The sequence below is a fragment of the Centropristis striata genome, chromosome 3, assembly GCF_030273125.1.
Source record: "Centropristis striata isolate RG_2023a ecotype Rhode Island chromosome 3, C.striata_1.0, whole genome shotgun sequence".
NCBI classification, from domain to species: domain Eukaryota; kingdom Metazoa; phylum Chordata; class Actinopteri; order Perciformes; family Serranidae; genus Centropristis; species Centropristis striata.
In genome coordinates, this window is record NC_081519.1 from 35,838,616 (window position 1) to 35,909,701 (window position 71,086).

The 71,086-nt window shown below is 37.9% G+C and overlaps 7 protein-coding genes and 1 long non-coding RNA gene across 11 annotated transcripts in view; 4 read left to right on the forward strand and 4 right to left on the reverse strand.

The window, feature by feature from the left end:
- The first annotated feature begins 10,958 nt into the window (after window positions 1–10,958).
- ngfb (nerve growth factor b (beta polypeptide)) lies at window positions 10,959–17,889 on the forward strand. Its single transcript, XM_059330134.1, has 2 exons — window positions 10,959–11,025; window positions 17,177–17,889. The coding sequence occupies exon 2, from the start codon at window positions 17,182–17,184 to the stop codon at window positions 17,767–17,769; it is 588 nt and encodes a 195-aa protein (XP_059186117.1). The 5' UTR covers window positions 10,959–11,025; window positions 17,177–17,181; the 3' UTR covers window positions 17,770–17,889.
- An 11,398-nt stretch (window positions 17,890–29,287) lies between these two features.
- tspan2a (tetraspanin 2a) lies at window positions 29,288–45,283 on the forward strand. Its single transcript, XM_059330133.1, has 9 exons — window positions 29,288–29,470; window positions 34,001–34,103; window positions 41,331–41,428; window positions 42,386–42,460; window positions 42,563–42,655; window positions 42,745–42,816; window positions 42,941–43,024; window positions 44,291–44,359; window positions 44,489–45,283. The coding sequence occupies exons 1-8, from the start codon at window positions 29,402–29,404 to the stop codon at window positions 44,354–44,356; spliced, it is 660 nt and encodes a 219-aa protein (XP_059186116.1). The 5' UTR covers window positions 29,288–29,401; the 3' UTR covers window positions 44,357–44,359; window positions 44,489–45,283.
- On the reverse strand, window positions 38,861–41,321 carry LOC131969021 (uncharacterized). Its single transcript, XR_009394081.1, has 2 exons — window positions 39,170–41,321; window positions 38,861–39,095 (listed from the first exon to the last, which is right to left on the reverse strand). It is a non-coding gene; the product is annotated as an uncharacterized LOC131969021 (long non-coding RNA).
- A 2,058-nt stretch (window positions 45,284–47,341) lies between the features above and the next one.
- slc25a55a (solute carrier family 25 member 55a) lies at window positions 47,342–53,189 on the reverse strand. 2 transcript variants are annotated; one of them, XM_059329661.1, is made up of 10 exons: window positions 53,064–53,189; window positions 51,948–52,052; window positions 51,265–51,390; window positions 50,846–50,901; window positions 49,470–49,560; window positions 49,261–49,379; window positions 48,962–49,157; window positions 48,704–48,858; window positions 48,535–48,610; window positions 47,342–48,436 (listed from the first exon to the last, which is right to left on the reverse strand). In XM_059329661.1, the coding sequence occupies exons 2-10, from the start codon at window positions 51,965–51,967 to the stop codon at window positions 48,277–48,279; spliced, it is 999 nt and encodes a 332-aa protein (XP_059185644.1). In that variant the 5' UTR covers window positions 51,968–52,052; window positions 53,064–53,189; the 3' UTR covers window positions 47,342–48,276. The 2 variants fall into 2 exon arrangements, with proteins under 2 accessions (XP_059185644.1, XP_059185645.1); XM_059329662.1 differs by lacking the exon at window positions 53,064–53,189 and adding an exon at window positions 52,735–52,753.
- A 3,768-nt stretch (window positions 53,190–56,957) lies between these two features.
- Window positions 56,958–58,854, reverse strand: tshba (thyroid stimulating hormone subunit beta a). Its single transcript, XM_059329654.1, has 2 exons — window positions 58,604–58,854; window positions 56,958–57,874 (listed from the first exon to the last, which is right to left on the reverse strand). The coding sequence occupies exons 1-2, from the start codon at window positions 58,763–58,765 to the stop codon at window positions 57,596–57,598; spliced, it is 441 nt and encodes a 146-aa protein (XP_059185637.1). The 5' UTR covers window positions 58,766–58,854; the 3' UTR covers window positions 56,958–57,595.
- A 1,886-nt stretch (window positions 58,855–60,740) lies between these two features.
- On the forward strand, window positions 60,741–68,498 carry slc5a8l (solute carrier family 5 member 8, like). Its single transcript, XM_059329604.1, has 15 exons — window positions 60,741–61,094; window positions 61,485–61,550; window positions 61,809–61,860; window positions 62,195–62,262; window positions 62,755–62,909; window positions 63,567–63,707; window positions 63,791–63,920; window positions 64,033–64,121; window positions 64,996–65,108; window positions 66,271–66,338; window positions 66,435–66,521; window positions 66,609–66,802; window positions 67,367–67,476; window positions 67,603–67,688; window positions 67,797–68,498. The coding sequence occupies exons 1-15, from the start codon at window positions 60,741–60,743 to the stop codon at window positions 67,908–67,910; spliced, it is 1,827 nt and encodes a 608-aa protein (XP_059185587.1). The 3' UTR covers window positions 67,911–68,498.
- An 827-nt stretch (window positions 68,499–69,325) lies between these two features.
- Window positions 69,326–70,780, forward strand: si:ch211-105j21.9 (sialomucin core protein 24-like). Its single transcript, XM_059329605.1, has 4 exons — window positions 69,326–69,401; window positions 69,756–70,250; window positions 70,342–70,494; window positions 70,581–70,780. Exons 2-4 carry the CDS (start codon window positions 69,767–69,769, stop codon window positions 70,706–70,708), a joined length of 765 nt encoding a protein of 254 aa, XP_059185588.1. The 5' UTR covers window positions 69,326–69,401; window positions 69,756–69,766; the 3' UTR covers window positions 70,709–70,780.
- A 118-nt stretch (window positions 70,781–70,898) lies between these two features.
- Window positions 70,899–71,086, reverse strand: part of sycp1 (synaptonemal complex protein 1) — a 10,416-nt gene continuing 10,228 nt past the window's right edge. For all 3 annotated transcript variants that reach the window (XM_059329603.1, XM_059329601.1, XM_059329602.1), the window contains exon 32: window positions 70,899–71,086. This exon is cut by the window's right edge and continues 379 nt beyond it. The gene's annotated coding sequence lies outside the window, so the exon portion shown is untranslated.

Consider the following 71,086-nt stretch of genomic DNA (forward strand, 5'->3'; position numbering starts at 1 on the left):
GTGAGTAATGAAACTGTCCTTGTTAAATCTCATGTGGTTGTTTTCTGTCATAGTCAGTGATTGCAGTTCACATTGTTGGGTTCGGGCAATATAAAGAAAAGATGTTGTTCACTTTATGACGCATTCTTTCTAACGCTGTTTTCACTTATCTTTGACGTCACAAAGTTCAATAGATTGTGTTGCATTTGATCTGCTGTATAATCTGAATGGTCAAGAAGAAGTAAGGCCTCTTGTGGGAAGTGTTCAGTTTATGAATAGTGAATCACAAAGCTACATGATTTCTGCAGACTGTGTATCCTATGGCAGGAAACATAAACAACAGGCTGCTATTGTCATCCAGATGTTGCAATCAAAGTATCCACTCAGCGATAACTCCGAACTTTCTATCTGTTGCATCACTAAAAGCTTTGAACAGTCTGAGTCTTTTGCTGACTGACTGGCCCTCCCTGATCTGGCTCTTTGGCTTCAGGTCCCAGTTCGGACCTAATGTGGTCTTCAGGTCTTAGCGCCAGGCAGACTTTCACACATCTGCCTTAAATCACAACTGACTGCCAGCAGAGGCCCCATTTCTCAGCCCAAAGGTCACATTTTGTTGGAAACCGTTTCCCACATAGTTGTCTGATAACGGTAAAACAGAAAAATTGCTTCAACTAGATGCAACAGGACAGCAGTCATTGGGGAAAAATGGGAAATTATGTGCTTCAATTGCATGCCATTATCCCTCTTAACATGTTTCCTTTGACTAGTTGCCAAAGGACAATATAAGAGATTTCACTTCCCTACAACTCAAGGACAAGCTGAGGCAGGAATGGAAAGGCCCAAAACCTTTAATGTAACTTTAAATGTGTCGCAATGTTCACATTTGTTGAAGCGAACCATTGATACCACGTGTCAGTGAGGTAACCAGTAAGAAAACTGTCATGATGTAACACAATCAACATGTTGGAATATGTTATAAAAGTTTTGGTTGTATCTGTGGCAGCCTTAGAAACTGAGCTTTAAAAGTTTGTCTGAGCTCATCTCAGTCAGCTCTTTCTTCATTTTGACTAAAGGAAATAAACACTGGGCAAAATCCAAACTCATATGGTGCCAAGTCTAAAGTTCTGCTGTGATAGTTCTTCAAATTGGTCAAAAACTGCAAGTAATTCATCTTAATATGGGGAGGACATTTTGTTCACTAAAGAGATTAAGAAGTGGATCTTAACTGACATTTATTGACCGAAGCATGGGAATAAGATCCGCAACAGACTGCATCTGTTGTGGATTTTATTCCTGTGCTGATGCATTTTCTCACCCTCTGCTCATATTTCCAAGCATATGCTGGATAAAATGGCATTTTTACACTTAACTCAACACAAACAACCGTGTTTCAGTGACGAACAGGCCTCTTTACAGTTTATCTTCCACAGAAATTCATTGTCTTACTGTCTTTAGCTCTTTGCCAGCGATAACCTGCTGCTGCTGTGTGTTGGTGTGTGGGTGTGCTCCAGTCTCTGTCGAAAAAGACGCCAATTTGAATTCACTTGAGGGCTGCCTGATGCAAGATCTGTATTCACAGACAACACCATTTCTCCACAAGGCCTGGGGGAGTCCCATTAAGAGAACAAAAAGTGACCTGTGATTCACCTTTTTGAGCTGGATCGCGGTCAGGATGCATTTCAATAATCAGAGAAAGTTCTTCAATCTGTATTGAAACCTTCCTCTGTTTAAAGCACAATATAGCTGCTCACAAGCCGTGTGTAACTTCCTACTGTCTCTGCCCATTTCTTTTCTGTCTTAATGTTTATTCCGTTTCCGTGACTCGTTTAAAAAAAAAATACCCTCAGGAAGGAATATACTATACAGTTGCTATAGCGACAAAATTATGCCCTATTTACCTTTGACTGCAAACACAAGTTGGGAGATGTTTATACACCATCATTCCTGCGTCTTCCTGCCCGTCCTTGTGTATCTATGAAATCACCACAGCAGAAGCTGCGTGCATGGTTAATTGATGGATTCCTATCCGTCAATTACTGTGAGAAGTGAGTGGCTCAAGAAACAGGACATACTGTTACAACAGCAGAGCCTCAAACATAAAGCAGCAACCAAACTCTAATTATACAGAAGCGGCAGGCAGAAATATGGTCGGTCGAGTGAGTCACAAAGGAGAGAAAATGATTTAAATGTTACGGCAATTTTAGGGGATACAGTTTGAAACCTTTGATCCTTACATAATTTTGTTTTAAACTTTTTAAATAAACTATAACATACTATAAATGACATGCACATTTTTTTAATGTATTACATTCTTACTTGGAGGTTTGCATTATGTTTTATTGTATATATCATGGTCTGCTTTTATGCATTTTTTTTATTTTTAATTTTTTCAGCTTTGATGCTGTGATTTTGTGTTGGTTTTTTTTTGTACTGTTGGTTACCAGAATTTCCATTGGGATGAATATCTATCCATCTATCTATCTATCTATCTATCTATCTATCTATCTATAAGTTAATGTTAGCCTGAACATTTAGATAACAAGGAAGCAATCTGCAAAGTTTAATTCAGGATTATGAAGGAAATTTGAATAAAATAAAATATGGTGATGTAATATCGCTGACATTATAGAAAATATTACATTTCTGCTGTGTGAAAATGACAATACAAATCATCCTTATAATTTCTTTTACGAAAATTGTTACAAAATTATAAATTTGAAGACAGATTAAATGGATTTTAATCTGCATGCAATTTGTCTGTCAAATGTACTTCTCATAGATTAGATAAATACAGCCTTTAATATGAAGGAAAAAGTTTACAGTGGCATTACAGTCAGACATGTTTGTGTGTTGGATTTCTTGGATTTCTATTTTCAGAATTTTTCACACCAAAAACAACAAATCAAGACTCAAATTATGTTGTGCACAGGTTTGGCTAAATCTGAACATTTTACATAATTGGAAGTTTAAAAGTTGTATTATTTGTAGAATCAAAGTAATAGACATAATTTCCACTTGTTGGCAGTTTCTGAAAGAATTCCCTTTGGACCTACATTTTGTAAACACAGAAGTTTATTTTGAAAAGCCAAAAACTGACATGCCATCCCTGACACATCCAAAACAGATGTTAAAGTACATTGTCTTGTTCGTTTGTATCTGACGACGAGGGGCACAAGCGTCAAAATTGAATGGGTCGGGATCGAGAATTTGTTGTATAAAACCTTAAAACCATAAAAATACATATATGGGTTTCTGTCATCATCAATTTAAAAACGGTAATATTCACATATTTTAGATCTCCACATTTTACTGTGGCTATCATTCCTGGAACCTTCGAGTTTGAGGGCTTGAATCCAGCACAAAGCTTTGCAGTTTTGCATGAATGACCACAGCAACGTAATGAGCAGCATGTCATTCAAAGCCCATTGGTGGCTTTCAGATAAAGTCACCTGCACCTCCCTTCTTCTTTGAATGAGAGCCAAGCCTGGTGGATCCGGTTACTAGAAGGCCTGTGTGACTTTTACCATAAGAATGAAGCCACCGCCATTTTTTTTTCAGAGGGAGGTAGACTGGATTGTGTGCCACCACAGGCTGCATGTCAGTCATCCCAGACGGGGCTCATTAAACTGACTCCATTAGAGCTAATGAGTTGTAGGTCAGTGGTTGTGGGCTGGCCTTTCTATTCACAGCTAACAGACCACAAAACTGATCCAGTTCATTTACACACTGGCAAGGGAGCAACTGTTTTGTTTGCCTTCACTGATCTCCATCTGCAGGAGCAACGAGCAGGCAAAGCACAACATTGCAAAGTAGGACCAAAACAGATCATAAGACAAGCTCTTAGCAGACAGAGGTAAATGACCGTTGTATTTTTTTTACACTAGGCTACAATAAGTTGTATACCCATCAAACAACAAGTCACAAATACAAGATATTCAGTCTAATATTATTCTTGAAAACAAAAATAAATTGTAGTAGATCTGCAAATTTGAGATGCTAGAACACCGACATTATGATCATTTTAGCTTGAAAAATTACCAATCGATTACTACAGTTGCTGCAGATTCATTTTCTTTCAACCGCCAACTAAAAGCTCAATGTATTCTCATATCTTATAAAATTGTATACACATATGAGACATAGGATATCTTACAAAAACTAAATGTTCTGTTTAACGCTGTGAAACAGTTGCACAATCACTTTTTTAAGCACAAGATCAATGTTGTGAAATGGAGCTGCCTGGTTATGTTTAGGCAACAAAACTACTTGTTTAGGTTAAGGAAAAGATCAGGGTTAGGGTTTGGTGACATTGAACATGACATAGAATGTGACTTATCTATGTACAGGAGTTAATTTACGGTTACATTGGAGATGGATGGATAGATGGAAATTCAGGTAGCTTATACAATACTTAACTGACACAGAATATAACTTCTACAGAACAGAACAAAGGAGATAATAATTATCCACAACACTGAACTGCAGAGCCTATGATGCTCAAACTGGAGCATTGGATTAAGAAAGAGTGTTGTACTTCTTGTAGGTACAAGCACGAAAAGTGAATGAGAGCTCTATACTGCAAAGTGTCTATCATCAATGTGGATCATATTGTATTGCAGTGAGTAGAGTTGTTATGTATGAGCTAAGCAGTGCATTTCAAATTGCCAGCCTGAATTAACACATGCAGGTATCTCACACAAATTGGATGTAATATGGGAGGAGAGAGAGAAAACAGAGTAGATAGATGTATGTATTAGTCATTTTAAAATTAATCAAACATCAGATAAATAAATAAACAGACAAATACATCAGTAGTAACAGCAACAACAACAACATCCCTACACAGGCCTATTCACCACATTTAAAAGCACCACATATTTGCATTTAAGTTCTGATGTCACCACTTCCTTTAAGCATGCACCACATAAATACGCAGACAGCAGATATTATATAGAAGTAAGGTGGACTCAGGAGGAGAACCTTTAAATGGGTCCTTTCTGGATGTGGGCCAGGTATCAGCTATTCTATACCATCAAAAACATCTCCAACTACTCCAGAAATATATCACAGATGGATCTAAACCAAGAGATGGGCAAACATTTTCAAGGCATACAGTTCAATATGTTGTCTCACAGAAAGCAGGTGTAACTAATAATCATCACTGCAGGACTCTTGTATTGTGCTCAACTGCTGAGTGGTAGGCATGTGGCTTACTGGGGCACTTAAATGCAACGGAGCATCATTAATGTGTTTGTTAAGTATTTGCGCCTGTGTTTTATTTGCTAATGGTTCAAATGAGTGCAGTAGAAAAGGTCTACACACAAGCTGTGCAGCAAACAGTTATAATAAAAGGCATTATGAAAGAAGTTGTCACATGCATTATTTTGTAACATAATCTTATATAAGCCTTATATTTGTACATATTGTTTCTACAGTTTAGATTTTTTTGTCTCAACTTTATCAATTTATGCTGCTATTTTTGAGTAAGTACTTTCCTAATCTATATATTTTTAGTACTTTGTTTTTAACATACACCAATATACAACAGCAAATTCCTTATATGTGAAAGCCTACTTGGCAATAAAAACTGATTCGGTCCTGAGACATCAACAACCAAAAAAGAAAATTGCAATCAAATCAATTCAGCTCTTGAGGAGCACTTCCAACATGAACAGACCCATGTTTATCTTTCAGCAGTAGACTTGTAACCAACAATAAATAAATACAATTATTAAATAACATTCATTATTCACAATTAAAACATGACATGTAAAAATATGAGAAGCCAGCAAATGCCAAAACACCAAAACAAAAAACAGACATAAGCCTGGGAGGCCTCACATAGCTTGTCAATTTCCCATCAAATAAACACAAACAAAGCCAAAAATCAACTTGTGTCAGCACAATAAGCGATATGTTACTTAGCCTGATGAAGTGAAGTGATGATCCTCAAGACCTCAGTGTTAATTAATATTTTTGGGGACTTTTAGTGAGTAAGGAGGTCCAAAAGTTTGTTTCCACCATAGAGTGTATAAAGCCTCTTGTGGCGTTTAAGAACGACGGTTGATGCCACCAACGGCTGAGAATAGAGTCCTTGAACGCAACATAAACACAAATATAACCTCATAAAGCGACATTATGGCTTATGTTTTCAGGTGAATGAGCTCACTTTTTTGTTAGGAAGTGATTCATTAATAGCCTTAGTCACTACTGCACTTTTGTAAATGAATGCAACAGAGAGCAGGAAAGTGACAGTTTAAATACTCGGCTACCAGATAAGGGATGCGTTCAATATAACGTTGTGAAGTGCGCGAAATTGCGAGCTATAATTATTAATCTATTTCTCACAGATTATTGTCAGTGTAAAAACACGGAGCTCTCCTGGATAATTTCACAATATTATAGGTTTACACGGTCATACGTTTTGTTTTTTTTTTACTTTAGTTTCTGAGATATCCTGATTTCCTTCAGTCAGTTTGATATCGCCAGTTGCTTCAAAAAACTACAATACCCATGAGCCTCAGCGGCTGTTGAAGCCAGTCAGAGGCGCGAATCGGAGATGTACTTTTCTGTAACTCTTTATCGTTAAAAATCATAACAAAGTACATTTTTTTTCTGAATTGCAGTAGTTAAATCTAAGTTTTTTTTACTGAGAGTATTAACTGCTTCTACATCTACTTTTAGGCTACTCCACTAGACCTACATCTCTTAAGCAAATATTGGATTGACAGCTTTAGTTAGTTAGTTAGTTCTTGTCCATGTAACAATGTATTTTCAAATTTCTTGATTTTTCTAGTGAATTTATGTGGTAAAATTTAGGATGTGGTGTTCCTTAATGGGCTGATAAAAATCTCTTACTTCGAAAGATAAAGAAATATATATAACACATTAAGAAAATAGAGGATACTTTGTTCATTTGTCGTTCTCACATGACAGCCACAATGCAAACATAGGCATGTGATGATGCATTGCTGAAGATTGCAAATAAAATATTTTTTTTCAGCGCAACCTTGAACATCTACGGCAGTAAAATGTAACACACACATCATTGCAGCAGTAATAATAATACAGAAACATCATAGGCCTATATAAAACATTTTTCTGCACGAGTAGCCTTTACTTTTCATAGGCCTACCTTAAGTACAATTTTGGTTTTTAATTCAGTGGTATTGCTACTTTTATTTAAGTTGGCGACCTGAATAGGTCTACTGCTGAATTGATCCAACATAGAGTATAAATACAAAACAGTATAAATACGCAACTCTAAGAAAAACAAAGAAATATATACATTCTGTGCATACATTATGCATGAAATATTGAATATATAATAGCTAATAATTAGCATAATGATGAATGTTATATAATAATAATAATAATAATAATAATAATAATAATGTTATATAGCATCTTAAAAAATAGAATCAAAAACTTTTCAGGACTGCATTGAAAAAAAAGACAAAAATGTTTTGAGAAGTGAAAAGACTACACAATACATAAATATGAATGTAGGAAAATGAAATTGCTTATAAAATAGGGATATTACACTTGAAGGACTGGAATTAGTTGGCCTATAGCAGTGTCAGCAGCATGATATTTCACTCGTAGCAGCAGAAACAAAACACTTCTTGCTGTAAACTTGTGCAGAGCACAACCCCAAAAACAGCCAGCAGGGTTTTAACAAGGTCCTGGAAATGTTCCACGAGGATCTTGTTCATTCTAATTGAAGACTGTTTCCTGCAGTGTTATCATTGGCACATTGTGCTGCAAACATCCTGTTCAACATCATCCCAACAGTGTTTTATTGGGTTAGGTCTGCGACATGACAGTCAAAGCAAAACTACTACTATCCACACAGACACACCACGTCCTGCAGCATCACTGTTATCTGACCAACATCTTTGCAGTCGTCAGGTGGTCGTGTGCTGCTGCAGCCCATCTGCTTCAAGGCTCAATGAGTATAGTGCGATGTGAGACGCCCCAGTGCACGCTAATGTTGGACAGCGTGCATATTTGTAGCCCACCTAGTAGCTTGAATGAATGTTGCCATTCTCCTCTCGCCGCGGGACGAGACTGCTGACTGCATGTTTCTTAACCACTGAGCAGCTGTTACAGCTGTGTGTCGAGGGCCAACATTTGCATCCTCAAAATCACTGAGGCATTTGTTTTGTATTAACTTGATTGCTCTATTGCATGATATAAACATTAATGATGATGCAGATTCGAAGCACACATATTCAATCTTGACATTCTGACAAAACTTCCATTGTGGTTTTTTACACAAATATGAGCTTTAATGACACAAGGTTTTACTTCTGTGTTTCTCGGCTGCTGGTTATTTATGAAACATTAATATTTCAGAGTAAATCTGGTGGCTCAGTTGCTTCCAGGTCAAATAGTCTAAAGTTTCTGAAGTCAATAACAAGTCTTCGATCAATTATTAGAGTTAAGATCAAATAAATAGGCTATAGTCATAAGTCTTGTATTGTCAGCATTTAATGTATCAATCTTCGCCTGCATTTATACAAAATCTTGGGTATTTTATCTCTTGAATTTCACATTAAAATCTCACTCTTTTTATCCATTCCTGTCCACTGTAACAATGCGTAAAACTTTAATTAAACCACTTGCTGAGTGTGCAAAATATTAGGTTCATTGAGCTACATTTTTTTCTCTCTAGTTCACTTCTAACCTTCATCTCAAACAATTTCGACTCAAGGTTCACTAAATCACAAATTTTCTTCCTCCAGTTTTTTCTTTTTTATTAAATTCTTAGCAACACCTGCAGACACAGACATTTTAGAGTCTGACGCATGTGTGGTGAAGAAAGCAATTCCCCAAATGTCAATGAGCATTGTAGACTGAGGCTCAGAATTTAATTAAAAAAGGAAACAAGAGGAACATTTGTGAGAGAGACTTATTATAAAGGTAATAAAAGGAGCCCAGAGGTGTCTAAAATTTGCACTTCAGATTTTTAGCATTTGCAGTGAGAGAGGTGGGCCCATTCAGTGGTTTGCAAGTCACTAGTAAGTCTCAAGTCTTAAAGAAGTTATAATGTGCTCTACACCAAATGCAATCCCATTTTAACAACAGTAACTGCCACTCAGTGATATTGCATTCATTTTTTCATGGTTCTTTAATGCCACTTGATTGGATGTTGTGTTTAATTGCTGGGAACAAAAAGTGTTTAAGTTGGTTCAGGAAATAAAAGGAAATTTATTGTGGCACATATAAAACCATTGTGTTTTATGTGTAGGTCTTTCCAATGTACACAAGAAAAAGTTTAAACATACATTTTTTATGAAAAAACAAGTGAATTATACTCACTGAACCATGATCTGTGAGAGGTAAAGCACACCATTGCACTAAATATTGATTGAAATTGTTAGTAATGGAGTTAATGATGACATATAAATATGGTTTATTGAGATTTTTTGGGTTTCTGACACTTTTGGGTAATTAAACATGCCCCGGGTCAAATTGACCCACAAACATTATTGCTGTTCCTGAGAATCGAACATAACAGGAGGGTTAAAAAAAATAATTTATCAGAGAAATTCAACTCAAATAAAACTGTATTATACTGCACAAAAGAATATTTGTGAGTTGTTCCCACTATGTGTGCAGGACTTACATATTGCAGTGAAATACAGGGCCACAGTGTGTAACATGTAAAAAAAAAAAAAAAGAAAGAAAAAGCCCTGATACAGCTTGAGGTTTAGAGGCTGTTTCTCAGTTACGTTCCTTAAACGTGTTCCAGTAATGGGGAGGTGAAAATAAACCTGGATTACACAGCTGGAGGGCGCGTCTTGTTAGTATCCGGTTTTACACCAAGCACAGTCTTTGTGCCAGCAGGTAATTGCTTTGCATTCTGTGGACAAATAAAAATAGTTACAGTTAGACTTCATGATGCAGTAGAGAAACAGAGACACAAAAAGTCCGTCCTGAGACTGAAAGGGTCACAGGTTTAAACCCCCTGACCGCCGCAGAGACCACCGCTGTCGAGGTGCCGTAAAGCGAGAACACTTCCTGAACCTGCATAGATTCTTTACAGGAGTACAGTGGTGTCTTTTAGATTTACAGCCCATTTACTTCTGTTTATGTATCGCTCACATTCCTGTCATTTTGCGAGCGAGCCATAAGGCTACTCACCGTTTCCAACATCCTCGGCATGCTTTAAAATACATCCTGAATTTAAAGAATATATACGAGTATGATGGGGTTTGGTAAGGCAGGATGCTTTTAGTGGTTATATCTTAGCTTTTGTGGCTGTCAGGTGATTGACACTAAGTAAGGTGTAACACGCAGTCTGCTGACACTTAACTCGAGCACACTCCAGCACGGTGACATAAAGATAAAACAAAGTGACAAAACAAAATTAAAGCTTCTGGTTTGCTGTGATGGATTCTCTCTCTTGAATGGCGTCTGCGTTTCATCACCGCACTCTGGATGAGGGAAATCAAACCTGATGGGATCACAAAGCAGGGAGATAAAACAGATCAGATGTTAACATCAATATCAAGATTTAAGAAATCATTATGTGGTGCTGACATCTCCTCTGGTGTGTGTGTGTGGCTTCATGCACAGAATTCCTAAATGATCTGGCTTCTAAGTAATATTTAAACTCTAAATATCTCACTATATATCTTTATTTTAAGGTGTTTATAAGCCTGTCAGCACTTTCATTAAGGAATGCTGACAGATTTTACAGCGTTTAACCTTGTTTTCCACTCTTGATGATCTACATTATGCAGGTCTCTTTAACTATGTTCAGTATGTGAGGATCTGCTGAGCGGGAATAACATATTAACTTTCTCTTCCCGTATTGGTCTAACAAAGAATGTGTTTACAATGGGTTTACGAGCCAGCTGAGACACTTTCTCTGCTTGTCTCTCAGCAGGGTTGCAGAGCGGAGGCAGAGGAGGGCAGAGCTGTGCTGGATGGGGGCCACAGCCGGGCCTGATGGCAGGAGCCCAGAACACACTGAGCTCTAATTACGCCCTCTAGACGCCGCCAAGGTGCTACAGTTCACGTGGAGACACTGAAAAGGTACGGAGACGGATGGAGGACAGTCTTCCAAAAAAACAAGCGCACAAATTAAGGGATGTACTTTAGTAAATCAACCTTCCTCACTTTATTTTGATCATCAAGCTCATCAAGTTTGGGAGGGAAGGCAGGATTTTTGTAGCCTGGGTATGCGGGCTCAATTTCGTTTCAAACTGCAAGGCGGCATGGTGACCATGGCCGATTGTTAGCCCTGCTTTTGGTATCCAATCACAGAACGGGGAGGGACGGCTAGACGATGACGCATACTATTCAGCAGATTGAAGCTTGTAGTTTGCTTACGGATCCAACATGGCTGCAGCAGACGTGAAGCTCTCTTTCGATCTAGCTGTAGACAGTGTTCTAGATAGTTTAGAGCCAAACGTAGTTCTTCTTTTAAAATAAAAGAAGAACTATGTTTGGCTACACTCCTTTATCATCACCAAAAAGGATGGTTTAGCCTTGCTTCCAACAGGATTTGGCAAAAGCCAAATCTACCAACTAGCTCCGTTAGTGGCTAAGCTAATGGGGTTTAGTGAGACCCCGGTGTGTGGTCGTCTCACTATTGATCGCCTTGATGGAGGACCAGATAAAGAAGGCAGCCCAACGCGGTATCTCCCGAGGAGGAGAATGCAATCAAGAGTTGCCGATACCAGGTTCTGTTCGGCATAAGAGAGCTACGTACAGACGTTTATGATAGACATTCGTAGCGCCCAATAAACGGCTCTGGATGATCGTAAACCACGCCTCCTCTACGGAGAAATGAAAAGGTCTCCAGACTATATCTCATTTGTGATATAGTCTGGCGTTAGCCAGGCTAGGATTTTTGCACAAAACATCAAATTTACATATCAATTGATGCAGCAGCAGACAGACCAAGGTTTAGGTGCTGAAACTTTATGTTTAGAATGAGGAATTAAAAGGTATGTGGTTAGGGTTCAGCGGAAAAGATCATGGTTTGAACTAAAGGGGCTGTACACGACATTCAGAGCATTAAGTAAACAACTATTTACAGACTAGAACAGTTTTCCGCTATTCATAAGGTCAGTGGTTCAATCAATGACCATTGCAGTCAACATTTCGAAGTATCCTTGTGCAAGATATTAACCTTAACCCCAAATTGCTCCTGATGCTGCCACATCAAATTTCCTTTGGTTGTGAATGGATTACTGATGGTGACAGGTGGCACCATGTAGGATAGTCTCAGTCACTAGTGTGTGAATGAGTAATTGTTCTTGATCTGTTATGTTAAAGTGCTTTGAGTGTTCTCTATGACTAGAAAGTGCTTTACAAGTGCAGTTCATTAACCATTTACTACGTAAAGACAAGAGGAGTAATGGTTTCCGTACCATGTGTGACAAGAAATTAAATAAAATAGAGTACTTTAATGGCTCAGACAGGCTTAAAAGACAGAGACAGATAGGTACGGTGAAATTATAAAGTCATTCAATCAGCTCCAAAAACAGACAAGGGTCAAATACCAGACAGACAGAATCAGACAGAAAATACTGGCGGGCTTGGCAGAACACGAGCCAATTACCTGGCAGGAGAATAATCAATGTCGTCCTGTTTATATAGTTATAAAAGGTGATGAGGGAATTAGGAGCAGGTGGAGATGGGGGCGGCGGAATCTCAAGTGATTGCAGGGCAATTGTGGGAATGGCCAGATCTGAAATTATTTGAGAGTTGGAGATTTGGCAGAAGAAACACAGAGCAAAAACATGAAAGAACGAACAAAGTCCATCATTAATGTTATTAATTACATCTGTGATGTCCTGTGATGACAAATCAAAATGTCTGCTGATAAAAGGGACTTAGTCATTTTTGTGAACCAAACCCTCCATCGGGCCTCTATGATGAAGGCAGAGGTTCTTCTTTTCATATGCATATCCTATAGATTATTAGTAAAGTGATTCAGGTAACAATTTATAGGTGCAGTATGCAGGTCTGGAGAGCTGACTGATGTCATCAAATACCGCCAAAACAAAGCGTCAGTAATTAACAACTCATAAATGAAATTGAACAGTGAAATATCTTCCTTCAGAATTGCAAACTGCAACTTTTAGGCAGAAATTTTATAACTGCAAGAATTATCTGTGGTAACTTGGTATAATCACCCATGCTGAAGCGACCATGGATAAGACCCTTTTATCATTTGTCTCAGCAGTGACTTTGTCCCAATTTTGTTGCGTTTCTCCAAATTAAAAGCCCTTAACTTCCTTTTGCAAAAGAGGTATTCCACTGGGGAGTTGCTGAGCTGAATTATTTAAAGTTTTTTTTCCCACTTTCCACCCGCCTCAAGCTTAACCTCAATAGTTCTGGCTCTTTTTCCACTGGATGAATGTTTCCCGCTTCCTGCAGCCTTCCTATGTATCCTAAAGCAATCCAAATTGGCACATAATGTGTAAAAAAAAAAATAATGAAGAAAGAACACAGACCAGTCTCCCCTGCAGTGGTCTTGTCTGTTTATATCAATTATACTAATCATCCTGAGATTGATGCATAATGAGTTTTCATGTCCAAATGTTGCGACACAGACAGGAAGAGCGAGCAGCGAGGCGAGCTACGAGGAGAGACACGCACCTGAATTGGACAGACCTCACAAGCATTTATTGGTATAATCATAGCTCACATGATGTACTTTTGTACAGGCTATGATTTTTCTTTTGATTTGTTGTGCCAACAATTTTAATCCACAAGCACTCACCTGAGGCAAACACAGCGTATAATAATGCGACCTGGCGGAGCAGGTGTTAACACGCCTGCTGTACCATGCTGAACGCAGCCTGTCGACGGGCGCAGCGAGGACAGATGTTGGTGGTGTGAAGTTACAGTGATGGAGAGGGAAACTGATGAGATGTCACAACAGTGTGCTAATTTCATGGATAACTTACAAGATCTACAGTCATGGAAAAAATATTAGACCCTTGTTTCCTTCAATTTCTTGTTCATTTCAGTGCCTGGTACAACTAAAGGTACAATTGTTTTGGACAAATATAATAATAACAACAAAATAGCTCATAAGAGTTTAATTTAAGAGCTGATATTCCATGGTTTTCTTGATAATAACCAAAATCATCATCAAGAAAACCATGGAAAATGGCTAGATATCAGCTCCTAAATTAAACTCTTATGTGCTATTTTTGTTGTTATCATTATATTTGTCCAAACTAATGTACCTATAGTTGTACCAGGCATTAAAATGAGCAAGAAATTGAAGAAAACAAGGGTGGTCTAATAATTTTTTCCATTACTGTATTTGTGTGTGTCATATTCTTTACTTTTCCACAGAGGAAAATCTGTTCTGTATAATATGTTCTTCCTGCTCTGCCAGAGACAAATCATTTGATTCCCTTTTCATGTCTGTGAATACAGTTTGAAGATTACATTAAACTGTGAGCTTAGTCGAGCTCTGATATCTTTGGAATCATAAAGCAAACAGAAAACAGATCGTTCAAGCTTCAATCATGCAAAACAAAATCATGAAAATTTAAATCCATATATTTAAGATAATAGCATTACATCTAATTAAAAGAGAGAATACCAGTCAGTGTGAGTATATGTCTACAGAACATATCAAATAGACATAAAACAGGGTTCACTGTCCTCTCTGTGATGTTATTAGGTTCAATCATTTCACTATTAACCCAAAAATTTAAAAACCCAACATTCAAGTTGAAAGATTTATAGAGCACATTTAAGTTGACCAAAGTTATGTACAGGGGTAAAAATTAAAAAAAATTAAAATAAAAAAAAAACCCAGAAGTGGCTCATTATGAATAGAATTAGTTAGAATAGAATTAATCATATAATGATATTTTTTATTTTTAAGAATTTCAGGGAAAGTTTTCATAGAATAAAATCTACTCTTGTTTTTCTGAATTGAGATTTATATATTTTTATTTGGAGGAAATTGTTATAGATAATAATAATAATAATAATAATAATAATAATAATAATAATAAAAATAATAATACTAATTAGCAGAATTTTTTACTTGACAATTCATCCGTTTTCTGAATGAAAAATCATGTAATTAATTTTTTGTTCTAAGAAATTCAGGTGATAATTGTCTCATCAATTCAGAAGAGCATCAATATTTATCAAAATTCTGAGATAATTGTCTCATTAATTAAAAAACATGGCTTTTCTTTCTTACGTGGATGCATTACACTTCCTTAACAACCAGAAAAATAACAGCCGACTAAATAAACAAACCGGAGTGTAAAATCCAGATGCAGCCAAATACTAAGGTATAAAATAGCTTTTAAGTTTCAAAGACAATCACTTCCTATATTAAATAAAACCTCTCTAAGTTGAAGCTGATCAAAGATTCCCATAAATCTCCTGTAAAACAGTCACACACAGAGTTCTGTCTGCACTGAAAACTGTTACTGCTAAGCCAAAGAGCATTAAGAGTAAAACCCTCACTATTAGACAAGGTGTGTTTCCACTTTAAAGAGGAGCTGCTGCTATTAGGTCAGTCTCACTGTTCAACATGTTGCGCCTTGATACTGTGAAGGAAAAAGTAGGGAGTATCCACACACAGGATTAGTGTTAAAGTAGTTAGAGCTTTAATCCAGATTTCAAATTGTCTCCATTTTAACGTCGGACACTTTAAAGTCAGACATTTAACCTGTCAGGGCTTCACATCTGCACAGATGTTATTTCAACGTCCTCACATCCCACTTACAGTTTTAATTATTGAAGTATTTAGCAAAACAAACACCTGTTAGTATGCAATAAAGTATTATTGTTTATGATCTGTTAAATCTATATATATTTAGTCTGTCAAACTCAACATGTTTGAATCAAATAAACAAAAAAACAAAAATCTAAAAAAATCTCTATAAAACGTCATGATTTTAGGTCGACTTCTCAACCAATCAGAGAAAATAACTACACCATACTGTGAAATTACTCCACTTCAAGTAAAAGTCCTGCATTCAAAAATTACTGAAGTAAAAGTACAAAAGTATCAGCATCAAAATGTTCTTAAAGTATCAAAAGTAAAATGACTTGTTATGCAGGATGGCCCCACTCAGATTATTATATATATTCTAAATATATTATTACGTTATTATTATTGATGCATTTATTTAACAACGTTTTTTAATTTTGTAAAGGCTCATTTTAACTCCTTAACTGTTATGACTTTGAATTGATCATGTTTTTTATGTTAAATCTTGACCTGAAAAGTAACTAAAGCAGGCAGCTTAAGTGGAGTAGTGTAGTAAAAAGTACAATAGCCGTGTTTCCATTAGGGGAAAGAGTGGCGGCTGGGGAAGTCTCAGGCCACGCCCTCTCAAGTGTCCGCTTACTCAGTGTGTCTCTATTACATAAAAGGCCCACAGAGGGATTTACGAGTCTCCAGAGGTCGGTGGTTTTCGATTGTCGCGTAATCGCTTAGCAACAGTTGCGACCGTGACGTCACATACACGACGGATTAAACCAAGACTCAACTGTAGCCGCCGTCGCTAACTGTGCACAGCGTAGCTGCTCATAAACAAACCAGTGTCGTAGAAAATCTTTAAAGAAAAACCAGCACATACACACTGTACTGCTATAGCTAACTGTTAGCCTATTAGCACTGTGCTACTGTGCACCTCGTTCCACGGCGCCGGACTAAACTATGAAAGGGCAGAATATCACGCCTTCACGGGATCACTATGAACGCCCAAAGGTGAAGAGCTGGCACAGATCCTTCCAGCAATATAGCAGGGATTTGCGGGAACAAACTATGAAAGGGGCTTATGTTTTTTGTCGCTTGTGACTACTCGCTGCTTCGCCGGCTTCTACAAATGGCGCGCGTTGTTGTGGCGTGGAGTACTACGTCACATCCTGCTTAGCGTTCTATCCAATCAGCAACCAGGCTGATCTTCGACAGAGCCAAAAAAAGTCTGGTCAAACGACCGCTCTGGATGGCTCATGTTCAAATTAGGGGCGTCTCGGCGAGTGAGACCCGGATCATTCCAGGTATTCAACTGTAGTAGAAACATGGCTATTGTTTGCCTCAAAAGTAGAAGTATGAAGGTACATAAAATAGAAATACTCAAGTAAACCACTACTAATGCATACGGTGCCTTTGAAGCGCTGTGTGAGAAATGCCAGTCTGCTGTGTATCTGCACTAACAAAATGGTTTTCTGTGCTTCTCAGTTTGCATGCCCATGAGGTCGTCCATGCTGGTCCTGTTCCTCCTCTTCAGCGCGCAGGCCGTGGCCGCCATCGGAGGAGCAGCACAGCAGCATGGTCCAGGCAATGACCCCGGCTCCAGCTCCATCCCCACAGTGGACCCCAAACTCTTCACCAAGCGCCGCTACAACTCTCCCAGGGTGCTGTTCAGCGATCAGCCGCCCGATGCTGAGCCGACGGGGAGAAGGACCCGCAGGCGGGCAGGGGAGCAGCCTCAGCACCGCGGAGTCTACTCAGTGTGTGACAGCATCAGCGTCTGGGTGGGCAACAAGACCAAAGCCACGGACATCTCTGGCAACGAGGTGACAGTGCTGCCGGACGTGAAAATCAACAATGTCAACAAGAAGCAGTACTTCTTCGAGACGACGTGTCACAGCGTGCTCTCGGGCAGCTCCGGCTGTCGGGGGATCGACGAACGACACTGGAACTCCTACTGCACCAACTCGCACACTTTTGTACGAGCGCTGACTACCTTTAAGAACCTGGTGGCGTGGAGGCTCATACGCATCAACGTGGCCTGTGTGTGCGTGCTGAGCCGCAAGTCGTGGCGGCAGTGAAGACTTCACACACGCAGGAACACACACTCAGATACGGTACAAACACAGACATACTCATCACCAAAGACTTCTCACCTTCTGCACAAAGTAAATTATTGGTATACGTCAAAGTATCAGGACTGCATGTATAAACTCCAGCCCTGGGTCAAATAGTATCTGTTTGTAGCTGTTGTTTTTACCTGTTTTTACGAATAAATTACATTAAGGGGGTTGTTGATGTGTCACTTAGCAGCTGACTTTATGAGCTGCAATTTATAACAGATTCAGCTTGCAGAAGTAGGCCTGTCATGATAACTACACTATCGACTTATAGTAGGCTATGTTAACTGCACATGAGCACGACGATTTGGGCTGCCCTCGATATCGCCCGCCGTGTTTACGTTACTTGTTTATTAGCATATTTAAAGGAAAAACCATACAAAAAGGAAATAAAATAAATGTGCAGGTGACATAGAAATCCATTACAGGCTTATCTTAAAACCTTACAGAAAAGAGATTAATATATATAAAAATAGGGAAGTAAAAATAAAATAAGAAATACCAAAGCAATACAAATTTTGTATACGAAAATACAATACGAACTTGTATTTTAGCTGTCAATGAATAGCACAGCACTACTGAAATAAAAAAAAGAATCAAGTGACACATTGTTTGTTTACTTGACACCAATTTCATTTCCATAAGTTGAAAGAACAGAAATTTTGAAAATGAGACACGTTTTACTGTCATTTCTGCTCCATTTGTTTTAATTTCTTTTCCCTTTCAAGTGTGAATATTCCAAAGAACTACAAGTTAATTTGAGAGGGTGTATTTGCTTTGCAATCTTATTATATTATCATAATATCAGTGGCATAAATTGGTTTTAAAATTTCAAATTTAAAAAAACAGTTATTGTGACAGGCCTACTTTTAGAGGTTGAACCGCACAGGGCCTGTATAACTGGTGTTGAACAATGGCATGGGCCCAATGCAAATATATATAGTGTGTGTTTTATCACTTACAGTGCAGTTCCACACGACCTTTGACCTCCTTTGAACTTCTGCAGCAGATTTAATTCAAACCTCAGATACGACGACCTCTGGTGGCGCTCAGGTGACCACTGCAAGACACAGAAACTGGGTGAAACATATTCAACTGCAGCTTATGAAGACACGACATTGATGGTTTCAAAATTATGTGATTTTGTTAAATTAATCACAAGTTCAAACCTGTCTGAACCATCCTGCCGGCGGGATCAAAATGTATATTTTCTTTGTAATATATCACCATCAATACACCATTTATTGTAGAAAGAAACGGTAAAAACAGGCATTATGGTTAAAATTGTATCTTTCTGACAGTCCTTGAATGGATCATAGGTTACAAAAGCTTCCATTAGAAAAAGTAAACTAACAAAACTTAACATTGTGATATTTCTCTCAAAATCACTTTATTTTACGTGTCTGAAAGTCGCCAAAAATAAGCCATTTGAAAACATTAAATTGTGCTCCTCAGCGACACTGTGAAGCCATGATTGATTCTGCTGAGATGAACGGTCACATGACAAATATTCACTGAAAATCAGACAGAACTGCAGGTTGTTTACACAGAGCTGAGAGGAGAGGACAGGAGAGGAGAGGTTGCAAGTCGAGGTTGTAAAAATGCAAGTTGTTCAATATGTATATCATGTGGAGACCCTTTTTTTTCAATATTCATGACACTTGTGGACACTTGGAAAAGTGTTGTGTATATAAATTGCTTTTTATTTCAATTTCTAAAAAATAATTTATCAGATGAATTAAACTTGCATTTTATTTTTTTTTCTGATTTATGTCATTATAACTGTGTTGCTCTGCACAAAAGACCTTTTTGAGCTGTTGGTTGTGCTGATTCCACAGAGCTGCAGCACTTATACACTGCAGTGAAAACAACCCCTCTGGGGTTCAGAGGGTTAAAGCTTAAACTGCAGCGTACTGAGTTAGCAACACAAAATCAATCATGCCGAATAAAGTATTTTCTGCAGGCCATTATATATATTCTTATACCACAGCCCACTGACTATTAGTAGACTGATGCAACCTGCACATTTAGGAAATACAATTTGACCCAGGTCTGATATAAGCAAACCTTTTGTTAAAATGTTGTTGTTGATTGTTATTTATTAAACACTTACATACATGCACTGTGTGTTTCATTGTAAAGATAAGCCTGTTGCTCCCTTCGGAGACGGAGGACTGAGTGACACGGAAAACAAATTTCATTTTTTTGGCCCAGAATGGAAAAATGAAGAGAAAAGCCATATGGCTTCATTTTACTGGCAGTAATTTGGTGTTTTGGCTTTGCTTTGTGTTTTTCTCCTGCTCTTTATTGTACAGTAGATATAAAACAAGAGGGGAAAGACATAAACATAAATAAGATTGCCTGTGATTCATCAGCTAACTCTGACTGATAATATCATGCCGTGCCATTTTCTTTGTTTTGGCAGTGACATTTCAGTGTTGTCAGTACACAACAAATTGTACTTGAGGAATACCATCAGTCAGTATCTAGTGATTGTTTTTTTTAGGCTTGGAGCCCATTTTTTGTATTGCAGATGACATTTAAGATATCTGCTGTGAGCTCATGGAGCTTGGAGGTAAAACAGAAACAAAGAGGCGGCCGAGGTCTCTGGAAAACTAGACTTTTAAGAGAAGTATCCTAATTTGCACTGCCTACCAGCCAACTGTAAATACCATTTTTCTGAGCCAACTTGTTTAGTTTACTGCTGAGTTGTTTACTTCAAAACTTAAACATCTCCAAAGCTACTTCAACATAGAAGACAACACTGCCCTCTAGAGGTCGGAAAGGGGAACATGGATGGGTTGAATTGAGGCTGATTGGAACAGTTTTTTAATTTTAATTTTCCTTTTTTTTTGCCATAAATGTAAAAAAATATATAGATACATTTTTGTAATGCTGACAATATTACCAACACAGTGAGGCGGGAAGAAGGTTTGGCTGGTTTAATCAGGATCAGTTAGGGATGGGTTAAGAAGTCAAGGCTAAACTTGGTGTCAGGGTTTGGATTGGTTCACGCATTTGGGTAAAAAGCACACCTAACAAGACCCAGCAGCCAGCCCACAAACATTTCTGTGGTTGATTAGGGGTCGGTAAACATGAAGAGGTCGGGAGCCACTAATCCAGAGCAGAGGCTTTCACAGCAGGAGGCTGGCCTCCTATAGGGTAGCTCAAAAACAGTTGAGAAAAAATATTTCATTAGACATTAAATTAGTCAAGACAATCACATGGAATAAACTAAATGTGTGTGATTTAGTTAAAGAGATGGTGCAGGGATGCAGTAATTTGGGGGATTTCTACTTTTTTCCTACTTTTCAGGAATTGGAAACTAATAACAGCTTTATGACAGAACTTTTTAATGATTTTGGCTCAATTGTAGAGTGTGGGAGATCATGATTATGTTTTTGATCCCAGACACATCCAGGAATTAAGTGAAACACAGCAAGTAAACTATAAAGGGTCAGATGAGGGGGCGCCTTTCTTCAAGCTTTGGATGGGACCCCTGATCTAGAGTGTATAGAAAGAGTGATGTAGCTGCAGGCTGTTGTTCCTGCCAAACAGGACACACCTGATACAGTTCAGGTGATGAATAATTCACTTTTTGATAATAACTTTTTGATAATTCTAAATGCTGTTGGTGATTATGTCTGCGCATGCGTCATGTAAAGTTCACGGTTCAGGCGGTGTACTCGGATAAAACACAACTTCAGGTTTTACTTTTTAGATTTAGAACTATATTTTAAAAGTTGGAAAAGCTGCAATACCACAACCTACCCTGGAAATACACTACAAATAAAAGTTACACGTTCAAAATGTTACTAAAGTTAAAGTACAAATGTAGGCCTATCTAATAGCATCAGAACCAGAGGCTATAAAAAGTAAGAACCTATTAAAGTAGGAGATTATAATTAAAAGTACTCATTGGACGGAATGGATAGTTTTAGAATCATTATAATTTATTTTTGGATGATAGTTATTGGTGAATTAACACTTTTAGGCTTACAGAGACAAAAACACCTTTGTTTGGGGGGGGGGGGGTTCTGCGTTTGTTTGTTCTGTCAATTACGGTGGCCCTGAAGTGCAAACCACACCAGCAATTCACACAACACGCCAGTAATTCGCTAGCCTGGGTATACCCATACTGCCTTGCACGCTCGAATTTCATTTCATTTCGAACCTCCAGGCAGTCTGGCAACCAGGGCCGTTTCTTATCCCTGTTGTAGGGATCCAATCACAGAACGGGGAGGGACGACAAGATCCAACATGGCTGCAGCAGACGCGAAACTCTCTTTAGCTGTAGATGGTGTAAGAAGAACAACGTTTGAATTTACACTCCTGTTTCACCACGAAAAAGGATGTTTTAGCCTTGCTTCCGACAGGATTTGGCAAAAGTCTAATCTACTAATCTACCAACTAGCACCACTATTAGCCCCGCTACTAGCGCCGCTACTAGCCCACGCTACTAGCGAGCTGACATTAAGGATAAACACTTTACTGTCATTCTTTTTCACTTTGCACTATAAAACTCTTACCTGCAGAGAGGAGATGAAGTGTTATCACCCCACGTGATATAATCAAATTGCGTCGCGCCGAAAATGTAGGTATTTGTTGTGCTCCGTTTTTCAATGTTCAAACTGTGGCTGTATCCCAATGTCAAGGAAGGATTCTCAAACGGCTGAATTTGAAGGATACTACGTCATCGACATCCGCCGAAGGACTGTCCCAATGTCCAGGATCCTCCGGAGGACAGAGTCCTTCTTTTGAGCAATTTCCAAGGATGCATGCAAAGCTAATTAATGCCGTCTCAGTCACTTAAGTTATTGTTAATTCATTTATATGTGTCAGATGATGATATACAATGTGCAAAGTATATGTGTAGCTATACCATTCAGAAAATTATACATTTGTTTATTGTGTTAACAGGGACCGACAGTCTGCTATAATCCTTTATTGTTATTTATAAATAACTGTTATTGTACTGTATTGTAAAATAAAATAAAATGAAAATCACAGAACACATCACATTATGCGCCGCCGCTTTTATGAAACTAAGTAGCGGCCAAATTCAGCCAGGCTCAGTGAAATATTCATGTTTAATCACTTTGTGGCTTTTACTTGCTAAATCGTAGAGATTCAACCTTAAAGCATCTTCTTCCATTTCCACAAATATGTGGAAGAGTGCCAATGCTAAATCCACATCCATCTCATGAACTGATTTTGAAATTACAGCGCAGAATTTAAGCAGGACCTTCAAATTACGTAATGACGCACACCTCTGAAGGCTGCTCCTTTTGTATGTTATATCAGTGATAGGAAGGACTCTGGCCTCGCCTCTGGAGGACCTGACTCCAAAGGAAGGATACTACCAAGGAAGGATCCTTGACTTTGGGACACAGCCTGTATTTTAGTAATTTCCTCTCATGTGATTGAGCGCACCGTAAATCTACCGATTGTCATAAAAGCAGCATTCAAATCACCTCGGAAAGGTGAGTTTTATTGTTGTTTTTGTCTTTTCGAGAATTAATGTGTTCATCACTTTAGTGCTGCAGATGGTAAATTTGGAGCTAATTTAAATTACTTTATATACTCTATAATTTATTAGTTGATTACCTACTTTTCAAATACTTTTGTATTTGTTTTATAAATAATCCTATGTACCTGTATCCCATTACTCCTCAACCCTGCACACAAACTAAACCACAATTTGCAGATTGTATTTGTACTTCTCAGTTTGCCCACTAGATGGAGACAATGATGTGACCATATATTAGTCCCACAATACTGAAGTGAGTCTGTTTAGTCCTGATATTTGTTAAAAGTTTCAATGCAACTATGATCTTAGTTTTTAGTATTTTTAGACTCAAAGTATATTCATAAATTACTTACAGGATGTGTATTCCACAGTAATCTACCACAATTATTCTCAACCCGTTAAATCATTTATAACCAACTGATTAGCATATATACAATTTAATAATTATATTGGGATCAGCAGGTGGCCTGATGTCTGCTGCACCATATGGAGATCAGGTTACATTATTGCAGCAGATTTACATATGAAGTACAGCAGAGGAGGGTGAGGAGGGTGAGGAGAGGGTGGCTGCATGAGGAGGGATAATGGGATTTTAAGTCCATTATACCCAGAGGATATGGTTTCAGTTACTTCCACTGTGATAATTACAGCTCTGAATTCATGGCAGGATTGGATGACCAAAGTGATATTAGGTTAACATTGATGCAGTTCAGTGATCTTATTCAGGGTTACATGGGAACTATTAATCGTTTGTAATTCAACAGGGCACAATGACCTATCTATCTATCTATCTATCTATCTATCTATCTATCTATCTATCTATCTATCTATCTATCTATCTATCTATCTATCTATCTATCTATCTATCTATCTATCTATCTATCTATCTATCTATCTATCTATCCATCTATCTATAAATGAGTCCTTTGATGTTTTTGCTGACTCCTGTCATCTGATAAATAAAGAGGAGGTCGGCTGGCAGTGATGTGATGTGTCTCATGATCGACCCGGGCCGATCCTCGCTGATACTCTGGCAGACGAACAGGGGGTCGCTGTTTCCCTCCCACATCAGTGCAGCAAACAAAAGGCCGCACAAAACATGAGAAGCTCGACTGTCAGAGCTGGTGAACCCGTGCTGACCCGCGGAGGAAACACAGAATGAAGGAAGTGGCTTATATTTAGGATGTAGAACGTAATTTGCACGTTACTGTAAGAGAGAAAGATATAGAAGCAAACAGGCCACTGTGACATGTAACATAAAATAATAAACTCAGGGCTTTATAGCTGCCATTAAGGACACTGGGGTCATGGTCTTGTTTTAACTTTTAAGTCACCTGGAGGGAGTTTACATTCTACTATTAAAAGGTAACACGGTTATATATTTTTTGGATTTTACTGTAATTCTTCTGTAAACTTACCGCAAACCTCTCCAAGTGCAATATTACAACATTACTGCTTATGTGCAATTATTTTTGTTATAACATATATTATGTCATTCTTATTTGACCAACCTGGTCTCACAGGAATCCGTGAAATAGCCACGGATTTGCTTAACTCAAAATCTGTGAAATAGCCACGGAATCACTAAAATTTCCGTGAAACTGACACAGATTTCGCTACAATGCAAGTTAATGACAGTCATATCCCGTGGCTATTCCAACATACAAAGTGATTATGTACATTCACTGAGTGAATATTTAGAAAATAAAACACATATTTCTCGCTACAAATGTGATCAAAATCCATTTTTATGCAGAAACTAAGTCAAAATATTGATTTTTTCACTAAAAATTAGAGAACTGTCCGCCATGTTTTTTGTTCTGACAGCCGGGACCTTGAAAGTCACGTGACTTGTAACAAACCAATAGGAAAAAATATCCATGGAATAGCCACGGGATATGACTGTCATTAACTTGTCAGTTTCACGGAAATTTGAGTGATTCCGTGGCTATTCCACGGATTTTGAGTTAAGTGAATCCGTGGCTATTTCACGGATTCCTGTGAGACCAGGTTCTACTTGACTGTTATTAAACTGCACTTTTGGAGCAACCAGACACAAGAATCTCCTCCAGGATTAATAAAGTCTTATCTTATCTTCTTTATTCATTCATTATATTTAACCGCTTATCAGAACTCGGGTAACAGACGGGTTGAAGCCGATCCCAGCTGACATTGAGCATGAAGCGGGGCACACCCTGGACAGGATGCCTGACTGTCACAGGGAAAACACATAGAGACAGACAACCATCCACGCTCTCATTCACTCCTACAGGCAATTTAGAGTCATCAATTAAACCTAAGCTGTAAGTCTTCGGACTGTGGGAGGAAGCTGAAGGGAACCCATGCTGACACGGGGGGAAACTCCACACTGAAGAGCATCAACATAGGTGATTGATTTCTCAATTCCAATGCCCACACTGACATACTATTTAGTGTGCCATGAAAAGATTTAGTATGTCCCAATACACAGTATGTCAAAAGCAGAATGCCAAAAATACCACAATTTCCCAACTACATCTGGTAGTATTAAACAGTTTGCAAGTCAAATGTTACATGCACTGTAAAAAAAAAAAAAAAAAAAAAACCTGTTGTTTTTATGGTTAAAAAACGGCTGGTGGTTGACAGAACTTTACCGTAATAAATACGGTGCAACTTTTTCTAATATTACGGTAAAATGATATGAGCACTGTTGATCTCACATTTAAGATTGCCATTTTATTCCATATTTTACCATTAAATATTACAGTATATTTTTGTTAGAGATATGGTGTTTAGTACATTTTGCAGTGAGAAAAAGCATTTTTACAAAAAATAAATGCAACATTTACAGTGAAGGCTTGTATATATATTACAGTACATTTTTTGTTAAAAACATAGTGCCAGTGTATTTTACAGCGGAGTAATGTATTTTATTTATTTTTTTATGTAAAAAATACTGTTTTGGCTGATATATACATTTACTGTGTATCATTGTTACTGAAACTAAATGAACCCATTTATCATTTTACGGTCTTTTACTGTCGTGGTTTAGCAGTTTTTCACTGTAAAATGTACATGACATTTTTTAAAGTGTGTTGACTATCTTAGTTTCATAAAAGATAAAATGTTTTGCATTTATTTAGCATGCCGTAACAACAGGACAATGCATAAGTGCCAAAAACTGCATTTCTTCAATGGCAACTTGAGGCTGCCGCCAAAAGTGAGTCAATCTTCATTGAAGCCCATGTGTTAAATGCCCAACTTTACAGCAGAAATAATCATGTTTTTATCAAGAACAATTGAAATAAGTTACACATAAATAGTCTTTTGGTATCTAGAGAAAGTTTGAAGGACTAAACTAGACACTCATGCCTGCAGTATTTCTTAAATCTGAAAAGTTCATGGTACAGCTTATGTTAACTGTGCCAGCCAGTAATTTACCTCAGGTCACTGTGTCTTAGCTGCAGACTTTACACAAGTTTTCATGTTTCCATAATAAACACTGGTATCAGTGGCGCTATGTAGGATTATATGCAGGTTTTTAAAGAATTGATGAACTTCTTGTGCTTGATGAGCTAATGTTAAGGTCATGAAGATTTTCTATAAAGTTAATTGTGCAATGTGTCAGATATGGCCAGCTTTTTAGATTAAACATTGTAACCATTTGTATTAAATAATAGTTGTGAAATATTGCATAATGTTTTTATACTTCCAAGAGCCATGGAATAAGGTTCTAATAGGTAGATGAAGCACAAGCAAAAAAACCCACAAAATCCAGTATTTGAGTCATTTAATGAATAATAAAGTTGTTGAACAAGTCTACACAGAAAACTTGGGGCTTCAAGCATTCAATTACACATTTAACAGTAATTAATAATGCAAACGTTTAAAAAAAAAAAAAAGACTTCAGAAAATGCTCCGTAAATAATCTGCCTAGATTGGACTGTGTAGATCTCTATACTCTATAGACTGTGTTCCTTTTGCTTTACTTTGATTATTTAGAATAAATACTTTTTGCAATAAATATGCCGTCCATTTAATGTTGTATTTTTGAGTGATATGCCAACCTCCTCTATGAAAGCAAATTGCTCAAACCTTTACTGAATATGAATATGGTAATATGATTATAATTATGTTATTAATTATGTTCTTAATGTGTTTCAAATTGATAGTTTAGTAACTTTATGAGACTGATTTAGGTGAATTCGCTCTTTTCTCAATTTTACGGAGTGGTTCCCCAAATCAAAGTGACTTAGTCAGGTTCTAGGCATTTATACGTACATATAAATGTATTTGATTTCCCCATATGAGGAACAGCATTTATGGTAACGCCATTTCGTACAAAAATGATACTCCGCGTGAACCCATTTACCACATTTTGGTGCCCTGTGTGAGGTGTCCATATAATTTATTTGTAACCCCTATGTTCCATACATACTTAATTGCATTAATGTGTTTTCACTGGAAAGCCTGATTGTATTGAAGTCTATAAGAAGTAAGCATTCTCATAATGATATTATGGTCTCAGTTGTTAGTTTAAAGTCTATTGTTAAGTCTATAAATGTCTATAAAAAAGACAACACTGACCAGCTTGTTTCAATTCTTGAGGCTTTAATATTGCAGGAGTAAAGACAGAACAGTTCACAATAGTGCAAGGTTGAGCTAAAAGCATTTTTTCCACAGAACATTCAGTCTGCTCTGATTGAAGCACCAAGCCTCAGAGAACATCCAGCTTCTGTTTACTTTACATGTCGCTTCATTCCTTGAGTAGCGTTACAGCGATAGAAAAGAAAAATAACCTTATGAAATCAGATATAAGAGCCTTCAGGTTACATTTGAGACTGACCGCATGAAGATAGATGAGTTTGCAAACGCACACACAAACACACAAAATGGTACCTCTCCACCATCTCAGCCTCCAAGCCATGTCTCTGGATAACTATGAGTGTCCTCTAGGATCCTACTTTGAATCCTGTGGTACTCCTAAGTTTGATGTACATATGCAATGTGTGCGCCCATGGATATGCAGTTTCGCTACAGCGCAGAAAAACAGACAAAGAGAGCTGCTTAGAAAAAAAGTAGAAAGATGCCAAATAACCAAGTATGCAAATCCATCCAGTTAGCAACAGCGGCCACAGTTGAGTCTCCCGTGTTTAATCCATCACGTATGTGACGTCACGGTCGAAACCTCTGGAGTCTCGTAAATCCCTCTGGGGGCAAACTTGTGAAACTTGAGAAAGTGCCTTATTGGCTGCCCTTTTCACATGAAAAAATGTGACACATTTTTGAGGACATTGAAGGTTTTTTATGTGTCTTAAATGTTATACAATGTTGTGTCCTCCCTTATATTAGTAAATCATGCAATTCTTGCACAAGGTGAAATACTGCCCCCTATTTTTAAAGCATGTGGCCAAGAATTACACATTGCCCCTTTAAAAATCAGCCTTATTGTTCAGTCCTGCAGTGGTTCTCAGACCGTTGTGGGCCCCTGTAGGGGCTCTGGGCATCTACAGCACATAGAAAAGATTAAATAAATTATATTTATCAAAAGTAGAACAAAAACAGAGACTGGAAACAGATGGCAGGTTTCTACACAGGCTTCACATCTCCCACCCACATAGGTTGTTATATAATTTGGTATTTACTCAAATCTACACAAATCTCCTTTACAAATGAGGAAAAATTGTGATTTAACAGAGATGCCACTTGGTGGATTTTATCTTTGCCATAACATTTGCCGAATTGTGCCCTTATTATCACAAGCAGTGATATTACACACTGAATCAACCTGTTCCTCATGTTGTTGGGGGACCTCTAGGAGTCTCCCTCGGGGGTCCCGGATCCCTGAGCCCCACTTTGGGTACCACACACACACACACACACACACACACACACACGGAGGGGCGGTGCAAGCCGGCGTGCGTGCAGCAGCCTTGTGCAGCTTTTGTGCGCATGTTCTCATGTTTGGATGGTGTAGCCGTGCAGGTCATCATCATTGCATGGTTGATGTCCAACTGGGAGACCCGAGGATTTGCAGAATAAGATCGTTCAGATATCGGAAATATCGACAAATCAGGTGACACCATGAGCAAAGTACAGGGAGGGATGAAATGCGTGAAATATCTGCTTTTCGTGTTCAACTTCATCTTTTGGGTAAGTCCGCCTCATTTAACGGCTCGTACGGAAACATGTCGCTATTTCTAAAAATCACCGTAATGTTCAGATTTGTCTGCACATATTTTATTTTGTATTTATCCTTTATGGCAGCCGATTTTGATTTATATATCTTAAAGCGTTGTTTACACTTGGAAAACCTGTTCCGCCTTGTTGTATTGTGTGTTTACATGTTCAACACACTGCAGGCTGATCTATTTATACTGTAAGATATGCTGTTTAATTAACCTGGTTTCATTAAACACTGGAGAGCTGCAGAAGTTCATCGTGCAGATCGATTCAATCCACCTGATCTGTGCAAACTCCTCTCTGTCCCTCTACTGTTTCCTCCAACCAACCCTTCATTGTGTTATTAACCCTAGTTTAATCCATCATAAATCCCTCATTACAGCTCTCTAAGTGCCTTCTATTCATGAAATGTTCCCTAATCATGAATGAGTAAATCAAGTGAGAGCCTCTAACCCTTCTAACACTGATATGATTCATGTAGCATGTAATGCCCTGTGCTCCTCCTGCAGCATCAGAGCTGCAGTATGTTGCCACTTTTCCAACACACCCACTGTTCAGATGCTTTCTCATGATTTGGCATTGTGCTGTGACTTTCCTGCAGCAGGTCTGCCAGTGTGCAGGGTGTTTTGTTTCTTTTCTTTTTTTTTACCAGACGGGGTTAATCTGTTTTGAGGAACATCATGGAAGATTTTGTTTTGGTCTGTTCTGCTACATTAGATCTGCTCAGATAAGGTTACCTGTGGCTCCGGCTGCTGCGGAGTCACTTTCGATTTTCTGTGCACTGAGATATCATCTGACATTATGCCAGCTCTTGTTATTATCTGTGCAGATGATGGGGAAACTAATTTGGGGAAACACAATTTTGGTTTTGCCCTGTAACCTCACACAAACAAAGCTGCCGTCCAAGAGCTGCAACCTGTTCAACTGAAGAGTGAAAGAATGATTATTATTCATTTTCAGACTGTTTTATTATGAATAAATAGACTCTAAGGCTGCAAATCACTAGTCTGTGCCGAATCCATTTGCATATCTCCCATTTCAGATTACAGGATCTTTACGGCTGGGTCATAAGATGATTAACGTTGTCAAAACAATATAAAAATGTAAAAGAAAAAAACTTCTCGCTTCTATCGCAATTTTGGAATCCTGCATCCGAACTTCGTTACGACAATATTTATGTCATTTGTGCGACCTCCCACGTGGGAGTGAAGCTGGAACAAACCATATAGAGGCGCTGTTGTCTAACATGGAGTATGAAGCAATCAAAAATAGGCTTCACCATGTGGTTATTTCATATAGACTCTTTATTGAATAACCAGAAAACGAGCAAAATTGTGATGATATATTCCGTTATTGAGATGTGAATTAACCTGTATTGGGATTGATGATTTTGGACTTAACGCCCAGCCCTATCCTGCATGTATTTTGTTTAAACTGTTGTTGAGCATGAGCTTCGAAGCTTATATTACCTAATAAATATAATAAAAGATAAATTGTTTTCATCATGTATTAACCTGCTTTCGATCAGTAAAATGTCTGAAAATTGTACACTCAAATTGCCAAAGTTTACTATCAAATAAGACAAATAATTGCAGCACATTGTCACATTTCATGATCTGGTTTGATACATATCGTTTGTAATTTGTGCTTTAAAATGACTTAAACTATAACTTGATTACCAGCGCAGCTGAGACTCAAACTGGATGCTATTAGAGGAGACAGACTCCTGAAGTCATGGTGGATGGTTGCTCATGTTTTACTGCTGAATGATACAGTATTTATAGGGATCTAAACGGCTGCATTGACTCATCTGTGCTCTGTAAGACGATCACTTGTGTCACCCGCACAGACAGCACACTCTTTGTTTCAGAGTTTGGGGACTGAAAGCAGAGCTGTTGTGGTCGAAGCCAAAAGGGGCGTACAGTACGCTGTCATTTTGGGGTGCAGAGCCAAATAAGCAGCCAATAACAGTGAGAATTACGTCACCCAGGCGCTGTGAGGCTGGCACAGCCTGTGGCTGAAATGCACCATGGGAGATGGGCCGCTGATGCTGTGATGGTGCGGCTAAGATCGGATATTTTAATGGTCCATATGGAAACATGAGCTGCTTTCTTCCTCTTCCAAACAGTTTTATTTTGGCATTAGTCCCTTCTTTTGATAGGTTTTCCTCCCAGAATGTAATAGTTTTCATGAAGTTCACTGTTGAAAGTTTACAGAGTGAAGTGATGTGTTTAACTGCAAACTCATTATCAGATATCCTATAAGATATGTAGGAGAATTATGGATTGTAATTTAGTTTTCAATTTGTTCGCTATTTTGTCTAATTTGGATTTATTGTATAAAATGTTGTGAAACTGAATATTAACTGGTTCACATTTAGGATTACAAGCAAAGAAAAAGTATAAAACTAGAACAGTCGGCCCCATTTGTATCATCATAGCAGGATGGTCAGAGTACGGCCATTATTATGTACACCTCGACCTCTTGTAGAGCTCTTACTTCAGTTTAAACTTCTGTGTTACTGCTGAAGGTGACTTAACTAGTGGTCACAGCTCCACCTGTCCCACTGAGATAGTTAACAAATCAACTCTACGTCAGTTGAAGAGTTAGAAAAACAAACGGTTATTCCTCATGTCACAAGCAGCTAAATCCACAGAATCCTCTTGCTGGATATTATAAACTTAACAGGACAGGACACGATAAGAAAACCATTTGACTCCACAGCTAATCTGGGACTAGACTGCCTTCTCAGTTCTTAATGCACTAAGGTGCGCTCTCTTGAAGTGACAGTACGCAATTTTCAAGCAATAAACTAAATAGCTTGCTCCAGGCACAAAATGATTCTCAAAATTCTTAAAGTTAAATGTATCAAAATATGTTCTTAATCAGTGTAATTAGTTCACCCAATAATCTAACTTCAAATATCATAACTCAAAAATGTACAAAGAAAAGAACAGAATTAGAAAACTAAAACAAAACACCAGCCTGTCTTTGTCTCAAACATTAGTACAATTTGTTTTCAGACACAATTCTCTGTTAATTGTGATTTCATTTTCATTGTGATATGTTTGGAAGAGGTTGATTGATAACATTTTTAGAAGTTTATCTGTCAAGAATTAATCACATTGTCACAATAATTTCAAGGAAAGAGGTAAAAAAAAATGTTTTTTTCCAACAAGGGGAAGTTTTCCCAGAAACTAGCAAACAGGCAGGGCAAGAGAAAGAACAGGGTTGGTACGGGTGCTTGAAATCCTTGAAAATGCTTAAATGTAAATGTTGTATTTTCAAGGTTTAAAAAGAGCTTGGATTTTGGATATAGTGCTTGTAAATGCTTGAAATTCTTACTGTATTTCTCTTGCAATCTGACTATATCCATCTATAGACTACAGATAATCACATTTTTTTCAATGTAAAAAATAATGAATAGCCTATCTGAAATGAAGACCGTTTCCTCCTAAAAGTGTTATACCATCTCTGTTGGTATGGTTAAGTGAAATCTCCCCCTTTTTAGTATGTAAGTACTCATCTAAAACATGCAGTTGTATCTTACACCTGTTGTAACAGGTGTAAGATACTGGAAAAGCTTGAAAATGGACCTTGAAAGTCCTTGAAAAATGCTTGAATTTAACACTGAAAAAGTCTACAAACCCTGAAAGAAGCACCGAGAAGCAGTCGTTAAACAAGTAAAATTTTACAACTTAGTGTTTCATCCACACAGTCTTGTCAGTGTTGTAAAACACATTGCTGTCACCAGATGAACGACAACTTTTTTATGCACATTTTTCTGAAACCCTTGCAGCATGAAGGCATAGCTCGCTGTCTGTCTCTTATTTTATTTCTATGATTTCAACTCCCCTATCTGTCTTATTTAGATATAACACATACATATGTTGTCTCTTTAGGCCAAATCGAGCTATTTCAGTGTATGTGGAAGGTCAGAAGGATTAACTGTCTCAGGGTGACACCTGGCTTCAATCGATCCGTTTATTTCTGGCGGAGCTCATCCAGGGAGTGATGATGTCCCCACAGTGTTGTGACAAACTCACAGGACACATCACACCTGATATTCTGTCTTTTAAACTCTTAGGCTGCACTTCAACAAATCACCACTAAAAACAAGATAATTACCAAAACCGTTGCCTGCAGCCTCAGATCTGTGAGAGACTCTAAACTTTTAGTCGCTGGAGAGTTGATGCATTAACATCTCAGGCTGCAGTTTGTTTGGAATAAACAGGAGAAAAGTGAGCATCGGTTGCCACTTCACTGATGAGACAAAGACGAGAGCGCCGCCTGCAGAATACTAATCGATAGAAGAGAAAAGAAAAACACATGATGGGCCTCAATGTTTAACTGAGAAGTATTTCTGGGCAACAACACAGAGTGCATCTCCAAAGACATCTCTGAAATCCTAAAAATAACTCCAAGAAGATTCAAACATTATTATTCTGTCAGTGTGTTATGATGACGTGAATATTGATTACATAATGTGCTGTTCCTCAGCTGTCGGGCCTGTTGGTGCTGGCTGTGGGACTCTGGCTCAGGTTTGACCCAGAAACAGTGGAGCTGCTGACGGGTGACAACGCCCCCGACACCTTCTTCATCGGTACGTGCTCCAGTCACACCTCAGCTACATCTACACATCAGAAAATATGGTGCAAGAGAAGAAAACAGAATGCTTATGGTTATTTTGTGTATTTTATTGGGGTAAACTGTTGAATTTCCTTAATTCGCTGAAATCATCTTAATAACTCAGCAGTGCCACTTTTGTGCATTTGCAAAACTCAACGGTGCAGATATTTGCTGCAACTTTTTTTCTCCACAAAGAGACCTGGATGTTTTCCAACAAATCCTCTGAAATCTGGCTGTTCGGGTCATGTTCTTGCAAGTGAATCCTCTGTTTCCATCAGTGCGTCGTTATGTTTCCTATAAAACATTAATCTTCTCTGAAATCAGACTTTTGAATGCTGTGTCGATGCCCATTTCAACCCTTAGAGGGTCTTTTATTGCAACATCATTCAAAGATTTAGATTATTTATAGATTTTATTCCACATTTATTTGTTTATTTGTATTTTGTCATGTTTCTCTGTGTACAAGCTCCTCAGGTCTAACTGACTCTTATTGGAAGTTGTTAGAAAGAATTACATGTAATGAATTACATTTTTTACACAAGTAATATTAGCAATAATAAATATTAGTTTATTAGTCAGTGGATTTTATCAGACATGAAGCAGCTGAAATGGGATTGTGTGAAAGATTTCTATTGTAGAATTGAAATGCTATGTGTCTATTCTATATTTATACCCTTTATTATTATTATTATTATTATTATTATTATTAATAAATATAATTTTTCTGTTTATTTTTTCCCATTTTTCTAATTAAATAAATCTGATTTAACAAACAAACCCTTCAGAGCACACGGTGCAGGGGCAGATTTCACGCCCGATTACTAAAGGTTTTATTGTTCTCTGTAATCATCGTTTAACAAACTTCCCGGGGGGATTCCCCGCCGCCATTTTAACTGGAGAGCGTTTCAGGGGGCCGCAGGTGTTCCTGAGCAGTAATGAACGCTAACAGGCACATTTAACCCTCGATGCATTGTGTCGTTTCATCACTTCCTCTGCACGATGCACAGTGTAAACTCAACTTTTAAGTGCTTTCTAATCGTCAGTTATTTCCTCTCTTATCAGGCCCGTTTGGGACGAGGGGCTACTGGTGTGACGTTTGTTGCTGAGAGGGAGTGAAAGAGGACATGTTAACGGTTATCGACATGCATTAGTGGTAGTGCTCTGGTTTATGGGTTATGGAGAGAATTGCTCATGTTTGCAAATATTGATTAGATTTTCCTTTCACTGGAATAATAGAAGCTGATCGATGAAACGGTGACAAATGGACCTGAGACTGATTGATGAACTGCTCATCTTTAAGTCCTGAGCACTTTGCACTCAAGTTATTGAATGATTCTTTGCAGAGCTCTGAATAAAACTCACAGTAGGTGTTTAAAACACACAAACACTCAGTGTGTAGTAGTGGTGCAGTGCTGCTTACAATAGGCCCTCTCTCTCTAACTCTCTCTCTCCGTCTCCGTTTCTCGCTCTGTGTGGGAGCAGATGATTAGAATGAAGCCTATTCTTGTTACTCCCGTTTAGACCATGACCTAAAATGGTGACTTCACTTCATCAGCTCTCTGCTGTGCGTTCATGGAACTGGCTGCCTCCCTCAGGACGCCAGCAGCAGCAGCAGCAGCAGGCTGGGTGGGGCAGGTGACAGGAGTCTACCCTGAAGTTAGTCCTTTAGCAGCGCTCATAACACTGAACCATGTAGTGCATCCTTATTAAAACAAACTAAAGTCTAAAAGAACATTAGTGTCAATATAAAATGCACAATACAAACTGGAAATGTATACTGTTACATATACTGATGTTCTCACAGTTCTTCATGCGTTTATGCAAACTGCTGCAAGTCAGATAAAGTTTTGTTCAGTTACATTTCATTTGACATGCAAATATCACAGACCGGCACATATTATCACTCACATTTTTGATGTATGCATTTCCTCAAGTACCTTAATCTTTTTCACTACACATTTCAACAGAAAATATTCACTTTAGATTACCTTGCACATTAAAGGGACAGTTCACCCAATGTTTTCCATCTTATTTGTAGTTCTGTTCATCAATTTGTTTTGTTTTGAGTTGCAAACATGTTTTTATCCCAACTCAGATATTGATGTTTTTTCTCTGCGTTTTGATACCAACCCACACAGAACTCTTTTCTTTGGTTTTGGATGAGTCGAGGACAGTCGGTCACTTTCTGCTAGGTACATACATAGTGGCTTTCAAAAAATAAACTTCTGCGTTTACAGGAAACGATAACTTTAGGCAAAAAATACACTAGACCAGTGGTTCCCAAATGGTGTGCTGCTGCACACAGGTGTACTGTGAGACAAGTCCACAATACACTATTAATGCAGTATGGCACACAGACAGCAGTATTGCCAAAATGAGTGCAGCAGGAGATCATCGTGAACTAAATGTAATAACTGCCATTTTAAACACGTGGTTAATGTTGTTCAGCTTTAGGCACAAAAAGAGTTAGATGGAGGTGCTGTGGTTAGGCTGATCCACATCTCTTGCACCTCAAACCACCAATACTGACCCATATGAGCCTTTGGTCAAAATGAGGCTGCAGTTTCATTGAATTCAGGCTACAAAACCATTGATCTAGGTGTAGGTCAAAATATTTCCTAGTAAGGCTTCATATAAGACAGTTTAAACAGTAAATAAATGCTGGAAGTGAAGTAGTTATGAGGTCAACGTGACTACTGGAAGTAGTACTGAAACGATATGAATACAGGTGTGCCTTTAGATTTTGACTTGCACTTTGGTGAACCTTGGGTACAAAAGTTTGAAAACCACTGAACTAGACAGTTAGGGTAAAAGAACAGGGTTGGATTAAAAAATAACAGACTGGTAGCAGTTACGCAGGTTGACTGTAAATAACAACAGTGGCTTTTTGTTTCACACGGGTCAAAGTCTGGTTTTTCTTTTGGCTCATCTGCCAGGCCCCGAGCATCCCTTTGGTTGTTCGCCTGTTTTAATATTGCCGCAGATCTGTTTACATCAAAGTTAACAGAAATAACTCAACAATAATAACTTAACTCCATTAGCATCTCATACAGATGCTAATGGAGGACTTGTGTGTCGGTATCAACTGCTGAAGGCCGTGGCAACGCGTCGGTGTCTAGCGAGTTGGAAGTGAGCGTGGGCCGAACTCGCTGCCTTCTCTTTAACATAATGGAAATATATGGCTCTTTATTTGTCGTGCTCATAGAGCCAAATAATAATATTAATAAAAAACTCTACAGCAAAGTACCTTTCATGAAATCATGATGATGTTCCACGGAGGAATAATACTAGAAAGAAAATATTTTCTGCAGTTCTGGTGGCTGAGTGCAATATACAGAAGTTCTATTATTCATGAGACAAGTCAGACATCTCTACAGCTGATATCTCCAACACTCAACAATTTGCACCAAAACAGTCTGGATTGATGAATAGCACAACGAGTCGAAGAAAAAATATGTCATTTTGATTTAAGATTTACATACAAAATGTATGAATATCAGATAAGATATGTTGCATCTTTTTATGAATTGAAAGTATGAAAAGGATATGAAATGCATCCATAGAAATCCCTGAGTCTTTGACTTTATCTAAATGGGAGTTATAAACATTTTCAACTTTATTTCATCCCTGACATTTTATGACCCCTGCATTGTGTTTATCTGCTCCTCATCACAAAACCTTGATAAGATAACATAAAATATAAAAAAGATAATATATAAACACATAGAGTTTACAGTTATATAATTTTATAGTCATTCTGTGAGTTGTATAAAGTGACCATAGCTATAGGATTTCATCATACAACCATGTGTCGTCAAAACATAAAGAAATAAATCTTTTATCTTCTACCTTTAACCCCCAAGAAATCAATGCATTCTCACCATAAAGGGTAAATGGGTACTTCTGCACTTTTAAAAGTTAAACGTTTGAATGTATAACTTTTACTGGCAATGACTTATTGAACTTCACTGTGTTTCTAGCTGAGCCTGCAGCAGAGTACTGACTGCACAGTTATCATATTTTCTGTGTATCTGAAAGCTCCTGAAAGCAGAGGGTCGATCATCTTCCTCAGGAGCCTTAGCAACAACATAAATATGATCATGAGCAGAGAGTGGAGGAGCTGCTGCTGCCTACAGTCACCTCCAGCGAAGACACTGAACAGAAGTTACACCATAACAAGTCAAAGTGGGAGCGTTCCCCGCGGGTGAATCACTTTCCATTCTGTCACCTTTGTTGCTCGGCGCGCCGGCATGTAAACAGCCATTGTGTGCATTTACAAGATACAGACGGAGAGAAACTAAAGACACAGAGAGATGTTTAGAGGAAATGTTCTGCTAGATATCATCAGTTTCACCACGCAAACACTTAAAACATCACCAGCTACGATCAGTTCTTTGTAGAGTGTAACCCATATGGGATTTTTGAGACTGATACTGATTTTAGACGGGAAAATTCTTCAATAACAGATACGGCGGCTGATCGTTATTGATTGAGCTGGAATGAAAATAGACCTTTTTTCATGTGGACTGTGCACCAATTTTTCACCACTCTGCAAATGTACCCAGAGAGCTACTTTCTCAAACATAAAAAAAAATGATTTAACATTATTATACATTATACAATAGCCCTGTTTTCATTACACTCATTAGTCCCACAAGTCACCCCGCCCACTTACTTCACCCTCTCAGACGATGGGTCTTGACTGAAAAAATTGAAAAAATTCCTTGCCGGCTTTTTGCTGATAACGTAAACAACATGCGTCTATTTAAATGCTACGTTAGCATTTGTTTTGATCTTGACAACATTGAGGCGACCAGGCTAACTCCGGCACAAAATACTAAAAAAAGGACAAGACGACGTCGACATGGAAGATCAGTTGGTTGCTGATTTCCTGGTTGTGTTTATGCACATAATACCGCACTGTTTGTTCCACCAGGTCACTTTACAGGTTTATTTATTTATTTCTCTTTACATCTGACCACATTAGGCCTACATTAGGCCTTCTGTGTTTTTTCCTGTATTATATTTGTTATATACCACTTATACTATACTGAGTATATCTCTGCATCTGTTTTATTTTTTTTAATATTCTTATATCTATGTGTCTGTATCTTGAGCTGCTGTGACAACTAAATTTCCCCACTGCGGGATAAATAAAGTAATATATTATCTTATCTAATCTCATGGCGATCGTTAGAAGGGAGCAAGCGTTGGAAGAGGACTTCAAAGGGAAGTAACCCTACTGACATCAAGCCCGCGAAAAAAAAAAAAATCGCAAAAATCGTCCAATCAGTTTGAAGGTAATTTCTGGGCGTTCCAAAAGACCTTTCCACTGACAGGTACTAAAAACTCCAAAATAAATCGCCCATAGGGGCGGATTCTGGGTGTGTCCTCTCTCCCCAACCACAGCCAATCAGACAAATGACCCAGGTAATGCGTGAAATGTAAATGGGGCTTATGTATTAAATTATCAGTCAATTCTGTAAGTGATAACTGAGAAATGAAGAATAAATAGGAATAAAACAAATAACTAAGTAAACATAACTGTTCAGTCAGTTACTGACTATGGAATAAAAACACCAAGCAGCATTATATATTGTGTAAAAATTATATATATATATATATTATAACAGCACATATCAGACAGCATATACAGTCATGGAAAAAGAATATTAGACCACCCTTGTTTTCTTCAATTTCTTGTTCATTTTAATGCTTGGTACAACTAAAGGTACATTTATCTGGACAAATATAATGATAACAAAAATAGCTCATAAGAGTTTAATTTAAGATCTTATATCTAGCAATTTCCATGGTTTTCTTGATGATGATTTTGGTTATTATAAAAAAAAACATGGAAAATGGCTAGATGGCAGCTGGTCAGAAATGGTCTAATATTTTTTTCCATGACTGTACACTGATACTGATATGCCTTATATCTGTCAGCCGATATATCTGTCGGGCTGTAGTTCTTTGTTGACTCTTTGTCTGTACAGTAGAATTATATTTCCGTTCCTAACCCTCTGATTTAAAAGCATCCCTCGTTTCCAGCCCCTTCAGCTACTCTGCTCGTCTTCACCTCTTTTGTTCTGCAGCAGGAAAACAACAGCTTGCAATCCCCCCATGTGGATTAATTAAATTGCTGCAGCGGTTGCTGTCTGTGTCACCAATTAGACCCTTAGCGTGGACCTTGGGGGACAGGGTCCGGTGTACGGTTGCAGTGTGACGGGTTCGGTAGCGAGGGCTGGGAGCAGGGGAGCAGCCCGGGGAGGTGACGACATCCAGGCTGGTAAGGGAGGCCGGGATGTGATTCTGCATCAATCAAACACCCCGAAAATTAGATTCGCCTCCCGAGCAGACGGACGGCATCTGCTGTGCTGCTGCTTCACCCTGCAGGACCGTGAATGCACCAAGTCTGAGTAATTGGAAATAACAATTTATTAAAAAAGATTCTCTTAAGGCTCTATCAGCTTTGATTCAAATTCAAACAGTGATGCTGCACAGAGTGAGGGCACCTCTGAGACATAGATGGGAAGGATTTCCAGCTATTTGCAGCTCGCCTGCAGCGGGACGAAGTCCATATCTTGTTTTGTTCAACCCAGAGGGATGGACAGATGGTATTTATTTTCAGAGGTTTCAGCTATTGAACGGCTTGAAACCAGTATTTTTATGCCGCTTTTATAACTTTGTTAGAATTTAAACACAACGATCACGACACCAGGACACAGTTTAAACATTGACTCTAATCTGACATATTGAATGAACTCATGATGCACCAAGAGGAGGCGAAATGACAAAGAAGGACTATTTCAAGCAGCAAGCCAAAAAAAGAAAAGCGCCCTTTTGTGTGAAAAAGTATTTTTTTTTGTGTGTGTTTCTGACTTCTTTCATCTTGATTCAAAGCTTTAAAATTCACAAGTGGCCGTACTGAAGCAGTGGGCTGATAATCAGACTGAATTGTGGGAGGCGATTCAGAGCTTTTAGGCCTCTCAGAGAGTTTCCACCTACAGTTTTCTGCTGGCAGTCAAACAACACAACAGGCCCTTTATAAACTGAGCTTCAACAAAGACATGGGAGCAGTTGGATCGTGCTGCCACCCTCAGGAGAAGCTGTGAACTGCAGTCATGTGACAGAAAACACTGATAAGATACATGTTCATTTCCTGATTTATGGACCAATCTGTCTGCTTTTCTCTCCTCAGCTGTGTACATCCTCCTCGGTGCAGGAGGGCTGATGATGATCGTCGGATTCTTTGGTTGTTTCGGGGCTGTACGTGAGTCTCAGTGTCTCCTTGCATCGGTGAGTTTGTGTTATTCAGCCCTGCACTGTTGCATTTTTCCTTTTCTGGTATTTTATTTCAGAATTCACATCAGAATAGGAACACAAAACACAACAGTGCAGGGATTTTGAGACTGTATATCACAATCCCTTTAAATTTCAGATGTTGAACGTTTATTTTTATTTAATTATTACTATTTTTAATTTTATTTCTCTTTAAACTTCCATTTCCTTTTTACTCATTATAGGGAGAAAAAAAAGAGTAAAAATTTCATACAAATTTATATCCGTTCATTTCATCTGTCAGTTGAAAAAAATGTGAAATCTGTCTGCAGACAAGCATACAATTTTGGAAAATGAAGTTTCTTATAATAACAAATAAATAAATAATGTATTTGCTTAAGTTTATTTAGAGCTGCAAAGATTAGTCAACTAATTGATTAGTCAAATGACAGACAAAAATAATCTCTAACTATTATGATAATCAAGTTGTTGTACAAGTGGTTTTTCATGCGAAAATCGCAGAAAATGCCTCAAACATGGAGATTTGCTGCTTTTCTCTGGTTTATGTTAAATTGAATATTTTGGGGGGGTTGACTGACAAAAAAATACATTTAAAGACTTTAAGAGACTTTTAATAAACCAAATGATTAATTGAGAAAATAATCAGCAGATTTATGGATAATGAAATTAGCATTAGTCGTAGATCTGGTGTGAATTGAGCTTTTTTCTTTTCTTTTCTTTTCTTTTAAAGGCTTTTTACATTTTCCCCATAAGTAAAAGAGTACCAAATGACTTCTTTCCTGGAAACTTGAAAGGAAATTATAAGGAAATTAACAAAACAATCTCATAGCTGTGTTGTCGACAGCTGTTTCCAATATCATGAATGAACATTTCATTTTTCAATTCAATCAATATCCTTTGATGATCAATATCCCTCAGTAGAAGGCGGTACTGAACGTCTTTTGTGTTCTGCAGTTCTTCGCCTGCCTTCTGATCATCTTTGGAGCAGAGATTGCAGCTGGTGTGTTTGGATTCATAAACAAAGAACAGGTACAATAATTAAGTAATTAATTTTTAAGAACAGATTGTAATGCACCTCCTACATTTACCCAAAATATAATAAGTAACTGGTTTATCTTTTCACAATAACAGATTGTTGAAGAGGTCCAAAAGTTTTACAGCAGCTCCACTGCTGACGTCTCCAATCCGAACGGCACAGCAATCGCTTTAATTTACCACAAAACTGTGAGTAAAACTTTTCCTCTTTCATATGTTTGTGACAATAAACGACACGCGTGTCACAATTTTGTTCTTTTTACTTTCCACATTTACAGCTGAACTGTTGTGGAGGCTCCACTTTAGACCCGTCTAACACTCTCTGTGAAGGGGCTGAGGAGAACACCAAGGTAACTCACTCTGCTACAACACTTTATACCCACATGGTGGCAGTATGGCACCGATTTAAGACTAAACTATTGGCTGGATTATGTGCAGCATTAACAAAAACTAATGATTTTGTTTTGTTTTCAGGACTGTTTTACTGCAATAACAGAATTCTTCAATGAAAAGCTGCATATTATTGGTTACATCGGGATTGGCATTGCAGGAGTAATGGTGAGAATTTACACAACCTTGAATTTAAATTGATTTTGTTCTTTCTTTTGTTTGCATATCAAAAAGTAATGCTTACTGCTGAGTTGAATCTTGTGGGCGGGATCTACTCTGACAGATGACGTCTTAATTGGCCAGTCTCGTTGCAAAACTATCCCCGTCACTTGGATTTACAAACAAACAAAAAAACACATTTTTAATTGCATTTAATTGCAATAGTTTTGCTCATAAACATTCTCTCTCTATATGCAATATAATAAAAACACAAAGGTCTGTAGCATTCACCCTCACTGGCAGTTTTCTGGTTATACTTGATTGTTCTACTTTACATAAATCATACGCTGAAAGATGTGATACACGTCTCAACTGGCCAGTCTCATTCTGAGTCACAGCTTGGCAACATCCACTGCTAACCCCCTCTGAGATATGACCATTTTATCCATTCTCAATATAAACATGGGCCAAATTCAACCATATGAACAAATGGAATCAAAGCAAAAATTGCTTAAAACTAATTGGACATAATTGAGCATGGAAATTAACTGCAGAAAGCAAAACATTATTATTCTGTAGTTGCCAATCACAAATCTAATGACTTCTTCATGATTTCGCAACGTAAAAAGAAGCAATTGAGCCCTGCTGCCAACTTTGTTTGATGATGATAGGCCAAGTAAAACCAGAGTCAAATATATTTAGTATAAAAATATAGAACTAGATGTTATGCTCATTTTAACTCTTATGTGTTATATTTGCAACATTTCTTCACATTTGCAAATACATTTAAAATTATTTATTGAGCAGGATTTTGTTTTACAAGCTGAAAAAACATAATTTTGAAAATCAGATTTTTTTTGGTGTTCAAATGTTGATCCAGTAAGTCAAAGTGAAAAAATTATTATCAGGTGATGAACCAGAACAACTTGACACACAGTGCTGAGCTGCATCTTCACATTCACAGCTTTCAGATGATCTACACTACTTCATGTTGCATTTATTGTTGATCTACTATCTCCCCCTAAAAAAAACAATTCTTAATATCAGGGGGACGAATGATAAACGGGCAAAGGAGTTTAGAAGTTCTCAGAAAAGAAGAAAGAAAGTTTTTTATTCATAATAATTAATTTTAACCCACACATGTATTTTACTTGCAATAAAACACTTTTTAATTGCAGTGTCAATAGTTTTGATCCCACGGTGTATTTTTTTTTTGCATAATAAAGACACAAATGTAACACAATAATGCTCCTTAAATGTGTTTTTTGATTTCAGATCATAGGAATGGTCTTCAGTATGGTTCTGTGTTGTGCCATCAGGAACAACAGGGAGGTTATATAGACGGTGAGTTGACCCCCACCCCCATACACTCAACCAGCCGGCCCACCACACACACACACACACTGATCCCTTCATAATCAAGACGTAAAGAAGGGAAACACCAAAGTTACATCTCAATGTCATTTCTCATAGTCCAGAGTGATCAGGTGGGGGAGGTTCACTGAGAATATCACAGAGACAGAGTACAATACATCGCAAGTCGTCTACGGGCCAAATTCAACACGATACGCTGGATCGTTACCTTCACTCCTCGACTCCACCAGCACTGAAAATGTATTTCTCTGTTGTTTTTTCTCTTAGCACGCTCTGCTTTTCTGCACAACTCTATGAACATTCCTCAGTTTTAACATCTTTTTGTTACCGTACATAAAGGCTTCTTTGACACAGGAATGTTGTGACTGCTGTAAATATGGACAGCTGTTTTATGCACCTGCCGTTAACATTATTTATTGTGCCCTTTCTAGATCTTTTTATGTAATCAGTACTACTTTGTGTGCTTACATGTTTTGAGGACTAGCCTACCTTTGCTGAGTAAATTTCCATTGTGCCTCTGTAGTCACACGGACACTATTTACCTTTCCTCTATCTGCCTACGTTGTGATTTGACTGTGTACAAAAGCTCCCTCCCGCCCTTCTCGAGTATTCCTACTTTAAAGCACAATACAGGAAGTGTAGATAAATCAGCCAAAAGCGTGAGGGAAGGTCTGATGATAAACTGCCACTCTGTGAATCTCTGAATTCTCATCTAAAATTAACTCTCGAGCTCTTCTGGAGCATGTGTGAACTATAAACAGTGAGCTAGTTTGCATTTTGTGTGAATTATTTTGGATGTAAATTTTGTTGGTGTGCCAATAAGATGTGAATTATAGAATAATATAGTTTATGTCGTACTGTTAACCTTAATAAAAAGAATATTGGGTGCTTTTATTGATGCGTTTGATTGTTTCCCGCCTCTCTGAAAGTGTGTGAATTGCTTAAACATTCGCTTCCTGTGAGGTGCCAGTGTGTCAATGAGTCATTGGTGCAAAGTTTGTGGTCGTCTGGAAACTGAAACTCGTCACAGCTCTGTGAAAGCGTGGCCTTTCAGAGAAGCAGCACAGTGTGAAAGCAGAGTGAAGTAATGTTGGTACGTGCACAGTTGCATACAGATCACAGACAGAAAGGAACCATGACTCAAAATCTTGTCTACAAGAGCTCCACTTATTTACTTTATTTATTATTTATACTTACTTACATGCATTTCTATTAAAAATGTTTTATAGCTCTTACCAGACATCTAAAGCGGTGGTTCCAACTTTTTCTTGTATCCTTGCACCTGTTTAAGATGAACTCTTTCAGCCAACAATCCATTACTTTTAGTTTGTAACTATTCAAAATGTATATTAACAATTTTAAGCATTTACACATTACTCCAGCTAACTGTTTACCTGCTCACTTATCTGACCCTGTTCACAGCAGACATTTTGTCTTGTAAAGGCAAAGGTGCATTAATGAGGGCTGCATCCCATTCAGTGAGTCAGTCTCAGGGCTCTGGCTTTCTGCAAGCTCAGTCACAGACTGGGACGCTTAATGGAATGATGTCAGCGTTGATGCATCTCCTGAGCTTTTCCTGCTTTGACAGGACAAAATGTCTGCAGTGAAAAGGGTCTGTTACAAGACATTGGGCCTCATTCACGAACCGTTCTTAAGAACAAATTTGTTCTTAAGTCCTACTTACGAAGATTTTAATTTTTTTCTTTTTTCTTTACATTACAGTGACATTTCCGTCATATTTATGTATTTATTTATTTCATTTTTTTTTTCATTTCGTAAACTCATACTCATACTTACATACATTGTAGTAAACTCAGTCCTAAATAAAAATATTGTGATGTCATATATTTACGGCCACAAGAGGGATTTTGGGGGTGCGCTGTTTCTTAGTATAGAGAACAGTAAGGAGACCCAGTTAAAATGTATAAATTTATACATAAGTAATAAATAATTGATGATTAACATATGAATAACTAAATGGAAGTTGATAGAGCTGATAAATATAATTATTCAATTAAACACATTATAATTAAATAGGACATAAATGTATATCATGAATTCATTTCTAAATTTTCCTTTCCTTTATTCTTCCTTATATCTATTTTTACTGTAAAATAGTCAATTTTTCATGTCAGAAAAACAGAAACCCCTTTTCAGCTTTGTGAGGGGCATTTGGTGGCGTCTTCTTCTTTTCTTTTTGTTGTTTCAACACAAACCACTGCACACACTAGAGCAGCTGGAGCCAAAAGCTGCTTCTCCATTTTGTAAGTTTTTACTAAGAGCATGATGGGGGAAAATGCATGGTATCTAGTTGTAGTCTTGTAAATAGTTACCCTGCAAGATGCACAGTCTTTCTAAAATCACAGTCTGAGACTAGGCTGGGACTAAAAATTCTAAATACTTGTCTTTAGATGTGAGCAGGTGTGAGCCGACAAGTTTTCGAGGAGTCAAATCTTTTCAGTCTTCTGATTTATAGGTAGCATAAAGCAGATCATGCCTTCACTATGCAGGAACCTAATTTGCTCAATTCCTCAATTTTGTGTACAAAGTTTTTAAATCCAAACACACGGAATCATGCTGCTCTTAATTTGGTAATTTATTTGATAACTGGTGTAATTTATTTTTCTTTACTTCTATTCACTGAGCCCCACCTCCCACTTTGAAAGCCTCTACCCTCAGGTACAAATACCCCTGGTTGAGAATCACTGGTACAACTTTGATGTCCTCTACCATTATTTTTCACTTCGAAAAAAAATCAAGTAAATATAAATAATACTGGTTTATTGTTAATAGTCAAATAAATCCACAAACACAGAATGTGTACATTTCAAAGTTTTAATGTATATATATATATTTATACGTTATGTACAAAAAGCCATCACAAATCACAAATATGGTAACAGTCATATTTCACATGCTCAGTCAGTAGTAATGCTTTTCTTTTGGCTAAGAGTGATTCCTCAGAAGAGAGGAAGGTCAGTCTGCTCTGTTAAGGCATAAACCAAAAAAGAAAACACCTTGTGGAGGATCAGGTATGCAAATGTTAATGTCTAAAATGAATCACTGCGGACAAACAGACAAATATACATATATATAATGTGCATGAATGCATCTCAAGTTTTTTTTGCAGGTTATTAAGATACAAACACTGCAGTTCACAGACTACTTAACAACTGTCGGGCTAATGTCAAGTATATAACAGGACACAGTTTCTGGTTTGGCAAACCATATGGTCCCATGTGAGTAGGAAGGTTCATGATCAGTAAAATAAAACAAATACACTCATGGTTTTTGCTGAAAATGTAAGTAAAAAATAATTTTAAAAAAAGATCCCTTTGCATTAGATTGTGTAAATTGGGCCCAATATGTCTCCAATTTGAAGCCTTTGTCTAAATTAAAAGCTTTGTAACATGAGACAGCAATGGAAAGGAAGAAAGTACTGCACGCTGTTGCATTCAGAAATTCAAAATACAATTAGCATTTAAATACAAAATAATACGAAAAGTGACAGCATGTAAGAAATCACAAAAATAGGTGAAATATAGTGAGCTCCCTCCCTCACAGAGGGAAACAGAAGAGGACTGTCTCTGGGACAAAGAAAGAATAACACTGCAACTCTGAGTCCCGCAGCCCAGTAAGGCTAACAGCTTCAAGTGCAAACATTGGCTATAGCCTCATGAATAAGTCACAAAGTGTTTGAGTGCAACACAGCTGTCAGACCACACACAAGTTGAAATCTTAGGTCTCTTCATAAAAGCCTTTCTGAATCAGTCAGACTCTGGATTTTTTTTCTTCTGTTGCTGTAAACTGATGGAAAGTAGCTGCCAGTTGTTCCACCATCCACACTCGAGGTCCTATGCATAGTCACACAGCAGTCTGATATGCTCTCATGCTGACAGGAGGCTTAGTGGAGAGTTGTCCACGATGTATTCGCCAACGCCAGCAAAGTACATAACCTGTGCAATGCCGAACAGAGGAGCGATGACCAGGGCTCGACAGCCGGCGCCTTTCAGGAATGCAGAGGGCCCCTCCTTACGCATTATTTTACTGTGGAGAACAAGACAGTTGGGTTTTTGAATACACACGGGGGAAAAAATGAAAGAGGTATTTAAGCAACATTGATCACATTGACACATCGGGCTTACCTCACACAATCCGTAACTCCATTGTAAGTGTCTTCAGTGGATCCTTTGTTCAGTGACTGCAGTCTAGTCTTCACCACTGAAAAAAAATGCAAATATATCAGATTACATTCCAGCCACATTACTATTAATAAATAGGCCCATTGTGGCAGACATGGTTCTCTCAACTCACCATCACAGGGGTTTACAGCCACAGCAGCAGTAGAACCTGCAACACAGCCGGAGAGGAACGCCCAATAGAAGGGCGACGATGCCTCAGGACTGGGTTTGCCCAGGCGGTTCAGGTTGGCAAACAACGGGAAGTAGACAACAGAAAAGGGCACATCCCTGAAAGATCAAAACAAAAGGTTGTTTTAGACTGAAAACCTGATATACAGAAACTAGTCTGACAAGTTTACATAGTTCCTCTTTATTTGGGGAGGATACGTACCTCATCAGTGTTGCCCCCAGCCCTTTGTAGAGCCCCTGGATGCCCTGCGTGTAGAGCAGTTCCTTTGCGATCTGTGTGGCTGACACAGATCGTGGCGCTGAGACCACCGTGCCAGAGTTGTAAGAGCGGCTGAGGACGGTGGCAGTGGCCACTAGCTTGGTGGCAGGCATCAGACCGGGTTTTTGCTGCTGGGCCGCTTTGGACAAAAGATAAAACATGTTAATATAAACCCTGGAAGGCAGCGTTTTGAGTTAAATCCATGCAGATAACATTAAATACAAACTTTATATTCTTCTTACCGAGTCTGCCTGCATCTTGTAGCTGAATCTTGAGCATTTCCATCGGCGTGGTGATAATAACCTGACACATGCCTGCACCACAACCTGCCAGCATCTCTTTAAACACCGTCAGCCCCTTCCTGTTGACAGACAAAACATGTAATTATAGTGATACTCAGCATTTCTCTTAAGAGAACATTTTGATGATTTCATTGGATGATTTTGCTTACCCGTCCTTGGAGAGGTGGTGCCTGAAGAAGTCATTAGCAGCCAGCTTGATTGCCTTTTCAGGTGTGACCAGGGTCAAATTTACAGCAGCACCTGAGGAGGAAACAAACACACAGTTAGTACAGAATTCACAATAATGTTTTCATTTTGCACATGTACAAAACATTCCCTGTCACTATCATTACAACATTACAAGGCAATTAGTCCATCGTATGGTTTATCTACACATAGACAGGACAAATGCTCAATTTAAAATAGCTTCAGTCACAATGATGGAGGGTTAAGTCAAAAGAAAATAACATTAAACAGTTTCAAAAGGAAATGAGAAACAAGCAAAACAAGTGACAAGGGAAGAAATGAGGAGGGTGATGAATGTCCAGAGAGAGATGCAAATGAGAAGTCTATGAAGTACAGTGAGTGACTTTAGGATTAAAAAAAGGCCCACTTTGCAAAGAGTAGACTTTATGAAAGGAAATGTGTTTCTATTGAAAGGCCAAAGTAAGAAAAGTTAATGACAACAAGAGAAATGAAGAGATGTTAGTGAAAGGACAGGCTGATTCATTGATTATGTACTGTGTGTGCAGACCTTAGGCAAACTTAAAAACTGATCTGTAAGACTGTTGACCATCTATAATAAATTTAAGTTTGCCACAGATTAATTTTAAGCTCAATTAAAGTCTGCAAGGACACACTTCATAGTCTAGAAACGAGGACCTACGACAAGTTGACAGGACAGTGAAGAGACAGTCAAGTAGTTATTGACAGGAAGTCCAAATACAGAACAAATAGATGGCAAAACAAAAACGTGTGCCTATAGTTTTAAATAGAGCAATATTGTAAGAACCATTATATGATTTGCCTCCAGCGTGGCTGCGCCTTATCGGCTAGCCTTCAATATCCCAGGGGGACCCAAGTCTGTAATATGAAAAACACAGATGCAAACAAACAGCATTCCTCACACAAGCAGAGACCCAGACTAACAAAGGCCTCAGTTTTCCTCATATTTAACTATGTCAACAAGGTTTTAATTTCTCTTTTTGACATTAAGTCAATAAACTGATGATTAAACAGTGCATTATCTTAATTACTGCATAAACACTATTAAAACACCATCTTAAATGTGCAGAACCACTTTTCATGAGAGCAGCTTTAACCACTTTACTTTTATAACTTATTCCATTATTCCAACTTATAGCTTCATAGTAAATCAAGCAACCCATGCAACCAAATTAAACTGCATTTCAACTTTCAGCAGTTGTAATCATGTAATCAATTATCCAACTACAGCATAGAAAGATCTTACTTTCTTCTACTTTTTATCCTCTCTCATATGTTCAAGCCTACTGGAGCATAATATTCAGATGTGAATCGATCTTACCTCTATACATGCCAAAGTAACCCTCTGATCGAACTGTCTTGACAAGGCAGTCCATCCTGCAGAACAAGAAAGCAAGGAAAATAATCATTGGTATGAATCATTTGAGAAGGGGAGCAGATAGGAAAGAAATATTTCACAATGACGGCTTCACAAGAGTCAGGGAACCGTGAGTGCACTAAGTAAACATGGATGCTTGCTGAGAGGGTAAATGCAGCAGTACTTTTCCACCCTTCAGAGGCACGTGGACCACTTCATTGCATAGGAATGAGAAGAATTTCTCTAAATGTATACATTTATCTTAATGTTTACATGTCATTATGGGATCAGCAACAATAGGATGGATTATGCATGAATGTGGTAGGTATAATGACAAATGATTGATGCTGTGGTGCAAGCCAACAGTAACTAAAAATACTTACATGCTCTTGTAGACCTGCTGACCTGCTCTCTGATTCTGCAACCTGGTCTTTGCCAGGTCAATGGGGAAGACACAAGTAACCCCAACGATACCAGCAATGCCTCCATTAATGAGCTTAGCTGGGAGACTGAAAGGAAATGACAGAAAAAGAGAACACTTTAATGTGGAGATTCTTTAATAACTAAAAAATAGTGACAAATAACATAAAAGGTAGGGTTGCGATTTGGGCTGAAATACAAATATATCTGCAACAGTTTTTGAATTTTGAGGATCTGCTGCTTTTATGTGTTAGATAACATTGCAAATTGAATATCCCTGACTGTCAGGCCGCAGATACAATAATATTTACTCCAGTTAAGATACAAGCCATTTTCTCAATTAATCACCTGGTAAACACTGATGTCCATCACAGTTGGCTAATGGTTGTATTTAACTACTTTAAGCCCAACCAACATAAAAAACCTAAAGATAATGAACTATATAAAAACAAACAAGTAGCAATTTTGCTTAAATGACATGCTGAAAGTAGTCATGGTTGGCATTTCTGCTTGAAAATGACTTTAATGGTTTATAAATGGTCAAAATAGTTATGAAATCCTATCAATTTATTTATTTCAGCTCTTGTGCAAATAATGTAAATTAAAAAGTAATTGTACTTCATGGAGAAGAATGTTTGAGACTTACCTGATATGTTGCTGAGACATGATGACTTTGCAATAAACTAAGTTACAAGTGTAAAACGAGGTGATGTAGATCCAAGTGTTCTTCAGTCAAATCAATGAATAGAGTCTAGAAAGTCATAGAAAGAGAGAAAAAGGAGGAGTTACTTCAGATGTATAATCAGGTTCCGCAGTAATGAGGCTCTTCCTGTGCAAAGCGCTTATCCCACCCACACCAGAGGCTTTAGCTTATCTCGGCGCCTCACAGTCACATGACAATGACGAGCAGCACCGCTACTTTTTTTTACATTTTATTTCAACTAGCCTATGACATTTATTGATCATTTCACTCAAAAAGGATGTAACAAAGAATGGCTATTAACAGTCACATTTTATTTTGACTTAGGCATAATAAATCAACTTAAGTCACACACTTGACATAGGCCATTATCTTTAAGGGGTAAAATCACATGATCTGATCAACTGAGGATGTAGGTGATTTTATCATAGGTGGCCGGCGTCAAAGGCAAAAAAAAAACAATTGACAAAAAATGACTTAGGCGATTATTTTAACAGTGTGACGACATGGAGTACAGCACCGCTACTTGAAACATGAGTAGTACAACCGGTGGGCGTGACTAGCTCACATACCGGAATGCCATATACGGGTATAACCGGCCTCCATTCATTCTTGATACTGATCAAACATGCAGCCGAATTTCTTAAGAACGTGCAGACAGTGACGTGAATAAAGATACTAAGTTATTAACTGAATTTTACGTGTACTCGTCAGTGCAAAGCGCGTCCATTACCTTTAACGATTGTATAGATGATTCTTTGTCGCATTAAATGAAGGAATCGTCAGTAACATGCCACTTCTATTACCATTGCAGCAAACTGAAGTTGAACTGTTAAAAATAAAGCTCAGAAATATTGATATACAGTTTGGTCTCATCACGGTTAAGAGAGGTTGCTTTCAGTTTCGTTAAATTAACGTTAGCGAACTAACGGCTGTTAGGTGCGACACCCATTCAGAACAATACCATCCCTCAAAAGCAAACAAATTGGCCATCAGGAACAACTTAATTCGTTTTACCGTCATCCTAAATTGTTTAAACAAGAAGGAAAATGTTTTACTTACGAAAAGATGGTCTTGTTGTAGTTTTTCTATAAGATCGTTTCGAGTCGTTAACCTTCGTGTGCTGTGCCGGCGGTGTCTGCTGATATATAGCTGAGAGAGGAGAGAGTGGAAATTTCCATTGAGCTCTGAGCAGGGGGCGGGGTAAGCTAGTTTGCATGCTTGTAGCTGATTAGCTACGTTTGAGAATCCTCTCGTTTCATTGGTTGATTTGACCCATCAATCCGACAACCATCCAATCATACAGCTACAAAGATTGTAAAGGGTGGAAGAAGAGAAAAACCATTGTTCGGCGAACATTTATTTAATTTTTATGGTTAAAACCTATTTTATACAGTCTATGGTTAAAACACAAGTGGATATATCATAAGGTCAGATATTCACAAACGTTTTTTTTGAGAGATTTGTCTCTACAACGGTCCAGGCACTGTTTTAGAGTTAACATGATCCTTGTCCCATTTTAAAATAATGGGGTAAGATCATGATGGCATAGAGAACATACCAGAAAGCTTAGTTGCTGCACCCATAAAATGACATCATCCTAATCCTAATCTATTCTATTTATACAGTTATTCTACTGGGGGTGGAAAGTACCTAAACACACTACTAACACAAGGAATATTTGCATTTTCATATTAGATCTATCATTGTGATACTTTGCCCCCACTACATTCAAAAGTGAAACAATATAGCTCCTTTTCTAGGTAATGAATTAGTAAAGGGGAATGATAACAATGTACTATATAACCCATGTAGTTTTGTCACTATCTTTAAATTGTGGTACTGATTATTTTTGTAAGCAAAGTATGAACATTTCTACCACCACTGGTTGGTCCTGGTTCCTTCATGCCATCCCTTTACAGCAGGGTTAATGTGGGTGGGGGTGGTAACAAGTTTCACCCCTCTCTCATTCCCCCCAAGGCACTGAAACTACAGGTTTGCAACTTTGTGTATGAGAAGTGGGCCTTTTTAATGAAAAACAGAAGCACAGTTACTTCACCTCAGGTGAATAAATGTATTGATCTGAAACACAAACATGACCAATCTTTTGTTTGGTATAAATTGGATATGAAGGGCAGCCTATCGAATAACTCAAAGGAATTATTTTCTGGGTTTTACTCGAGCAATGTGGTAAATTCAACTGCAGGTGCGAACAAGTATCAAGTTTCTGGTGCATAATATGTAAATACACCAACTGGATGCATGCCAAAGGCAAGTGGGCTCTAGTTAGGATTGAAACAGGTTTATCTGAGGCGTTTCTTTTAAGGTATAGACACATTCCAAGGCATCAAGGACTGGCATGACTGAAGCTGAAAAGTTGTGTAATAGCAAGTTCTACAGCTGTAGGTAAAGTATGTCGACCTACAATTTTCCCATGGCCGACATTCTCATACTTGCATAAGAGTTCTATCCTGTTATTTCGATCACTTTCTTTTGTATTTAAATGTCAAATCAGGTATCATATAATCAGGGATCATGTTAACATCCACCAAAAGAGGAACAATCACTTGTGCAACCAGGGCTTGTGCAAAAAGTCTGAGTTGTAAATGGTTTTGCACCATTTAGTAGACGCACAAGCTGCACGATGTAAAACTATATTCAGTTTAATAAAACTTACAGGATAGATCCTGAAGAACATTTATAACCTGGAGGTGTTTGCATTTGCAGTGGTTTGTTTTGTCCTTGCTGATGTGGTATAATAAATGTTGCAAACATTTATTTAACTTTTGTTCTCAACAATATTTCTCATCTTTTCTTGGCCAATCTAGAAATTAAAGCAAACTGAAAGAAACTTTAGTGTTTACATCAGGGTCATAATGTAAATTTTAATTTAATAGTACCAAGGCAGAGTTATAAGTTCCAGCTGACTTTTAAACTATACTTGCAGCTCTGTGGATCTGGGAGCTAGTTTAGTGTGTTAGCATGCTGCAGATAATGAGAATGTCATTTAATTTGCAGGCATTTGTTCATCATCTTAAGTTTTGAACAAATGTAAGTTTTGACCTGATGGTGGCACTAGTGGAAACATCAAGGTATCACCAACATTTTTACAGTCCACCCTGAAAGGATCATAAATGTGTGTACAAAAAATTCATGGCAATCCATAAAATTATTTGCAAAACATTTCACCCAAAACCACAAATGTAAACCTCATGGTGGCATTAGAAGAAAGGTGAGGGGGTCACAGTATTTAGGATTTATTGTCTGGGAACAGTGACCATTGGGTAGATGTTGAGATATTTCACAGGCTAAGTGAAAACTTTAACTAGCTGGGGGAAGTACAGGAAAAGTCAGCGGATCATCAGTCATAAGTCATTAATACATCACCTGGGTAAAAGAATATCTGTAACAAACTTCATGACAATCCTTCCAATAGTTGTCCAGACATGTCACTAAAAACAAAGGCAGCTAAGAAAAAATTTGGGGATCATGAATGGCCGTGAGTGTCTGTACAAGATTGAATCTTAAGCCACTGTGTAGTTGAGATACTTCAGTCTAGACTTTAGTGGTGGACAGACAAACCAACAGACAGATCGACAGTGCCATCCCTGGTGGAAAAAAAATCTCACATTTTTTCTGGTTGAATAAACACAACACAAACAAAACTCCATGGTTTGTCTGAATGAAAGAGTGATCGGTATGTGCGCCACATAGCTGGTTCTCTGTGCTGATGGAAGCAAATTCCATTTTATCCACTGCTTTTTCCATTAGGGTATTAGGGTTTTCAAAACACCACTCCACAGGGAATTTCAGCAACGCAATTCAAACCATTGTGCCGATTTTAGCGTTATATCAGGTCAACTGTTCATATAAGTATACAGCATAATTTACCCTCCAGCTATGTGGGTTGTTTAGTGAAGCCTAGATTACATAGACTTACTTTGAGGCCGTGTCAGGACATGTTTAATAACATTGTTTTACGATGAAAATCATACCACCCCTTTGCAGTTAAAATACTACAGGGTTGTATATTCACTAAAATAAAGGCATGAATAAGTCTAAAGCATTTTCCCCCCGAATAAAACAAACCACATTTTAACACATATAATATAAAGGAAAAGTAGCAGAATTGTCAACACAGACAAAGACATAAACAATGGACTACAAATCCCAGAATGGCCATGTTGTCAGCTTGCAAGGGTAAACAGTGTCGGGTTGTCAGAAGTTGTACAAGCTTTCTCAAGGTTACTATAATGGCTCAGCATATTACAAACTGGTTTTCCCCTGATCTTTACCACCCACACATTCAGCTGGAGCTCATCTATTTTGTTCTAAACACCTGTTCTTTAAGGTTGCTTGAACATTTGTAAATTTATGATGTTAGATCAGCAGCATATGGGGATGTGGGGAGTGATGTGAATGATAATCACTCCTGCTGTTTTGCTGTTTTTTAGTTACTTATGTCTTATATTTTACTAAATGCTTCAAAATGTGAGAAGCCATCAGAGCTGAATAACCAACAGCATATACCAAGAAGGCTCAGTTAAATATAGTAAAAGTCTAAGACTTAAAAAAATAGTGACTTTGTCAACACAGGGACACTTTAACATATATATATATATACTGTAATTGACCAGAAGAATGATGTAATATACAGAACAGACAAATATTGAAGAGAGAGCAATGTCATAGAGATACACGTGCTGGACTCATCATACATTCTCCACTTTGAACTTGTGCTATTAATAAGCTTCAGCTGTCTCTCTGAATTCTCCTTGATAATATGAAACTACAAATATAAACACTACTATACATATAAATATGATATATATATTTAATTCTAAATATAGGCATACACACTCTTCACATATAAATAGTAGTAATATAGCAATTATAGTTTATATATATATATATATATATATATACACACACACACACACACACACATAAACTATAATTACTCAACAGATAACAAAGTCCCACTATAATTTAGGTCTTTGGTGACTCTTCTTGGCTAATCTCTGTGGTTTAACATGCTCACTGATAATCCATTTAATAAGAAGAGGTGTGTCAGAAATCATGTGCTTTCCAGAGTGACTGCCGAGGCAAAAATATCCGAGGTGACATTGTGGAGCGTCACTGGCCTTGTGTGTTTGTTATGTAGTAAACAGAAAGCTACAGTATGGTCCGGCACAGGATGTGATTAAGTCAAGTCACAGCTTAGTCAGAGAGCTATTTAGAGGCTTCAGCTTTAATAGAGTTGCATTCAGAGTATCCCTTTCAGAGTGAACATAATATGTCTGGGAGTCACACTCACATGAGAGGACAGGAGGATAAATAATGACGCAGACAAAAATACGCACCAGGATAAACCCCCCCATTGTAAACTGAGAAGCAGAGCTGCAGCACAGACACGTTGGGCAACAAAGACACAATAAAACAGGCTGGTACAAAAGGTACACACAGTGTAGATATCCCCATATCTACCACAAGCTATCGGGTGACGTTTGTCAGTTCTCTAAACATTCATGAATCATGTCGTTTCAGCATGGTCATTTTTACAAAATAAGGACAAGTTGAAAACCACAGAAGAATCAGAAAGGGATCATGTAGTTGCTCTGGTCAGGATATGGGTAGATACGTCTTACTGGCTTAGTACACCCGGGTCTGTCCACGCTGGCCCTGTGTGCGCACTCATCGCTGTCAGTCCTGCAGGAATCACAGTGGCAGCTGAGAGCAACAGGGTAGGTGAAGACGGGGTTGGCATCGATGGGGCAGCCGGGCAGTATGGCTGTGCGGTATTCCACCTTGTCATACGTACAGCCACTCTGGATGAGGAAGCGTGGGCCGAGTATATACCTCATGTTGCTGTCCTGCTCATCATACACAAACACATGAATTAAACTTTATTTAAAGTGCTCGTTTTCAACTGAAAATGGAAAAAATGGGCCCAAAATTGTTTTTGTGACTAAATATCAACACATCTGAAGCTTTAATTTAACCTGCTTCCTGTTGTACTTATACATACTTACTTATATACTATGTTGTGTGTTGATATAGACTTAAAATGTTTGAACGTTTCTGATCATATTTTATTCATCTTAACATTATAATCATATTTCAAACTTTCTGTTGAAGATGTCATAATAATATATGTTAATATATTACAGTTAATATGTTAAAGTTAATTCTGATGTAAATGTGTGTAAATGGGAAGCTTTTTTAGTCAGAAATACAGTTTTTCTAAAAATGTACCAATGTTTTACTACTTCTTTTCTGCCATAATTCTGCACATTAAATAAAGTCTAAAATTTAGCAAACAAGAGCATATGCAATTAAATATTAGAACTACATTTGAAAATACTTACCATTTAAATACCAATTAATCTTCATCTTACAATTTTAAACAATATAATTTCAGTCTACCACTTACACTTACATTTAACACTTTAGTTACAACAAAATGGAAATGTGTTTTGACCTGAAAAGATGACTAAAAGTTAATTCACAACTTCCAGCCAAGCAGAATTGATTATCTTTGTTGGCCATGATATAAGACATCAGCTACTGGAGAAATGAATGACCGTCCAACACATACATACCCTTGAGTAGCAAAATCCCATGCAGATGGTTGTGTTGACCGCCACACAGAAGTCACACTCTGGCCTCTCCACGTACAGGGTGAAGTCAGTGGGTAAACATGTGGGAACAGCTGGGTTGAACAGCAGGAAAAGGAGCCAGCAGGTGAACACTGCAGTCTCCATGTTAACAACGTTATTTTTTCCCAATCAATTCGGGACCTGCATGGGAAGATAAAGAGACAAGTTGACAACCAGACAACAGAGAGGATAAAAAGTTTAGTATCCAAAATATTACTGTTTGTTTGTTTCCTTCCTTCTACAAGTGCCAGTCACCTTCTCAGGAGATGTGGGAACCTGCAGGCCTGGTGAGACTGTCTAAACATCCCTGCTCAACAGTATTTATGTGAATATTTTATAATTAATCTGTATCCAAGGTAGCAGTTATCTTCTATCTCTGACGAAAAGGAGGAACTGAAATTTTAGTCCATTATGCGGATGACATGAATTAATAATTCACTTCATGAACAAAGTTCATGCAAGAACCAAAGAAACTGCACCTGTTAAAACATCTGACCTAAACAGTGTCCACGTGATGTCACAAAATGTCAAAAGCTTCATTGCTGCTTGGAAGAATGCATTATTTGTAAAGAGAGTCACATTATAACCCACGTTTTACCTCCTTTTCCAAAACAAACCTAATCTGTCTCTCATTTAGATAAAAATTAACTGAAGACAAACACTCTGACACTTCAGAGCACTTTCTGAATGTGCATGTCAAAATTATGCTTTGTACATTGTGGCTTACAAAAATCTACACCAGTCAGCAATGTGCAAACAAAATGTTCACAAACTATCACAGTTTAAACTGAAAGTGAGTAGGAAACATTCAGAGCAGGTATATCTAATCTGCTCTCATAAGTAAATTCATAACTTCTGCAGTTGACATTAGTGTGAATCTCCAACTCCAAATTCTTCAGAAACAAACTTCAAGCCATTTATTCGTCAGTACCTTGACTTTGAAAGTGAGGTGTAAAATGTTCTACCCCAAACTGCTAGACAGCAGTGATTTTCTTATCTATATTTTTGTTTAATGATTGTCAAGGGTTGTCAAAGTCTCTTTTATAATGTCGTTGTTAAAAAAAGATCTCAATCAAAAACATGTTTTCATTCCTGTGCTGTAAATCTCAGAAATGTACCGAACAGTTTAACGTTCAGTTATCTTTTACAAGCAGCTCATTCCTTCGCCCCAGCTCACCTTTAACATTAAACATTAACAGTAAGTGACATTTTTTCATTTACTTTCTTGACTTGAATTAAATGAAGCATAAAATCTCTAATTATAACACTAATAATACAAGTAATAACATGTTATATCCATTGTACTGACATAAAGGTCCCTGATCACAGCTTACCCGTACTTTTTTATGATATCTGCTATATTCATTCATTTTTTACCGTAGTTGACACATTTTTAACCTCTGTATATTTTTGTCTTTAAGTAACAATCAAGCATATAGCTGAGCCAAGTAAAGTAATGGTGATAACATAGTCCAGCTAAAGAGTTTTAACCTGCCCTGCCTCCTGAAACACTTCATATAAGCAATAACTACTGACTAACCTGAGTTGTATAATAACTCCTCCTGAAAGTGTCATTATGTCACTTCATCTAGTAAGGGGAGGAAACATCTTGACAAAAGAAAGACTCTTGCCATCAGGATATAAACTACAGGATCAAAACCTTTACAATCACTGAATTTATGGCTGACCTCAGCACTGCTTGTCCTTGATGGATTATTAACTCAAGTGAGCTAATCTTTATAGTCTGCCGACAGCATCAGGGTGGAACAGTCTCCTGTCTATTACAATAGTCTGTCGGAGCGATTCTGATGGTTGGTAGGTGGATCGGCAAAGTCAGGATCAACAAAGGACTAAAACCTTGACCTCCTGGATTTTCCTATTTTGTAATATTGTTATACACCAACAATATTTTTCTATATAATGTTGGTGTATGTACAATTGGATTTTAGGATAAATTAGAGGGGAGAACATTAAACATTTGCAAGACTGCATAATACAAAATCCTTCAAAGTCCTAGTATACTTAACAACTGTTAAGAGATACGTGTTAGTGAAAGGAAGCTCCTTCTGCCGAGCTAACTATGGTTGGTACAGGTGGTCCAGTGGCCAGTTTCTCTGTGTGGGATTATGTGGTGTTTGCTGGAACAATTGTGGGGGCAGCTGGCGTTGGCCTTTTTACGGCCATCCGAAGCCGTAAGGAGACTAGCAGTGCTGAGTTTCTGCTAGGAGGACGGCAAATGACAGCTGTGCCAGTTGCCATGTCGCTCACTGCCAGCTTCATGTCTGGCATCACAGTCATTGGCACACCTGCTGAGGCCTACCGTTTTGGAGCTGCCTTCTGGCTCTTCGGGTTCTCCTACGCCATCATGTCTGCCATCACTGCTGAGATCTTTGTCCCGCTTTTCTACAGACTGGGCATCACCAGCGCCTACGAGGTACGGAAATGTCAGACTCTAAATGACTTAAGAAGTAAAAAGACTGACTGATAGGTAAAGCAACAAATAACTTAAAATGTAGAGATAAATAAAGGAAGGATGCTTCATTGATTTGCTTCAAAAGTTAATGTGGCTAATGATTTATCCACTATAGTAAACAACACAGCTGGTTCACACTTTGATCACGTGTGAACGGCAATTACAGGTTGTACAGAGTCCAACGGCTATAAAAGTATTTCCTCCAAAAGATGGGCGGACATTGGTGTGTCAAACAGAGAAACAAAGACCTTGAGTATTTAGTAAAGGTGGATGTATAAACTAAACCACTGTGTGTGTGAACAAAACCACTTTAATGAAGTCTGACTGTCTAGATTTTCCTTTTAATTCTAGTACCTGGAGCTGCGCTTCAGCCGGCCCATTCGGATAATTGGAACATCAATGTACATTGTACAGACGGTAACTACAGCATGTTTTTATTTTGAAAAAGAGGAATATTCAATGACTTTTTGTATTTCGATAATTAAAAACAAAAGACATGAGGGATGGAACAAGCATTCATAATTAACATTGTAAATGCAACATGTTAAAAAGCACCTGTCTTTTCCCTTTTTGTATTTATGTAAAATTGATTCTTGAAAACAGCTCCTAGATTAATATGAATCACATGCTTGTTGTGTTTCCATCTAATCAACTAATGGTGCCATCTTTTCTCAGGCCTTGTACACTGGTATGGTCATCTATGCTCCAGCTCTCGCACTTAATCAAAGTAAGTCCATACACGGGCTGTTCTTGCAGCAATTATGAACAAAAAGTACTAGAAGTATAATTTCTAGAGGTTCCTGTCATTGTTGATTTGTCCTGATAACAATGTTTTTATTGGATACTAAAGATGGAATTATTAAGCCATCTTTCTCCTGTATTTATCTTAAACACAGGTCAAACTTAAGACAAAACAGTTCTTTGTTTTTGGTACATACAGTATAAAAGGAACATTTATCAGAGCTTGGCTTGAAATTACATAATATGTCACATGTTGTTTTATCTCAACAGGTTTATTTAAAAATATGAATCATAATGGAGAATTTTTTTTGATAACACAGTTACAGGACTTAATCTGTGGGGAGTGCTGGTGGCTACTGGAGCAGTGTGCATCGTCTACTGCACTTTGGTTAGTATTGAGGATCAAATTCATAATCTGTATATCAAAGATAATACAAGAGGTCTAAAATGTATACAAAGTGAAATTTCCAAGTCCAAGTATGCACAACCCCATTTACAAAAAAATTGTGATGCTGTGTAAAACGTAAATAAAAACAGAATGTATTGCATTCAGAATTTACAGTGTATACTTACAAACAATCTGCAATCTGTACATTTTTCATCGTTTTAATTACATTATAGAAAACATCGTTACTTTTTTGGAATCAGGGCTGTATGATTGTATGAATGAGTGTGTATTTCAATCTGTTAAAACTAAAAGCAATCTGGTTCATTTTTGTTTGTGGTTAATAAAACTGTCTGATCTGCGTGTGAAAGTAATTCCCTGCATGGTAATGTATAATTTTAACATCACAGCGAGCCTCATCTAGCACTAAAGTAGAAAGACTTTACAAATGCGCCTGGCAATAATAAGTTAACTGTAACATGGATTTTGTTTCAGGGTGGTCTGAAAGCAGTAATATGGACCGACGTGCTGCAGATGGTGATCATGCTGGTAGGTTTTGTGGCTGTTATAGCTCGAGGAGCTGTACTGCAGGGAGGCCTGACGAAGATTTGGGAAGATGCCGGCAAAGGAGGCCGACTAGAGGCGTTTGAGTAAGTACTCAAGCAGAGCCAAATAGTGTTTGTCAGTTTGTTTTTTTAGCTACAAAGATACCAGATGGGAGGGACTTCCTGAATCAGTTTACAGCCATAAAAAAATGATTGTTTCCTGTGACTCTTAACCCTTAATAGGGCACTCATTGAAATACTTGCAAATTCCAACTTTAAACCCTAGAGAATATTGGAGGATATTACATACTGCCAGAATGTGTAAAAAAAAAAACATACGGACCCGGGGGAGTGGGATAATATTTTGAGAATAAATTAACGAGAAAATTTTAGATTTATGAGATTTAAAGTGGTGAATCTGCGAGAAAAAAAGCTTTTTTTCCCACTTTTTCTTGTAAATCTATTAGTTTTTTCCACGCAGATTTGCCACTTTAAATCTCTTAAATCTGCCACTTTAATCTAGTAAATTTACAACTTTTTTCTCGAAATATTTTTATGTTTTATTTTGGATATCCACTGAAGTTACCAAATACGGTTCTTCGGCCGATAAAGGGTTAATTGCTATAGTATACATGATTCACTGGAGGTTCACTGGAAACTGAACATCAATTCTTCGTATTGCCGTCAAGTGTTATCTCACCTGATTAAACGTTTGCATCCCCAAGCATTCAACACTTTGACGTTGCTGATTTTTTATCACAGTTTTGACCCAGATCCTCTGAAGCGTCATACTTTCTGGAGTATCGTTATCGGCGGCAGCATCATGTGGACGTCTATCTACGCAATCAACCAGTCCCAGGTGCAACGCTACATCTCCTGCAAAACACTGCGACAAGCCAAGATGTGAGCATTCAAGCAATGCAAACAGTATATTATTATCTGTGAGCCATGGTTCATGCACTGACAAGTCTTCTTTTATTGTTTAGGTCTCTGTATGTAAACATGGTTGGCTTGTGGGTAACTGTGAGTCTGGCTGTGTTTTCTGGCCTCACCATGTACTCCATTTACAAGAACTGTGACCCACTTAAAAACGGTGATATAAACAACCCTGACCAGGTAACTGCAGCTGCTCTGGTCTCTTGCCTCATCATCATATGGACGTTATGCTGTTTGTTGTGTAACACAGTATTAACAATAATAGTACAATTTGTTTATATTTGCTATCCAGCTGCTGCCCTACCTTGTGATGGATATTCTGGCAATCTACCCTGGAATCCCTGGTTTGTTCGTGGCTGCTGCATACAGTGGCACCCTTAGGTGAGACCTAAGACAAACAAGGAATTATAAAAAAAGAGTTGTTAAAGAAATTATCTTGTAGATAAGGGACAATGATAAGGAAGGAATGAGCTGGTTATACCTGGGTTGAGTTGCTTCCTGATGATAATCAACCTCATTGTTCCATGGACAATCGAGCAAGTTATTTCAACAAGTCCTCCAATCCATACAACCACATAGGTGGATTGTTCTTACCCTCTAATAAGACCCACACACATTTTTTTTCTATATCAACATTACCACTGGTGGCAGGATATCAACATGTCCTTACACCTAAGGCTATTGTTCAAAGTTTTAAACACATAGTCAACATTGTGAAACAGTCACAGTTTGGTTAGGTTTAAGCAACAAAACTACCTGGTTATGCTTTGGAAAGATTGTGGTTTTGGTTAAATTCAGTACATTTGTGATGTTACTTCACTTCTGTATGTAAGTACATGAACAGAATTGTGCACATATTGTATTTATGTTATATACTTAAAATAACTCAACACTGAATTTTAGCCTCAAAACGTACATGAACAGCCCTCTCCTAGGTCAAAGCCCTGTGTTTGTTTGACCGAGCCAATACATTGCCAGCCATCCTAAACAGACTTTCTGTGTCTTTGTTCTTCATCACCTGAACAACTAGAAGTCGAAGCCAAACAATAAATGTAAATATGGGTCATAATTAGCTGCTTGTACAAATGGTGTTGTTTTTGGGGGGAGTATTCTCTTACATCTGTCATATTATACATAATTCAAGAAACAGCCATCTGCATGCTACCTTGACTAATGTAATCTAATCTGCCATTTAAATTCATCAGTCTTCCTGTTCTGTTCAGTGACTAAGAGATTCCTGTTACATATCTTTCAGCACGGTTTCTTCCAGCATTAATGCCCTTGTTGCTGTTACTGTGGAAGACTTTATTTTTCCAGTGTGCAAAAACCTCACAGAGAGACAAGTGTCCTGGATGAACATGGGCCTGAGTAAGTTGAGTAAAAAACACCTTCACAAAATGATCCGACACCAGAAAAGCGTAAAGGTAGATTCTGATCGTAAATACTTCACTAATCATCATACAGTATGACTCCCTAAAAGTCACAAGATACCAGTAGACACCAAGATAACCGCTATCTTGTTATTCTTTACAGATAATGTGATTCACAGTGTTTCCGGCTCTGCTGTAGTGAAGTTACGACACAATCAGAAATATGTTAACAATAGATCGCCGGGTATTTGTTTATTTATCAAGAAAATTTAATCATTATTATATTAAGAGGTTCTACAAGCAGACTTACAGGGAACGATGAACAAACAGCGATTACTGCTACAATAATCTACAGCGTTTGATCAGATAGATTTTCTGTGAGAAAAACAAACACACCTGCACCGGCAAGAACTAGGAACACATTGGTTCTTTGTATTCATTTTCGGAGGGTGTGGCTTCGTTCTGAGCAAACAAGATCACAATGTTCTTGTTCATCAAAGTCTTGTGGTTATTAGAGATGTCACTTTGTAAAGACTCAAAGAATACACCTTAATATCTTTTTCACAACCACCTGTGCATGTATGATGACCTAAATAAGGGGAAGAAAACGATGCATGAATTAATCAATCAAAAATGACTAAAGCCTAAGTCACAAATAAAAAGGTTGATCCGTCTCCTGCACGCACAATGCACTGTCGCAACTATCCTACAGTGACAGGCAAGAGAAAATATCCCAGATTTTTACAAGACCTTAAAAAAAACCTGAATTCAAAGACTTGAGCTCCAAAGGCATAATTTTCCTACTAAAAGTCAGACCTAGGTTATATCTATCAATATATATATATATATATATATATATATAATGAGAACATTTAAATATATATAAAAACTGAAGAAAAAGTTTGGCTATCCGGACATAGAACAAAAAAACATTTATATCCTTTCTTTCATTTTTTTGGCATTTTGTTGCTTTATTGATAGTGAGAGATAGAAAGGGGGTGATAGAGGGGAAGACATGCGGCAAAGGGAGCTCAGGCCGGATTTGAACCCGGCTCCGCCGCAGCACACGGCATACATGGTTAGCGCTCTACCGGTGTGAGCCACCGGGACGCCCCTTTCTTTCATTTTTAATACTGTTTGTACTGTTCTACATCTCTCAGGTGTATTCTTTGGTGCTCTGTGTATTGGGATGGCTGGAGTTGCTTCAGTGATGGGAAGCATTTTGCAGGTAAACTCACACTACTGTAGCTATTTTTTGCTCTACTGCACCACCAAGTGCTGAATAATAAGAACTACAAGCCTCCTAACAATTTTCTGATTTCAGGCAGCTCTATCTATATTTGGCATGATCAGCGGGCCTCTTCTTGGTCTTTACCTTTTAGGCATGCTATTCCGCACAACAAATTCAATAGTGAGTATTTTCTTCTTACTGGAACATTCACTTGAACAACTGCACCCTCTGACAAAAAACCCATATAAAAACATATTTACTTTGCAGGGAGGACTTGTTGGAATGATTATTGGTTTGGTGTTGACTCTGTGGGTGGGGATTGGAGGCCAGATTTACCCACCAACAGCTGAAAAGACAAATCCACTTGAAGTCAGCACTGCAGGCTGCAACAGCACAATGGGACAAAACTACACAACGATAGCTCCGTGGACCAGTCCAGTGACTCTGACCCCGCAGCCTGAGTGAGTTACAGAAAGCAAGGGTCCATTTTGTGTCACTCAAGCACATGCTGTGATCGCAGTAAATAGGAATACTGAGCATGTTGCAAATGAGTACAAAGTACAAAAATGATTAAGGCCTTATAGGGAAAGCAAAACATTCTCAGAATAGATTGAGCTGACATCAAAGTAAGACTGCTCACAGATGGGAATGCTTCCTTATGAATGCTATATCACTATATCCATAAACTTAACGATTATGGATGTTATTAATTATGCTGCACATGAAAATCCAAATTCATAGAGAGAAGAAAATACTTAACAATTTTTAGATCCAGTTTCTCAAATGTGGTGATGTGCTACTTTTCCCCATTTTATATCTTATAAACTGTATATAAAGTGAATATATTTTGGTTTTGAAGTGTTTGTTGGACAAAACAAAATGATATAGAATTCGATCTGCAGATAAATTGATAACCACAATGACTGTTAGTTGCTACCTTACTTCATACAGCGGCGATCATGTTGGTGTAACAAGTGTAGAGTATCTGGAGGATGATGACTAAAGTAATTTCCTTTGTGTGTCAGTGTGAGGCCGCCTCTGGCAGACTCCTGGTACTCTCTTTCCTACCTCTACTTCTGTCTTTTGGGTTCACTGACTACAATAGTGTCTGGCCTTCTGGTGAGCATGATCACAGGTGAGACATTATTTTCTAACCAAACTTCCATTGCAGAGAAAAATCAACTCTTGTATGGTTTAAATATTTAATATAATCATAATCTTCCAGGAAACATAATTGGAATGTGTATCTTTTCCCTTTAAGGTGGATGCAAGCAAGAAAAAATGAACCCAGATCTGTTTGTAAAGAAGAGTGACTTGATCTGCTTCAGCTGGTGTAGCAAGTCAGAGGTAGGAGACTGATCCTTTTGTTAGATAACCGGTAACAAAGCAAGGATATTTTACATATTGATAGATTTTGTCATATGTTAATAATAGTTTGTTCTCCACCCAATACAGGCATCAGATGTCACAGAAAAGGATGCAGCAGACTTCTATATGGGAGCTGATAACACAGCATTCAAAAACTTTGACATGATGAGTAAAGATGATGAAAAAGCGACCAAACTGTAACAATGCCATATCCATACATTTTGACAAGTCCCTGTAAAAACACACACTTAACAGACTCAAATAAATGATCCCTCTCAATCATCAGTCATGGTCCACGAGAAGTATGGCAGTTTCCGTATCTGCAAAGATCCTGCCCTCTGCATGTATTATCTCCTTTCTTTTCATTTTGCTGTATTTGGGACGTTTCTGAAAGTGCCCTCTCTGACACGATAATGGATGTTATCTGAGTCAAAGGCTCAGGGAGGTCTGCTAAATTCTCCTGTCTGGACACAAATACTATGTCTATGCCTAGACTGAATATTCCTGCACTTGGCTGATTAGATGTCCCTGAGACAGGCAAGAGTTGCCAACTTTGGATGTTGTGTTTACAAACCACCAAACCATTTAGATTTTTCATTAAGAAAGAACTTGACAACTAGTGATGAAGCTTGGTAAAAACTTAAACTGAACTTTAAGTGGATTTATATCGAACTCCAACGCTTGCCTAATTATGTCACTACTGTACTAATGTGCTTAAATAGTAAAAAAAACAAAAACCCCAAAAAACAAGAAACAAACATTTGAAACATTAAGTGATTCATTTAATTAAACCAGGACATTTAACATATTACACTATGCATCAGATCAATAAGGAAAAGGCTTTTTAAAGGACACAAGGTTGCCACATATTTGGCTGCAGTATGAGCTGCACCCATTCTGTGTTTAGCAGCGATGTGGCAACTTTATTTTTACTGCCATTTGTTCATTATTTTGCCTGATAGCGACTGCTAGCTGCATGTTCTCCACCTGAACACTGTGCTTCATTTCATGCTGACACAGACAGGCACACTATAAAACTGTTTTATATTAAATAATATAAAAATAATACAATATTTATAATAATAATATTACTTTAAGTATGATGTCAATACTGTATTTAATAAACAACATTCATTTGAGTATTTGTTTAGTGCCTGGCTATTTTAGATTTAAATTGTGCACTCTTCATGAACTACCTGTATAAATTAGTCACATATTCTATTTGTTAATAAACATTTTGTACAAAGTTCAACTGTGTTCACTGAAAACACACATACACAAGCACACAAAGTCAGCAAAGAGAACTGCAATGAGTGTATGACCTTCGTATGTATCCGAAACGAAATGGGGCAGTGATGCCAGGAAAAATAAATTTACAGTGCAGTTAATGCTTCCACAAAGCAGTTTATCTCCTACTCCTGGCTGTAAAATTTATATGAACTAAGCAAGAAGGGAGAGACATAATGAGAGACAGACTGAGCTTTGGTCGAGGCAATAACTGTGTCCTTTGTCTCCTTGGCAACACACAATGAGGAAGTTCACACAGAACTGACCTGCCCACTTTCACCTGCTACTATGCCAGAAATCTACACTAGCTGTTCCAGGTTTATCGGAAGTGGAGAGTCAGCAGTCACAAACTTGCTGCCAGGGAACTGAATTGGGTAAATGCCTCAGTGATTCAAACTAAAAAAGGTGAGTCAGATTGATCATTTACTTCTTAAACTTAAGGTTTGGACTTAGTCGAACTTTACCAAGAGGAAGATTAGAACTGTTTCTCTCTGCATTACTAGAAAAGATCAGTGTTGGTAGGCAATTGTGTTTTTTCTTAGTGCGTACAGTCATGTTAAGTCGAAGAAGTCTTTTCCTGCAGCTGATCTGTTAACATAATACGTATGACCTACTTATAAAAGGTCATACAACATGTAGGTAAGGTACTGCTTTCACTGTACACACTTTAGGCCTAAACTCAATATTACTAAGATGGGGGAAGCATAGATTTCATAGTGTTCACTTTAAGTGTCTTTTAGCTTGTGTTTTGTTTTCCAGTACAGGACTTAATGGCCATGGACACCAGCTTTGCAACCCTAGCTTGTTGCCTTCTGGCTATTTCTTATGCTGTGGCACAAACAGAAAAGGATCATTTGACCATCCCATCCACAATAACAACCCCTGGCTTAAACCAGACACACACAAGTACAACTTCTTCTGACTTTACTGCTACCCCAAACCAGACTGAGAGCACAACTCCATTTACCAGTACGACCCAGAACAATGAAACATTCACCACAACTACAGTAGCTACAACTGAGAGCACAAGTCAGCTACAGACTTCTCAGTCAACAACAATTATGACTCCTCTAACAAATAGCACATCACTGACGACCAAAACTGCTAGCACTCCAACATTTACTGCAATGACAACGTCAACAAGGCAGACCACAGTAGGTCCCAGAAGTACACCTCATACTACAGTGATTTCAACTGCAAATTCATCTCACACTGTCAATACAACCTCAGATTCAATGTATGGAACCACACAAGGTAAGATTCAGGCTTTAGTTTTTATTAATGATTGAACTGTAAGTTGATATTTAACTCATGTTAATGACTAATCTTTTTTTCCTGTTACTAGGTTTGCGACTAAACACTTCAGACAAGAACATGACTATTCTCTTCAGCGTTGTACTTGGAGTGTTTGCTCTGGCATTGGTTGTGTTCATGTTTCACAGATGGCAACATAAAATCCAATACTTTCATCAACCTCTAAACAACACTGACGACACCGGTAAGGCCTGCCCCTTCATCATGCAATCAATAGATACTGTTTCGTCTGTTATTAGCAGGTGAAAATACATGTTTAATTTTCAGCAGATGCATTTGTGGCAGACGAAGACACACTCGTAATTTCTGGAGGACTTTACGATGGCCATCCAATATACGACAATGTGCCACCAGCCCCAGCAGACCAGTCTCAATTCCGTCTCCAGTTCCTTCATTAAAGAGAGAGTGTTTCTACAGTTTGAGATGTCACCATTGGTGCTTGACAGGATGGACAAAACCAACATCCACTAATAACTACAAATTCAAGACTGAAATTTCATCACAGTGAAACTTAAAATAAATCATGAGAAGATGCTGGCAGAGAGCCAGGGAACATTACGATGGGCAGAACAGTCAAACAAGGACAAATGCTGATCAACATCACTTTTACTTATATCACTGTCAATACTAAGATACATAAATATATTAAATATATAATAAGACAGCATTACACAATTACCACAGTATTTCCAACACCCCACAATATAAACCTATGCAGAACAAATTATATTTCATGTTAACACTAGTAAAGATAAATTACTCAATACATCAGTGCA

Excerpts from the sequence above, each read along its gene's own strand:
- tspan2a (XM_059330133.1), top strand. The coding sequence starts at position 29,402 with ATGAGCAAAGTACAGGGAGGGATGAAATGCGTGAAATATCTGCTTTTC. Across the intron at positions 42,461-42,562 it reads GATTCATAAACAAAGAACAG|ATTGTTGAAGAGGTCCAAAA; the intron begins GTACAATAATTA and ends TCACAATAACAG. Across the intron at positions 43,025-44,290 it reads TTGGCATTGCAGGAGTAATG|ATCATAGGAATGGTCTTCAG; the intron begins GTGAGAATTTAC and ends TTTTGATTTCAG.
- slc5a8l (XM_059329604.1), top strand. The coding sequence starts at position 60,741 with ATGGTTGGTACAGGTGGTCCAGTGGCCAGTTTCTCTGTGTGGGATTAT. Across the intron at positions 66,339-66,434 it reads TGATGGGAAGCATTTTGCAG|GCAGCTCTATCTATATTTGG; the intron begins GTAAACTCACAC and ends TTCTGATTTCAG. Across the intron at positions 67,477-67,602 it reads TCTGGTGAGCATGATCACAG|GTGGATGCAAGCAAGAAAAA; the intron begins GTGAGACATTAT and ends TTTCCCTTTAAG.
- si:ch211-105j21.9 (XM_059329605.1), top strand. The coding sequence starts at position 69,767 with ATGGCCATGGACACCAGCTTTGCAACCCTAGCTTGTTGCCTTCTGGCT. Across the intron at positions 70,251-70,341 it reads AATGTATGGAACCACACAAG|GTTTGCGACTAAACACTTCA; the intron begins GTAAGATTCAGG and ends TCCTGTTACTAG. Across the intron at positions 70,495-70,580 it reads AAACAACACTGACGACACCG|ATGCATTTGTGGCAGACGAA; the intron begins GTAAGGCCTGCC and ends AATTTTCAGCAG.
- slc25a55a (XM_059329661.1), bottom strand. The coding sequence starts at position 51,967 with ATGTCTCAGCAACATATCAG. Across the intron at positions 49,380-49,469 it reads CACCACCTCTCCAAGGACGG|GAAGGGGCTGACGGTGTTTA; the intron begins GTAAGCAAAATC and ends GTCTGTCAACAG. Across the intron at positions 48,859-48,961 it reads CTGGGGGCAACACTGATGAG|GGATGTGCCCTTTTCTGTTG; the intron begins GTACGTATCCTC and ends TTGATCTTTCAG.
- ngfb (XM_059330134.1), top strand. The coding sequence starts at position 17,182 with ATGCCCATGAGGTCGTCCATGCTGGTCCTGTTCCTCCTCTTCAGCGCG.
- tshba (XM_059329654.1), bottom strand. The coding sequence starts at position 58,765 with ATGGAGACTGCAGTGTTCACCTGCTGGCTCCTTTTCCTGCTGTTCAAC. Across the intron at positions 57,875-58,603 it reads TGGGATTTTGCTACTCAAGG|GACAGCAACATGAGGTATAT; the intron begins GTATGTATGTGT and ends TATGATGAGCAG.